We start from the raw sequence: 72,089 nt of genomic DNA on the forward strand, positions 1-72,089 counted from the left end.
GGAGAAGTGAAAGGGTGAGATTGGGGACGTTTTTTTTATTATTTATTTATTCATTTTTTGTTCATGATTGCTCTAAAAAAACAAAAAAAACACGGGAATTCTGGTCCACGAAAGTAAAAGTCCCCCGTCTGGCACAGTTTAAATAAATATCTCCTCCTCGTCGCAGAGGTCACATACATGTCCCGCTGCAGGTCACATACATGTCCCGCTGCAGGTCCCATACATGTCCCGCTGCAGGTCACATACATGTCCCGCTGCAGGTCCCATACATGTCCCGCTGCAGGTCCCATACATGTCCCGCTGCAGGTCACATACATGTCCCGCTGCAGGTCACATACATGTCCCGCTGCAGGTCACATACATGTCCCGCTGCAGGTCACATACATGTCCCGCTGCAGGTCCCACTGAGTGCACAGTAAGACCGAGTGGACCGTCAGTCATCAACAAAGTTCTACGGGCTCCAGTTTAATGACTTTAAATACATTTTCCCCTCCCCTTACACTTGATTCATTAATATTAAAAGATCTCTTCTCTGTTCCCCCTCCCCTCTCTTTCTCTCTCTCTCTCTCCGAGCCTAGAAAGTTTAGTTTTTTTCAAAAGCACTTAATAAAAATAAATACAACAAGCTATTAGTATTAACAGTCATGTGTTATTCAGATTCCAGTACAGTAGAAGATTTCCTCTGGCCCAGGCGTTTAGTTAAAACCCAGGCAGGACTTGATTGCTGTAACACTGAGAGGCTTTTTCACAGTTTCTGACAGAAGTCGGCAGAGCCGTCTGTCCTTTTCAGTCCGAGCTCAGAGTGCTCGCTCGCTCAGATGTCCCAGTCCTCAAGGCTCCAAACTCCCCCTCTCTGCTTTGTGTGCTTCTTTTTTTTTTTTTTAAACCAGCGTGATAAAGTATCAAGTCAAGTCCCGGTGGCCAAAGACACCACAAACAAGAGAGCCACCGTCTTGGATGCTACAGGGCGCCGTCGGATGAAGCATCGTCTTCTGCTTCGGGTGCGCAGGCGTTCCCACGTGTGCGTACACTAAGGGGGGGTCGGGTGGGGGGGGACCGGGAGCTCCGTGACGAGAAACAAAAATGACGACAACCAGTTGTATAATATTTACATATTTATATAAAAAAGAAAGTGTTTTCCTTAAAAAAAAAAAAAAGAACTGTGTCGCACTGTACTGTACACCGAAACAAACGAAACAAAAAAAAACACTAAAAAGAGATGCAAGTTGTACAGTATTCCCAGTTTTTTCTCTCGTTCTGGAAAAAAAAGAACCCTTTCACTGCTGTTCACATTGGACCGACCGGATAAGTAGCTGACTATGTGCAGAAGTCACTGGACTTGACTTTTGTGGAGAGTGAGACTACGGAGGGTTTGGGGGGGACGTCGGGCTTGAGATATTTGATGCCCGTTCGAGGCAGTGACCCGTAGGAGCTCATTCCAGGCTGCCGTGACAGAGATATGCCCTGTGCTGTCATTTGTATGGAGTCCACCCTCTGAGGCGCCGGGGGCGGCGTCTCCACGCGGTTGAAGCTGTGATGCCTCGCCAAATGGGAGGAGTTAGACGAGTTGGTGTTGTGCCTCTTGAGGGCGGAGGATCCGGACGCTCCGGACGCCGATCCCTTCCGGAGCCCGTAGACTGACGAGTGGACCTCCAGGCGCTTGCCCATCTGCGGGACGGCCGGGGGGATGGTGAGCGAGGCCTCTCGCTGGGGCACGCGCGGCGGCAGCGCCCCGTCCTGATCCACCATGCTGAGGTTGTGACAGGGGCCCTTGACCGTCTTGTACTCCAGGGTGGCCCCCTGGTCGTCCATGACGCCGTGGCCCATGCCCATGTCGCCGTGGTGCGGCTGCTCCACGTACTCGTGCTGGTAGGAGTGCTGATGCTGCTGCAGGTGAGGCTGGAGCTGGTGCTGGTGCTGCGGCAGAGGCAGGACCACCACGCTGGGGATGTGGCCCGGCGAGGCCCTCAGGGGCAGGTCCGTGGAGATGACGGGCGAGCCCATTGACGGCATATCCTTGGTGCAAGCGTTGATGAGGTTCTGGTTCCTCTCCCACTCCCGGCTGCCTCGGCTGGGTTTACGCCGCGGCTGCATCGGGGTGGACTCCGGCGTCGGCAGAGCGGCGAGGTCCAGGTGGTGCTGGTCTGCTTTTATCAGCATCTTCCCGTTGGGCGTGAGCCTCCCGTTGTGCATCAGAGGGGTGAGGATGGCCTCGGGGCGGCCATCTTTGGCCTGCGTCTCAAACAGGCCCGTCAGCTTGGTCACGCTGTTCATGGAACCCCGGCGGGAGTGGAGGTGGTGGTTGTCCTTTTCCTTGCGCCCCGTCAGGTCGATGTCTCGCCGCCGGTGGTCGCAGACGCAGTAGACGATGATGCCAGAGAAGATGGCGCCCATGGCGAAGGCGAGGATGACGGCGATGGCCAGCAAGGTCACGGGAACCAGCTGGTCACGACCCTTCTGGTAGCTCTCACGGATCACACCTGCAGAGAGACGCGGAGAGGACATTGAGACCGGCGGGGATTAAACGGCTGTGGGAAGAGCTGCTGGGAGACACGCTTATTTTTAGACCAACAAAATAATAGGAAACAATATTGAATTACTGAAATCAAACAGTATTTTGTGGGTAAAAAGATTAGAGGTTTCAATAATTTCATCAAAAACATGCAAATGAAGACGGGCTTATCCCATCATAAGGAGCACCTTCTCAAAAGGAGCACGAATGACGAATGGAGGCTCGATGTAGCAACATCCAATGTTTCCCAGAAAATCCAATTTTAGACTGAAAATGCGTTTTGGAGGGGTGATTATGATTCACATTTTAAATCCGAGATAAAACCCTCCGCTGAAATGAAAAAAAAAGATATGAACGCAGATAAAGGGAGTCTGAAATACCCGAATCTCTTTTCTCCTCGCGGATGCAAATGGGCTACTTTTCATACATCTTGGATCCAATCTCATGAATCACAGAGGACGCATTAAAAAGCCTCTGATTAGGCATTAAATCCAATGAGCTGTGTCATCAGTGTCTTGTGAAAGCGCCACTTTCAAAAGACACGCTGCGATGTGGCCAAATAAAAGATAATTCAATAAAAGCAGATGCGAAGCGTCCTGGCGGTGGGAGAGCAGCGGGGGCAGCAGGTTGCGGGTAATGAAATGGGGTCAACAACAATCTGCACACACACACACACACACACACACTCACTCAGATGATAACCTCCAGCCTGCTGATGGATGTGGACATCTAATGCAGCACTCTGTTGCTTGGGTTAAACACACCGGTCCAGAGAGAGATTTATAACATCTTCACACATGACCCGTGGCCAACACTGATCAGCTACCTCAGACAGGGGATTAGGCAGGTGGGCTCCGTCACGTTAAAGCGCTCCCACAGTGACTCCATGTTGGACACATGCATTCACACACATACATTACACTGTTCAGCGTGTGTTTGCACTGAATCTATTTGGTTTATAAGTCCGATTTTCAGTCAAAAGTCACTTTGAAAAGTGAAACAAAACGTAGAAAATGTCGAAAATTGTTCCAAATATGTCATTTCTTATACTTATACAGCGACACGAACATGCATTGTGTTTGTTTTGTTTGCCTGAAGAACCCTGGCATTGCAGTATGAGCTGCAAACAGTAAATCAAATAAATGTCAACGAGCGTAATTGTTGCAATTTTCTGTTTCCATGAATCAATTCACTGCAGATACTCATAGAAGTGTTTCAATTTGTTCTGCAATCTTCCAAAAAAAAAGACGACGCCACAAATGAAGCGTTATTTGCAATAAACCAGTCAAATCCAGAAGGGGCCGGGTAATCGTGTTTGGGCTTTTCGGCTCGTCTGTGTCACCGAGGACGCACTCGGAGAATATCTCCTTTCTGTGTCTCCTCAGCGAGACATAACGCAGACAACGCGCTAATCTGTTCTCATGGAAGCGAAATCCAGACTCTCTTAAACTAACATTCATAATCCTCGCTCGCTGCAGTCATACTTCATTAGTCCAAAGACGTGACTTAAAATCTCGTAAAGCACTGAGCAATATACCCGAGTCTCTGCTTTGACTCTGAAGCTCAACCCGGATTAAAAAAAAAGCTCTGTTCATTAATCGTAAAAACAACAAAAAACTGTTTCTCTTTAGAGTGCCGACAAGACGCGGCTCGGCCGTAACTCATTTGGTGTTAGACAAAAGGTTTTTCGGGCCAAAATGGTTCTTATCGAGGACCCGCTGTGTAGATAGAGTGAGACGTGATGAGTGCTATCTGCAGTGAAGCATTAAGGGTCGACCCAAACCGACCAAGCATCTGCTTCCCATCTCGCACAGTCACTCCCGACAACCAGAGAGACACTTTTCCTCGCTGCTATCTTTCATTTTGTCCTCACTTAGATCTTTTTTTCCCTTCTTTCTCCTTCTCCACACTTTCAGCCACTTCTCTCCTTCTCAGAGAAACCGCAGATCACTTTTCTGACTTGTTTCTCTCGTGCTGTTCGGCCTCCATGCGGCGAGTGGAGACGGGGAGCGGCTGTAATCATAACCTCGCGGTGTCTGTGAGTTATCATCCTTTGGCAGCGACCACAGCGGTGACGGGGTGGCGTTTGGAGGGCAGCTGCGAACAAAGGCCCAGAGGAAGAGGGAGTCGAAGCTTCACACGAGGTGAGGAGCCTCGAGGAAAAACTCCTAGAAAATGAAAGTGCATGCATAAACAAATACTTTAGCGAACCTCTGTTTTTCCTCTCCATAATCCCTGTTAGAAGTAAATACGTTCATCCGTCTCTGTCTCCGGCGCTCGCTCGCTGAAAGAGCGAGTCGAAACTGTTATGAATTTTCATGAGGGTGAATTTATTGCCGCTAAAGGTTGCCCCTCGTCGGATTTCCCGTTGAATGTCAAAGACGGAGGGGAGCCGAGCCGAACGGTCGTCCGTTCCGGCGAAGGGAGGCGAGCGTCTTTGTCTTCTACTCAGGTGTGGCGGCCGAGGTTAAAGCCTCTTTTTAACCTGCACTGCATGCTCCTTCCTGTCTGCCTATTGAAAACAAAACAAAATGTCTTTCTCTTTCTCTCTCCTCCCCTTCCATCCATCCATCCATCACTCACGCGTCTCCCTAACGCACACACTTCCGGATGGTACTTAGCCCGAGGCCTCTGGGTGAAACGCATGAGAAAGAAAAAATAGGAATCTTTGAAGACTTCCATCTTTCATGTGAGGAATTGTTCCTCATGCTCACATCAAAGAGAATGTAAGTAGCCACGGAGGACACGGGGGCGTCTCCTGTCGAATCACAGGACTTCAGGGTTTCTGTTTTATTTTTCCCGGGCCCGTTTTCCTTCTTTTTTTTTTTTTTTTTTTTTTGGCCGATCTTGCCAAAACTTTTCAAAACTCTCTCAACAGCGTGACCTTGAGAAGTATCAAAAGCGTCGCTTCAAACTCGCAGATTTCCTGCTCCTGTCCTCGTCTCCCTGAGGTCCTGACTGTACGGTGACGAGTCATCGACTCTTGCCTTCGCTTCCCAGAATGCAACGTCAGGCGTCCTGCGGTTTCTCTCGGCGCGGTTTGAATTGATTTGAATATCACGACGCCTCGGGCCTCAACATTCAGATATTAAACACATATCTCAGATACTCGGATATTTCTCGCTGTCAAAACAGCCGGGGTCGGCAACACACTTGCTTGTGAATCAGGAACATTGCAATCTTCTCTCTCTCTCTCTCTCTCTCTCTCTCTCTCTCTCTCTCTCAGTCTCGTCTGACACACATAGGCGCCCTTACACTGGTTTTTAATCTCTTCAGAAGCACCAACTGACTCGAGCCCACAGGCCTCGTCTTTGTGTTGGTGTTGGGGGGAAAACTTCAAAGGTAGTTAAACATCACAGAGAGGTTACGGCGAGGCCCTAACCTCTGACTACGGGGCTGTTACACAAAGACACTGTCTGCGGAGCGATAGGAATCCTAATCACACGAAACTGACGCTCACTTGTTGGGAGGCGGGAACCCTGGACCTCGCTAACGAATGGAGCGGAAGAAAAAAGATGAAGGACGGGAGAAGAGTATGTTCTGTTCTTTTTTTAAAAGGACAACGCCGTTTCGATGGTGACGGCAATTAATGAAGTTCCATTTAATCCCCGGTTAGGATATTATCCCAGTGTGTCTTGTGTCTGTTGACGTTTCGAGAGGCTCTCGCATTAATGGGGTTATTCAATATGAAAGCGTTCATGCGCAGCATATTGATGAGCCAGTTAAGTTACAATAAAAGCTCTAATTATATCATTCTGCACCTCTGGTATTAACACCGATGCACTAACCTCTCCACCTCCGTGAATACAATCTGCAGTATTTAATGCTCAGAGGAAATCAAGCTGAATTACACCTCCCCGGGAACGTTAATCATCCGCTGTTTGATGCCTGAAGATGACACCAGCATGGCGTGTATTAATAGGTGATAGACTGGTGAAAAAGGGCTGCCCAGCGTGAAAAACACAGCAACAACAATTAATGCAATTATTTCTGAGTTCAAGACAGCCCCCCTCCTTGTTTTAAAGCTACCTCCTGATAAGTAGTACTCAATCTTGATGAGTCACTGTCGCTGACCCACTCAAGTGCATTTTATCATGCTATGGCTGCTGAAAATGTTAGACGAGCATCCGCCTTCTATGCATGAGCGAAAGGTTTTGTAATTCATCCAGTGACAATGGATAATCACTCATTAATGTTTCCATATGAAACGGGCCCTGTGCAGTCCCTGCAGAGCACAAAGACTCGGTCGGTATCTCCTCCATGAGTGGCTCTCTCATGGCCGTCGTGGACGTGACCGTTTAAATTCTGTTCAAAGCAGAATAATGACGGCTGAATGTGGGTTTAGACGGGCTGCAAAGGCACAAAAGGATGAGCTGCCGTGATATGAGATTCGGTCTCACGCGGCCAAAGGAGACAAAGCAAAAGCTTTTGTACGAGACTGGCAAAAGGCAAGAGGTCTTTACTGAAAAGCATAACCAAAACATTCAAATGGAATAGTGAGCAGCAAATGTGCGTGGAGAAAAAAACAAAAGCGGCCCGAGAGAACAATAAGCTAATCAGTGGAGGAAATTACGTCTTATAGCTTGACGTCAGTCGGGGAAGTGCGCAACGCCGGGAAAACATCCAGGCCAATGTTTCTGTTATGATTAACAATGAGCTGCGAATAATGCGGCCGCCTCACAGAGATCTATCACAATCTCTGGCGAGGAACTCAATCCTGCTGTTAAAACACTAATGAAGGTGTTATAACAGTCGTAGGATCATTTGACCCAAAACAACCTGTATTTGTCTTTGCTACAGTGCAGTCGTCCGACCTTAAAGGACCACTCCACCAACTTTGAACATAAATCCTATCATCCTTTTTTTATGGGATTAACCTAAATCCTATCATTCTACTGCAAGGACATATGCAACTTCCGACATTAAATTACCCAATCGCCCTCATAGCCTGCTGAAGAAATGTCACCAGCCAAACTCTTCATCTGACAGTGAGCAGAGTTCCTGTTAAACTAAAGCGTCTAATCTCGTCGGCTCGCTTCCAAGGACGAGTAATTTGAAAGGAGACAAGTCTCCGTAGTCAGACAACCAAGAAATCCTTCCTCTGGCTCTTTTTGCTCACTAGTGGGAGAGAGGAATAGAGCTGAAAGGTAATGTGTGGTATTTATATAATGACCACATTCAAGATTAATGGCTACTAAGGCAGGCGGTAACCTGCGGCTCTGAAAAGTTAAATCGTCAACTTGAATTCTTTCTCATGGCAAGCAGGGGGCGATTCCTCTGGTTGTATAGAAGTCTATATAAATGACCCTACTTCTCTCTTGATTTATTCCCTCAGTAAACATTATAAACATGAGTTTATGTCTCAATCTCTAGTTTCAAGTCTTCTTCAATATAACATGTCCATTTAGTAAATGATGGTTCATTTAGAGTGCTCTTAAGGGCGGGCTACCTTGTGATTGACAGGTTGCTTTGTCTTTATCTTTAACATTAACCCTATTATCAGTTCATGGAAGTTACTTGTGAGTTTTGGGCACATAAAAATGTCATATTCAGTATTGGTTGTACTGGGCTCCACCTCCACCGTCAACTTCTGGTTGCAAAAAAAAACAAGATGGCGACCGACAAAATGCAGAACTTGAGGCTGCAAAGTGGCGGTCCCCAAACTAATGGGTGATGTCACATTGACTACGTCCACTTCTTATAGACAGTCTATGTGCTAACCTCTCTTTTGGTCCATTTTGCACGAGCTGTTTCTTTTGGTTTAGTTTGCAGAGCTAAAATGGGGATTTCTCAGTGGTTAGAGGGATGTTACCAAACTACATACGATCACAGCTACCAGCTTGAATTCCTTGTGTGCATCATGTGTATACTGTGCACTGCAAGTAGTTTTAAACCAGAATTGTACTGGTCACAAAACCCCCAGATATTTTCTCTGCTAGGACTGGACGTACTTGACAGTCCCCCCCACATAACTACAGCTAACATTTGAGATTGGCATGCCATCCCCCAATAACGATGGTGAAATGTTCTTTCAACTGCCTTCCAGAAAGTGAGGTGATTTGAAATGCTCAAGCCAGCAAGACGTTTTGGCATGAAAAAAATAATTGAGCTGTATCCCTGTCGGAGCGAGGTCATCCCACCCCTCCATCATAAGAGCCTCACCTCGGCACACAGGTGTCAGAAAGCTGCCTGCAGCTGAAAATAACACTTGCAGAGCAGCTGTCAGAGTCGTAGTAGTTGGTATTACCATTAAATCCATGAAGGGAATTCATATCTCTCAATACACTTCACAAGCGCTCGTCTAATGGCAATGAAATGTCATCATAATGCCATGTTTTGGAAACACGGGTGTTGGAAAACAATATTGTGGTTCCTCAGATTTGAAATCACAACTCATGTTTGGTGTTTCTCAAGATGTAAACACTGCATCGTCTTCAGTCGATTGGCACTTGTGAATAGTCCTCCTGTGAATCATAATGAGCATGAGAAAACAAAACCATATCACAGACAACCGTGTCTCCTAAATTACGTTTATGTAATACTGATTTCCCTTCAAAGCTATGTTGAGAAATGTAATAGCCGCCTGGATTATGTTCACATGCAATGTTATTTTCTTTATTCATTTTTTCCCTCATTGTCTCCATTGTAGTGTATATATACCACATGCACAAGTCACTGGGGGATGTTCGGGGTGGATAATGGGGGTACAAAGTGACACCAGAGAGACTTTGATTAAAGTTTGGCAAAAAACATTAATGTCAACTCATCCTGTTTTGTCTTTCCAGTCACTGATTATTTCTTTAAATATTCAACCACGACCCGTATATTCCCCTAACCTTAAAAGGTGCAACATATTGGATTGGGAGCATTTATAATACACACGCCAACGGCTGAGCCAGTAGCTCGCCGCTAACTGTGCTAACAGTGCTAACTGTGCCAACAAACACACAGAGGGAGAGTGACTTCATCCTCTGCTCAGGTAGACATTACTCCATTATACCTGGAGTCAGCAAATGGTTTAATCATGCTTTTGTTGCTTCGTGCAGATATTATGGGAGAACCGATAATGAAACACATAATCAGGGGCGGTTTTGCTGACATTTCATGTTCTGCAAATTAACATCCTTATTATGTTGGTTGACAAAAAAAACATTATACCTGCTCCTACTTTCTAAATAGATTAGCTTTGCTAGTAAAAAGTGCATACATTGTATAATTTTGTTTGCATCGTCCAAGATTAGTTGCGTTAGCTGAGAAACGTGGACAGTTCAGGGTTAAAATTGTGGCCTAGTATGAAAACAAATGACTGGGAGGGATAGAGAGAAACGCTGTGGTATCTTTCTACATCGTATATCCTCTTTTATTCCCCCTTGTTTCTTCAATTCTGTCTTTCAGCCAGTTTGTCCACCTCCTATCTCTGCACTCCCTCCCTTATAACCTTCACCACTACATTATTGTACTGTTATGTTTAATAAATCTTTATCATGCCACCCCTCCCCCTCTCCCCTTCCCTCATCTCCCATGTCTCTTCCCCTGTTGTCGCTCTCCATCCCTCTTCTCTTCCTCCTCTCCCTTTTTCCTTCTTCCCTGGATTGCTGCTGTAATGAACCCATAAATTGGAGCAACACAGCGGTGGCTACAGGTCGGGTTGAGGGGGGTGGGGGGGGGATCCTGACAGAGAGAGAGAGGTAGAAAGAGGAGAGAGAGCGGGGATGGGGGGCAGGGCAAGGATTCATTCCTGCAGACAGGGGAAGAGATATGACTCTAGTTGGAGAAGAGACAGACTACGAGGGAGGAGGAGGAGGAGGAGGTGCAGAGATGGAGGAGGGAAACAGACAGAGATAGGTAGGGGGAGGGGCAATGGGGGGGTCTCCATAAATTGGTTTCAGGAATTAAATTGCACTAGGTAAGGTATAGCCTTGGAACATGCCTTCCCAGTCAGATGAGAGGTCCTGTGGAAGGGAGACTGATCACAATGGCAGCAGATGGTCTGGGGCGATGGTGGGCCATGGGAGAGGTGTATGGTCGGGGTGACAGGGGTGCAGGAAAATATAACAGAGACAGATGAGGCCCAGGCAGACAGACAGGCAGACAGACAGACACCATGCTCAAATGTACTGCGAAACACAAGCGGCCACCTGGCAACCGCGACGGTCCCACTGGAATGGCTGATAATGATGCCGTTGGGTGCTAAGTATCCTCAGCGTGTGAATACTCATCACTTTGCAGCCTTTCTAATTACTACGGTGGTGTCGGGCTAATACATATTGGCAGAACTGTAATATTCATTAGCAGATAAGATTCTGCAATGTCTCAACTGCAAATGAAAAAAGTTGGGGAGTAATTGTAATTTATTTTTTAAATCGCAAACAAGCTTGCAAACGACTTTGGTTATGAGCTAATACGTCCTCACTCAAACATACACTTTTTTTTGACTTAATTCGAGAGATTGATGGCATGGTTAAATCTTTCTTCCTTATTGCTTCTGTAAAATGCGCCTCATGGATTTATCTCCTTCCCATTAAGATGCGGGATATTAAACTTTCTGACTCTGTAATAATTTCTCATAGATTGATTCCATTTCCACTTTCACATACGCAGTTTTGCTAAGTTTTCACAGTACAGTTGACACCTGAAGCCAATAAAAGTGATGGCGACGGGAAGGAAGAGGAGGCAGGATGGGTGGAGCGGGGAATGAATGCTGCTCACTGTGGTGCTCGATTTGCCATGCTGAAAAGCATTAAGCTGCATGGAGGCAAAACTGTGCTTAATACCATCAAAGCATTCAAAAGGGGAAGAAAAAGGCAAATATATAAATAGCAAAAAAAAGAAAAAAAAAACAGTCTCAGACCAAGCCATGCAAAATATCAACTGCTCACAAGAAACCAACACAAGAAAATCAAACAAATCTCATCAGAGCTGACTTGTATATATAGAAAAGGAAAAAAAAAGAAAAGATAGTTGAGCTGAAATTGAAATATAACTGATAAATACAGAAACAAGCTGCAAAGGTGTCTTGTAAAAATCATAATAATAATGATTGTACAGAAAAAAAACAGCAGGAAGCATTGTTTTGAAATGTGAAGCCCTGTTGCAGTTACCTGAGCGTCCCGGCCCCCAAAACATATATATAATATAATAATAATATATATATATAGAGTTTTTTTTAAAAAACATCCTAGCATGCCTCAGCATTAATGGTGAGGTTGGAGTAGCATTACACCTGCTCAGGTAAAGGCAACAAGGGAAGCAGCAGCATGTTGTGATGCTGGCTGTAGGCATGCTGTCTGAAGTCTCGGCCACCATTGTGCTCCTGGATCGACCCGCTGGGCGCCTGACTGCTTCCAGACGGTTTTGTTTTTCTGTCCAGCTCCGGTTTTGTGACTCTCCATGTGTTGACGTTGCATTCAGGTCACAAAAAATGTAAACCTGTCGATACGTACGACTGTTCTGAAGGGATTTCACAGTGATGTGAACTCTGGCTTTGTGAAAGTTCAGTGGTTTTTTGATTTCGTTTGACGCTGTGCAAAGCATTCGGCAGAAGAAAAAAATTGGCAAACGTTTCTTAAAACCTGAGGATATATTGCATGTAAAATAACAATAGTAATAGTAGTTTAAATTAAATTTATCCCCAGATTTGAAGAAACGTTTGCCACATTTTTTACAACAATGAAAAACGTTTTTAACAATGAAACGTGCCAACGCAACGCGACAACGGTAAAACAACAAGCGTCGCTCGCTTTTCTGACATAACATTACGCGACAAGCGAGGATTCAACGTTTACTTTTCTTTTTTAGGTTTCACACGGGACTCGAACGACGGTCTCCTGAGTGAAAGTGTTTGTTTTACCCATCCGGCCCGCCCTTTAGCTCGCTTCGTTCCTTATCATACCGCATAATGTCAATAACTCCGCCACTTTCATCTTCTTTCTACACAGTCTGTCTATAGAAAGCCCCGACTGGGAATGAAACACCATCATTAATTAACCATCTATATCTCCTCAAAGCCTCGGTGATGATGCCTCTGCATGTTGCATGGTCCGTAATAGAAGTGTTTTTATTAAGGGACACAACATGCTGCAGTGACCTTTTAATTAAATTATTTTTCTTACTCTCCCCCTCTGATGTGCGTCGTTCTACACTCTTCCCTCTGACTCATCTACCCAGCGGATCGTCCTTGAGGATGTGCGGCATTAGGCAGGTTGTTAACACGAGGGGGGGGGGGGGGGGGGGGGGGGGGGGGGGGAAGGGCGGGCGTTCAATGTCATGTCACTGCGTCGCAAAGCATGACGGAGCCGTCTTCTCCGGGAAATAAATACCTCTGCGTTTTTTATCCGTTCTTCTTCCGACGGTGTAATGGTGTGGATATTACATCTCCTGTGGGACATTACGGCCCGTTGATAATAAATCCATCCTGCCGAGCGCGTTTGTCTGGATGTGTCTAAACGAGCGCAGAATGTGTACTATGTGTCTGCATAATGTGACGTAGGTGTGTTTGCACATGTTTCTTTTAGGGGGGGTGCTTACGTGCACAGTGTGAGACAATTTGTCCCCTGGAGAGAAAGCGATCCACCATCTCTACACCTCGTCAGCTGGAAGCAGCCAGGCAGCCGTAAATCTCAATTACACAACCCTCCCTCCCGCCTCCCCTCCCTCCCTCCCCCTCCCTTTCCACAGGTGACAATGGACCAGATTGACTGCTCGCTGTTGTGTTCCAAGGCTTACCATTGGCTTCGGGCTGGGTCTGAGAGGGCACGGCTACGTAGGGGTCCTCCCCTTTGTCTGAGCTCATGGGGAGGTCCTTCCGCTCCACCATGCGGCCCCGCCCCAGGGGGCCCTCAGCGGCCTCGGGCGGGGCCGAGGTGGGCAGGGAGAGGGTGCGGTGATGGTGGCGGTGATGGTGGCCTGCCGGACACAACACAGGTTAACCCGACGCTCGAGGCAGAAGGGGGACTGGCTTCAGTGCATGTGAGCACAGGGCAGCAGGGGAGCAAACACACACACACACACACACACACACACACACACACACACAATCTATTCCTCCTTTGAAGCGTACACACACACCCATATAAGGACATCTGCCGGGATGTGCGATGCAACAAAGTGTTTCTCCATGGTGACCCCGGGGTAACTCATTAGCAAATGTGGTGTGTGTATGTGTGTGTGTGTGTGTGTGTGTGTGTGTGTGTGCGTGTGTTTCTCAGGATAGACGTGCCCTTTCTTTTCTTTTTTCTTTTTACCTGTCACTCTCTGCCGTTCTCACTCTCTCCCCTCCTGTTCTGACTGACATGGCAGAGCTCCTTTGGGCCTGAGTACAATCCCGTTGCTCCACAATCACCATAGGGTGCCTACCTTTGATATGAAGGACGAGAGACAAAGTTTCTTTCCATCGCTCCCGTTGAAAAGTCTGCCTGAAACTTTTTCTTCAGCTGTGGAGAATGCTCCTCCTCTTGTCAAGCATTCTGCTATAGTCTGAGTCTAACTTTCCAATTCAAGTTGTGTCAGAATTTGCTGCTTTTCCTCGTCTCATGGAACTGAATATAATTTTATTTTTGCACGACACCTTGGGCTCTGTAAAGAAGTACATGTGAATATTTCTTCTAGACAAAATAATTAATTGGGAAAATAATTGGCAGATTTATCGGCAACGAGGATAACTGTGAACTTTCTCTCTCCTCCCTCCTTTACTTGTGTCCTACCACTTCCGGCCTCTCCGCTTATTTCCCCACTTTCCCACCTTTTAAACCCGAACGTTTACTATCCTGCTGGGCCGGTGATCTTTATTTAGCAACGCCCTCAGCAGGCGAGGCTCGATCAATCATGAGAAACGTGTCGTTAACACTTAATGAATTTTCTCAGATTTGGCTCCTCCTTGTAATTAAATTCCTTAATGGCTAAACGAACTGCAGGCCAACAGTTGAAGAGGGTATCATAACGCAGCCGGGAAGTTACACCGCTGATGAGACGGCAACTAGAATAGCACGCGCAGGATGTCTCTCAACCTGCTCTCGCACCTCAGAGTGACAATTGCAACAGAGTGCTCTTTTATCCACGAGTGATGGATCATACCTTCTCTTCTCACATTTATCGCCGAACGTCACACGCACAATGTTTTCATGCATCCGACGCCCACCTCTCTTTTCTTTCATAAGCAGAGTTTGTGCATATGCTTTGTCTGGCTGATAATTTTGGAACCATGCTAATCACATTACCATCCCACATGCTAACACTTAAGCCACCCTCCACAGTTTTGCACAAGCTACATATTGTATTTAACATAATGCAATAAAAGAAGAAGAAAAAAATCCACCCTTGATGAAGACTGACAACACTTTTATCAACAGCCTCTGTGGAGCTCTCCCCACGGAGGAGGTGACAGCAATGTGTGTGTGTGTGTGTGTGTGTGTGTGTGTGTGTGTGTGTGTGTGTGTGTGTGTGTGTGTGTGTGTGTGTGTGTGTGCAGATGTGCGAGTGCCTTTTTTCAATGTGTGTTTATGCTGTTTGAAGAGGGGCGGAGCATTTCACGGGGCTAACGCCGGTGATGCTGCTGGTAGACTACGCACAACACCACCCGGAGCCTCCTCCTCCGTGTGCCACGGCAATCATTAAAATGATTTATTTAACTATTGGCCCACGGCTGAGAGATTAGTGTGACAGGCCTATTTTATAATTCATTCCCCCACCGCCAGGGGAAGTGCAATTCAGGCAGATGACACACATAGAGAGAGCTCGGAGCCACAGAGCTCCTCCGCGGATCAGGGAGGGGAAAGAAAAAAGAAACTGCCGACGGATGCACATCCCTCTCTTTCTACAGATTAAAAGAGAGGCGAGGGTGTCTAGTCGGGAGTGGAGGAGAGGAGGATGAAGAGGAGGATGAAGAGGGGGCATTTATTTATCTTCAAATCCATATCAACCCCTTGACAGATAGACGGAGGGGGGCTTGGGTAACGGCTAAGACTTTGTTTGGGGTGTTGTGAACTGGGTGTTGTCTGTGTGTATGTGTGTGTGTGTGTGTGTGTGTGTGTGTGTGTGTGTGTGTGTGTGTGTGTGTGTGTGTGTGTGTGTGTGTGTGTGTGTGCGTGACAAGCCTATGGGAGCATATTCAGCACTATAGGGGTGCACACCAACACAGATGCCTTTTTTCTGACCCCGGATCTCCAAAAGGAGAGAGGAGCACAGTGGGGGTACAGCCACGGGGGTGAGGGAGAGAGAGAGAGAGAGAGAGAGGGAGAGAGAGAGAGAGAGAGAGAGAGAGAGAGAGAGCTGGGCTTTCTGGAACGACTTTAAAATATCTATTCTTGTCATTCTGTATGGATCTGACTGTTTGATCTGGCAGCTGCGAGGTATGTGTGTGAGTGTATGTGAGAGAGAGAGAGAGAGAGAGAGAGATTTACGGAAAACCATAAAAAATAAGGTGGATGTGTGGGTGCTCCGCCGCAGGCTAATCACTTCTGTTTATCATTCTTTAAATCGACTCGAGCGCTGAACGCGTCATCACTGTGATTGCGATACGGTGTCTGAATAGGAGAGTATTTTCTGGGAACAGAAAAAAAGTGTGTCTGTCTGCGCATGTTTGCATTTTTTTTTGGGTGCCAGCTGCACATGCTCGGTGGCAGTTGGCAGAAAGGCATCGGATCTTTCCCGACTCTAAACAGGCCGGTCTAATCTCCCTCTGTTCACACATGTCCTGCTGAATGTGCACACTGAAGCATTTCTGCACCATCAGAGTCTTAAACCACCAACAACCAGATCCATCCAATTAGAAGCAAAGGTCAGGGCTAATCGATGCTGTTGCACAGGGGGGAAGAGGAGTTGGAACAATTAAGGAAGGGAAAGCAATAGAATCTGAACGGGAATAGAATCAGGATTACAGGTTTTTCATTTCTAATTTCTCTACGTCCTTTATTCTGAACTCCAAAAAGGGGGGGGAACACTACGAGGAGTGAATTGCAGCGACCGAGCTTCGTTTCATTACCTTCGTAACTGGAGGGAACGTCTATGAAAAAGAAGGAACGAAATGAATTCCGTTAAAAGCATGAGTCATTAATAACCCGTCTTTACACGTGTGGGAGGAGTTTTCATTTGCTTGAGAGGGGATGATTGATTGACTAGATGAAGGGGTGTGGCCGGGGGAACATGAAACGCAGCTCCTGTCTTTTATTTGATCATACAATGTGGGATACTTACCGTTCAGCGCCACAAAGGTGTCTGGAAGAAGCAGAAAAGAAACGAGGGGAAACGTGTTATTGCTGGCAGTAAAGAGGGCTCATGCTTTAACATGATCAAAAGCCATGACTTCCAAAGTAATTCAGAATCGACTGGCTGCTCGATATTCTCCCAACTTTAAATCAGAGGTGATCTATAGCCTCTCCAGCTAATGAAGGTTCAACGCTATGGCTTCCCTTGACTAAACACACTGATGAAATTGAAAGTAAAATGCGCCGCCTACATTTACTCTGAGTAAACAGTCGAAATTGAGATGAAATGGACTAAGAGGAGCCATTGGAAGACAAATTATTCTGAAGTTCGTCTTGTGAACTGAGCAGCTCAGTAGAACACCAACAGAGTAACACATTCGACGAGTCCAAACAGTTAGTCTGGGCATGAAAAAATCAAATATACATTGAGTTAAAGAGGCTTTGCAAGACTTTTGAGGCTGACTTGTGCTCAGGTCCCGTTCCCTGTGTGCCGCTCAATGTTTGTGTTGTATAGCTAATTGCAAAAAGGCAATCCAGTGTTTGCCCGAGTGGACACAACACTCTATTGACCGGGGGACCGGAGAGACAGCGGGGGGGAGGACAGAAGAGGACGAGAGACGAACAGGGACAGATGGATGGAAGAGGCTGAAAGAGAGGATTGTGAGGGTGGAACAGACGGGGGAGAACAAGGTGACAGCAGCGAAGATGGAAAACGCAGGGCCGAGAGAGAAGAGGGAGACTGAGTTAACAGAGAAGAGAGGAATGGTGGTGGTGGTGAAAGGAGGGGGGGGGTGTAGAATAGAGGAGGGAAAGATAAGAGTGAAGAAGGCCTGCTTACTTTGGCAGTCTCCCAGGCCATCTGTGTTACCATGCTCCACGTCCTGCTCAAAGGCTGATCTGCGGGGAACAGAGACATCATGGTCAGCGGAGGAAAACAGGCCAGGCCACACAGGCCTAGCCACACCTAAACTAATACCAGAGCCGTAGGATGGCTCACTCCAATAGCAGCCCCGAACACAGCGTACCCTATGCGTGCACACAGTGTGGGCTGCAGAAATCCCCGCACTGGAAAAGAATCAAAGAACACCTTGCAGGTGCCCCGGAGGCCTAAAATCAGTGGTTATGAGGAATGCTGGCAGGCTAGTAAATCCATAGCTGGCACAAGACTCATTGCCAGAAGTGTCGCTATAAATAGATTTATGTGTTATTTGACTGTGAGAGGATCCGTCATCTTATGGTGTGTCTTCAAGAAATGTTTGGACATGCTTGTTCACCTACTGGCTCGGTTAGATGAGATTGATACCATGATGCATATGGAGCTACCGCCAGCAGACGGTTAGCTTAGCTTTAGCACAAAGACTGGGAACAGCTAGCCTGGCTCTGTCCAAAGGTAACACAACCCACCCAAAGTATAATAAGGAATTATGTGCTGGACTATTACCTGACTCTGAGCAGTTGCCAGGCAACCAGCAGAGACAAATTTCTTTTTCACAAAAAAAACCCGTAAATAGGTATAAGGTATTAATTTGTGGCGCTGCTAGGCAGATTTTGGATAGAGCCAGGCGAGCTGTTTCCCCCTGTTTCCGGTCGTTATGCTAAACGAAGCTACTCTACTAATCTATTTACAGTACAGACATGAAAGTGGTACTGATCTCGGTAAGAAAGCAAAGACGTAGATTCCCCAAAATGCCGAACTCCTGGTGGAATATGGTGGAAATTTACAGAAAAAGAGACACTGTTTTCATGGGAACTTTTCATATTCTTTCTCCTATTTCTCAGCATCTGACATTATCTGGGTTCAGTAGAGATATAAGGCTGTCGTCCCAATCACATGGGCGAAGAGCAGGGCAGCGAGGGGTAACCATGCTAGGGCAGGAGGGGGGGGGCATCATATGACACGGAGAGAGAGAGAGAGAGAGAGAGAGAGAGAGAGAGAGATGTTGTTTTCTGATGCAATCTGCACAGAGACCTGTTTTCCTCCTGAAAGACCACCAAGCAGACAGTAAGGAGATATGTGAAACAGAGCGGACCAACTGTCAACCAGGATCACAGTCACGCATGGCAGCTTTTCACAGTCCTCCTCCTCCTGCCAGTCCACCGGCCTCTCATCTTCCTCACCCTCCACTGGTCTCAATTATAGCATGAAGAAGAATGATTTCTTTCCAAAACAGGATGGAGAGTTTAGGAGGGGGAACACAATTTAATTTCCGCTGTTCTGTTCTCAAACCCTTCATGTATATTCATGTGTTTCAGATGATTGGAAAAAAAAATATGTTATGCATCCATTTACTTTTCATCTTTCCCCTCCAGTTTCACAGCACCTTAATTGGGACGGAGATGGTACATTTTGCCCTCTTGATGACTAATAACCCTTCAAAAGCAGCCACAATAACAGCAGCAACAACAACAGCAGCTACAACAACAGCATCCTCCTTTGATATCTGGGGTTACATTTAATCTGCTCATCTGATTCGCTTATCATACACACTCATAATTGCGAAGCTGACGCAGAGTTGCGCAATTAAACTGGCCTCTTTGAGAGCACCGAAAACACCGTGGTTTTATAATAACATTACTAGACTCTGGTGAGGCATTGTTGAGATGACGACTACAAGGTTTTTAAATCCCAGTGGTCTCGAGATGAATTAACAATGAATAGTCGCACTGCAGATGCAGGTCTGAGCCCTACTTGTATACGTGTGAAAGGGATTGAACTATAGCATGAACTGCTAGTTAAATGGGTTCACGTCCCGTTGCGGCTGCATGATAGCAACAGAAGTGCAACGTGTCCCGATGTGACACTGCAGACGGTTCAGCGCAGGGTTAAGGTCTCCGCATGATGCTTATTTTAATTAGATTCACACGGCATTGTTAAATAACTGGAGGCGGCCGAGGGATGCATTTTTTTAATATCATCTTGCATCTCGATGTGATTATTATGTGTTGCACTGAGGGGACGAAATGCAGGTCAGGCGTAATATCAATCATTATTCATATCAGAAGTGAACGCACAACGAGGGACTTAATACACTACAGTAAGTACAGTTTAAAGAATGAGTGACGCTTCCTCAAAGTCGCCCATTTATTTGGATTCAAGAAAGAACCACTCGTGGTAAACTCATCCGTTACTCATCAGGGTTTCAGCAGGTTATGAGTCAGTATGTGGGTGCAGATTTAATCAGTGTAAGAGACCCCGGCTCTGATCCAGAGAACAGTCAGGGCCGGTGGCTGTAACAATGGCTTGAATAATTAACTTGTGCTTTTTTAATATGCTGATCTTTTGTCAGTGAAATACACTTGTGCACCTAGTTTACATGATGGCAACCACACAGAATCACATCACATGCGGTAATATGCATGAGCCCGGCGGGTGGGGTGGGGTAACTGGGGACCAGCTTGCAGGAGACCAGAGTACGAGCTGTATATGTGTATATGGGCAGTAGGTATGAGAGGCATAGCTCCACATGAGAACGCTGGCACGCTCGCGCCCAGGCCAGATGGAAGAAGAAAAGAGGGGAGGCGTGCTGGAGGGAAAGAATATGTCAGAGGAAAGTTGGAAGAAGAAGGATGGATAAAAATAGACACACAGACAGGGACGGGCAGGTAAGAAGATAGATAGGCTGCTCCTGCTTCGGCAGACAAATATGAGAAATATGCAAGGGAGGTGCAGATTTTAATGAGGCAAAACAAAAAACAAAAAAAAAAAGCAGGGCTGAAGTAGAAGAAAGGTACGGTAAGTCTCCGTTTGTGTGAGCAAACCTTGTTATTTAACACCAAAATGCCTCTCACTTCTCTCTCGTTTTATCCCTCACGCAAATGAATAGCTCACCACAGACCAACAGATCCTACCGGGCCTAATCCCCCCCACACCCCACCCTCGCTCACTTAAAAATATTGTACAGTAAAGGAGGGAGGTCATTTTGCCCTTTTAATGCCTCCGTGTCGGCTTCAGCTCCAAAGTGGAAACTCAATCAGTCCACTGCAGCTTTACGGAATAATAATAGGATAGCTCTCTGTGTGTGTGTTTTTTTTTATATTCGAGGACAAGTTTTGTGTGTACTTGTGGGCACGTGGGCCTTTGGCGTATTGGCGTGCCAGACCGATCGTTTTGCGAAAGGGAGGGGGATCAAATTCATTCAACGTCAAATAGCCACTGGAGCACTGGTCCTTTTGTTATGACTTCATCTGTAAAATGTTTTCCCCTCCGCCACAAAACTCCATCTGCTGTTTGTTCAGAAAGCATAATCTGGTTCTGTGTCATAACTACGGCCACAAATTATAGTTACCGCGACCACCGAGCTTTCCCAAAACCCCGCGTACCCAACCCCCCTGAGCCCGGGGCGAGCAACACTTTCCTTTCCATTCATCCTTCCAATAACTCTTTTCAGCTTGAGGAAATTGCTCTTACACACCATAAAATTAGAAAGATCACAGACACGACAAATCGAGAGAGGAATGCCACCGGGCGTGACAGAGAAGGCGGGGTACTGTTTTCTAAAAGTTGCTTGCAAAACACATGTGCGTCGCGCTTTTTACAAAATCACCAGCTTCAGTAATTGACCCTTTGCTATGCCCCTCCCTCCGCTGCTACTCCATCAAGCTGTCAGAGCCCACACTGTCACTAACCGCACTCCCACGGGTCTACTATATGGGTTTGAAGGATACATCCAGGATGTCAAACTGATTCAGCAGCGATAACAGGTGAAAAAAAGATAGAAGCTAAAGCAGATCTCAGTGTAAAAGTGAGCCATGTTTTACTGTAATGGACGATCACCATTAACACAGGGAGGGACACACATTGACTTTAGGAGTGACTTCAAATATAATGACTTAAATTAACAGTCTAAGCAATCACAGAGGACACAGAGTTGAAGTCTTTTTATATACTGTGAATTGTGTACGTAATGTGAACATTGTCACATTATGAAATACTCAATCTTTCTAAATACATAATCAATAGCTGAGGGAGTTTTCTTTACTCCAACTTCTTTTTTTTAGGACAGCATTTCAAAGAAAAAAGTAATTTTAATTTAGTTTTAATTTAAAAGTTATTCCGCTGAATGAAAAACTCATAATTCATCTCTGTCCATGAAAAAAAGCCTTTTCAGTGAATGCATGAACTAAAATGTTACTTACTTTGTGTTATTAAGCACCTGTTTGCAGGCTCCTTCTGACACCCAACCACAGTACGGGTCTCTGGCGGCTATACAAGACCTGAGTGAGACACACACACACACACACACACACACACACACACACACACACACACACACACACACACAATCAGACCCTCATCACATTGTAAACTGTTTTGTAAAAAGAACGCTTTCATGTGCAAACATCAGACTCACTTCTTGCATCTCCCGTGTCGTTCACAGCGAGACAGCGGCACTTTAACCACGCAGGAGGTGAAGGCGACCCACAAAGCGTGACTCTTGCTGTCGATCTGCATGCCGACGATGCGCTTGTCCTCCACGCCGTCTATGCTGCACCTGGGAGGCGGAGGAGAGGGTGGAACATGGGTTACTCCGACTTTCCTTTCGCTGTCTGGTTATTTAGGGACAACGTCTCGTAAAAACAAAAAAGGAGGCGGGAAGGACGTGAGAGGGCATACAATGAGATTTAGCTGTTTATTTAAAGAGATAAAAAAAAGATTAAGATGTGGCAGGAAGACAAACCGCGAGGTCAGGGAGAACAGAGATAAAGCTGGACTCCAGAACACGGGGGTCAGCAACAGAGTGGGAGATAAAGAGAGATAAAGAAAGGGGTGATACAGATACAACAGATGAACAGACAGATGGGCACTGTGAGCAGTCAGCAATAACACTGCACTTAACTGTAAAACCCACTAATACAACCACTCCTCCTCCTCCTCCCCACTCCACCATTCCTCCATCCCTGCCAGTCTTCTTTTGTCTGCTCGCCCCCTCAGGAGCGCACACTTTAATCCCTCTGGGCATTTCTCGCCTTCCATCCCTTCTCTCCATCCATTCCCTCTCTCCATCCCGCCATCCAGCTCCTGGGATTTAATCTCCCCTTCGCCGTGCTCTTGTCCCGCATTAACGCTCTCAATTAGGGCTTTGGAGTCCATCTACACTGCGTAATGCACGACAACCGGGCCAGGCGGGCGGGCAAAGTCACTTACTGTATGCGACTAATGCCAGATGGCTGGTGGCCGACGAATGCTCGGCCACCAGCCGTAGAGACGGAGGAGGGGATGGAGGGAGGAGGCGGGAAGGAGACACAGCGACGGGAGAGGAGAGAGGGCAGGGCCTGGCCTTTATCCCCTCCATACGGCTCGTCACATGGCCGCATCATGGCGGGTACCAAACCAGTGGTAACCTTGAAAGCCCCCCCCCCCCCCCCCGTCAAGTCCTCGCTCTCCTTCTCCTCGGCTGTCTAACACAATAACGTATCCTTCGTTCCATCCCTCCTCTCCCGGGCCTCTCTCCTCTGTTCTTTCTGCTGTCCTCCATCATTTGTTCCCCCCTTCATCCATTACCCCTCAGCTAAATAGCTGGGCTCCGCTGAGGTCGGGAACCACAGCGCTGCGCTATCCAGGGCCTTAGGGTCTACGTCTTTAATTTAGCCGCTGCGGTTGGGCAGAGTGTAACCTGATCAAACTCTTTTAAATGATAGAGCAGCCATCTGGCTGGCTGGCCTCACTACATAGCTTGGGTCGGGGGAGCTGACTGGTACTGATGGAGCTGGCTGGGTTGGCTGGGTTTGGCCGAGTCTGGAGATGGTTGGAAACAAAATCATACACACTCTAAAGCACATACATATGCAATAGCCGGCCTTCCTTTGGTTGTAGCAACAGTATCCATGTGCTCCCTCTTTATATCCACACACACACACACATAGGTAGAGCCAGGGCGACGTACTTGTCCGGGTTGTAGACGTTGAGCTCCTCCAGAAACACGCTGTCGTTTAGGAAGCCGCTGTCCATGTTGGCCAGGAACTTGACGATGATGCCTTTCTCAGATCCCAGGAAGACCACCGTCTGGTTCCTGTGGGGCCCCGCTTCATTGTCCACCGCGATGCGAGTCAGACGATACCTGGGAGAAGCACATTTGATTAAATTAGCATCCCTAAAAACATTCTTGCGAGTAAAAGAAATAAAAACACCCAAAAATATGCCCAAATAATAATGATATTATCAATCAATCAAGTGCCTTCCGCCATTCCCGTCAGATCTCTAAAAGAGAATAAGGAACAGCGGGAGATTACACAGCCTTAATAGTCTCAATAATTGATTTTTGTTGCAATAGAAAATCACTTTGCTATCGGGCATGTCAGGCAAACGTTACAAAAGCAAACAGGCGACAGTTGCGAGCTCTACTTTCTTTTTTTTAAGTGACAGCTGGTGATCAGAACCAGGTGGATGAAACTCAATTTTCATTTCATCATTCGTTTAAAAAACAAATACCAAGCAGATTCAAGTTAGTAAATTAAACACCTGCCAGTCAGCGTGTTCTGGATCGGAGCCCTGTTGTGCTCGTGGGTGTTATTTGTGATCGGATAACAAGAACAGGTTTCAAGAAACAGCTATTGAGGCTATCTCCCTTTTACCGTCTGATTTCATTGCATCCCAGATGCCGGTATCCATCCCTCCCTTTTTTTTTTTAACTGAAGGAGCTGGGATTTAAAGATTAAAGATGAGAGCTTATTGGGAAAGGTCCCTTATTAACTGTTGACTGACTGTTCTCTTTATTTTGGATGCGATGAGGGAAAAGTTAACCTTGCTGGTTTGCACCATCAGCCCATTAAAACCACACGGCACAACCTCTTATCCCTTCTCCCCTCCCGACTTTTCTTGGAATATCCCTTAAAGCGCTCCGTGACACCGGGCTCGTCCAATCAAAAATAACAGCAATCTGAAGGTCTGTTTTGGTCTGGATCTATTCAAGCATAACAGCGGCTCCAAGGACTGTGTCAATGGGGTTTGATCTCAGCGAAATAATACAATCTCAAGGACTAAGACATTCACCGTCCTATCCAGGATAATAAAAATCTCAAGAGTGCCCCCCCCCCCCCCAGCCCCCCCTCTCTCTCCACTTGATTCACTGTGCCCAGCCAGCTGAGGCCTTCGCCGCAAGTCTCAGGACAGAAAAGATTTTCTCAAATTTGCAGCGAGAGCCGGGGTGTCCTCTCCAAGGCGTAACAAGGATCAAACCATTTTACTGATTTTGTTTCCAGTCGGCTTCAGCTCAAGAATGGTATTACAGCACATGGACCCCGTGACAGATATATATCGTCGTTAAAAAAAAGAGAAGGCCTCGCTCCTCTTCCGCCTTCACGATGCTTCTTGAGCTTACATAATGCTTTTAACTCCTCGCTGCGGTGTCATCGCAAATCAAAATGAAACGGTCCGACTGCTCATTATGTCAAGATATAAACAATGTGTTATTCATAATACGGTTGTACGATACGGAGCGCTAATGAACTGCGAGAGTTGTAGGGGATAACCTTGATGGAAGCCGCTCGTATGTAGGTCAGACCTCGGCGAAGCAGCAGCGAGATGTGATACGCTGCAAATCATTTGTAAAAACCTGTGAGAAATTCTTTGTGTAGCTCGTTTTTTTAAAGTGATGCTGCAAGCCGCTGAGGCCTGTCAAGGGTCTGGCAAGCAGCTCCGACCTTAAATCTGAAGCAGCTGCAATTCAGAAGCAGGTCCAAATTAAAAGCGAGGATCCTCTTTTTTTTTATATGTACTTTTTTATACTTATGCTCTGTCAGCTAGTTTCGCCTTGCCGATGGGATGCGGGTTGCGCTGTCGCATCCCCCACCCATCGCCCCGAGAGGCTGGCTGAAATGTCTCTGTGTAGTGTAGCTGTAAAAGCCAGACAGACCTTTTATGATCAAACGGCGTCAGCCACAGTGCACTGGCTTTTGGGGAAATGGGCTCGACTCCAGAAACTTCGGAGAAAAACCAACCACAAACAAAAAAAAAACTTTTTACTCCAGTATCCTCTCTTTCAAAAGCTCCTCCGAGGGTTCAAACAGGCAATTTGCGAGAAAGACTGAACATCGCTGAAATCGTCCTCTTAATAAGGGCTTAGGAAGGACTTGAAACATAAAGACGAACATCCATGGGAACTCAAATTGTTTACTGTGACATCACCGCCCGGTCACTCTGGGAGAGAGATAGTAAAGTATAGACCAGAGTTTCCTCCGCTACAGGAAAAAGTAGGTCAGCGGCTAGTGTGTGTTGTGCCACTCAGTATTAATGAGTGTGATTTTTGTCCTTACCGGACCATGGTCTTGAGGAACCAGGGCCTGTTGGCGATGGAGGGAACCGCCTCGTCCATCAGTGGATGCATCTTGATGAAGTTGAGCGTGTCGTCGGGGAACTCATTGGATACTTTGTACCTCTCCATGGATGGGGTGCCGGCGCAGTTGCCAGGCCTACGGAAGGGAGAGGAGGAGGAGGAAGAGGAGGAGGAGGAGGAGGAGGAGGGATGAAGAAGAAAAAACCGCCATTAGCCATTTCTTTCTTCCTCTTCCGCTGATCGCCGACCCAGACGATTATGACTGGTTTAAAGAGATACCGTAGCGGGATGATAACGCGTGGAGCCAGACCTTTCTCCAGTGTTACAGTGGCTCTTTTGATTGAGCAATCCTTCACGGCCAGAGCAACAGAAGACAGAAAGTTGTACTTCCATCAAATCAAATGAAAGCGCGGCCATAAATGACTAAACTCTCAAGCCGAGAGGCTTTGGTCGAGGCAGAGGTGAGGACACAAGATGTCTTCTTTACCCTGGACTCGCAGTAAAGCGCCCAGACGTTCTATATCTGATCCTTTTACAGGGAGTTGGTGAGCTGCTTGTAAAAGAGAAGCAGCTTTTGATAGCAAATCCCCTTTGCAGGCATCTCACCTCTGAGAGCTTGTAAAGCCTCTTTACTGCGTGGGCTTTGATACCCTGCCACACCACGTAATATTAGCCAGCTGGCCCCCGAACGTCTGACACTGTCAACCTGTCAAGGTCCAAACCCAAAATATATATATATATGTGTGTGTGTGTACTCAAGAGAAATGCATGTTCATCTGCCAATAAAATAATAAGTACTGGTGTGTAGTGATGAGTATGAAGGGAATCCAGTAATAAAGAAAGAATCTTCAGCAGTTCTTGATTCCAATATCTCTGTTATGTATATCAAGGGAAAGGATTGCATTTCAAAGATTTTTTTTATTTAAATGTAGTTTTAATAATAAAAAAAACCATGCAATCCTGCAAGAGGTGCACTTCTATATCCTCAAACAAATAAAGCGATGAGTTCAAGCCAGCCGACGCCAATGCTACATTAACCCCCGAGCTCAATATTTTGTCGAATTAACTATTAACTGACGGCAGAACCATTTATCAGCGTAAAAAAAAAAAAAAACATACGGCGAGCCGAATGGAAGCAGACATCTCTTAAATACGGGAAAAATCTGTACATGATTCAGCATGAGGGTGTAACACATGTGAGAGCAATCTGCTGCGGGGCCGGACCTAGGTGGCACTGTCACAACTCTCCGTCTGTTTGCCGTCGGATTTAAAAATAAAAAAAGGTCTGAACGGCACCAGGGGAGGAGAGATGGAAATCCATCGCATCGTCGCATTTACGCGGCATCTGACCTTTGTTGAACGTAAACAGGTGATTACATGTGCGCTCCCGTGGAGTACCGCCCCGGCTCTCTTTCGGTGGAGGAAACCGCCTCCTCAGCCATATGGGAACACACACGCACAGGGTAGCAACAATTATCGTGGCCCAGATCTTTGTAGTAAATCTGTTTTTTTTTCTTTTTCTTCTGGGGGATAGAAGAGCAGCTCTTAGCGCGCTAATTAGCAAGCAATAGATGGGAGATTGATCAGGCTGGTGCATTTGTGGAATTAGCCAGCCATCTGTAAAATGATCTCATGCTTCATTTGTTGATACTGAGCCCTTCTTTGATGCAGCTGTGTGTGGGGGTGAGGTAATGGGTTGTGGGGAGGTGTGTGTGTGTGTGGTGGGGGTAACTGGAGAAAGAGGTGGTATCTGTGTGCACACAGTGTGCAGAGTGTGTAATCCCTTAGTGAAAAAGAGGTGTACTGAAAAATGACGCAACGCGAGCTATAAATGTGGCATTATTAACACGTCGTAATTCAGCAAGTCTTATGCGATGATAAGCTGGCCGTATATCTCGACAGAAGCGAGATGAAAGAGAGAAAGAGAGAGAGACTGTGTGACTTATGTGTGTTCAAAATCCTGTGTGTGTGTGTGTATGTGTGTGTGTTGGGGTTAATTAACTGCTGCTGTACCTCGGCTTGGGAACTTTGTCTTCAGGAACAGGCGTCCAAGTGGAGTCTTGGGATTTCTGCTCTTTGAAACGGCCTGTGAACGTGTTGGCCACCTCCGCCATGTCATAGGCGCACACCGCCGACCCTGGAATACTGCCACGACACACACACACACACACACACACACACAGACACGCACACACACACACAGACAAAAGCTCACATAAACGGTCCTCTCATCTGAACATATCAAAGAAACACCTGGCCAAGTTTGGGCTATCCCCATTTGACAGAAACAGGGATTTGCAACCCGTCTCTCCGAGGGCTTGAATCCCTCGAGGACGGCTGGTTATAGCTGCTATTTGTTCGCGGCCGGCGATGCGCTCAAGTTTGCCGCTTTGTCGAGGTTTCGCCAGTTAAGGCTTGAAAAGTTATTTTCCCTTACTCACTCACTCACAAAGCGATGCAGTTTCCCCCCATTTCTTTTACTAGCTTTGATTCATGGCGCTAATTATAGAAGAAGTTATTCCTATTGATTGCAGTGTCAAGGCCATTACATCAGTGCATAGTGTTGTTTCATCTAAGAGTCTATGAGCTCCAGTGTCTCTGCCTGCCGAGCCCCATGAGGACACACATTCCCTGACTCTACTATACAAGGCTGGGTTTCCCCAAAAGCCTCCAGGCGTCAGAGTTCATCACAAGTCCACTGTTGGGCAAGAACTATAGGCAGATTATCTTTTTTATTGGCTTTCATTTTAGGGGGAAAAACACCCATTTTATGTTTGCGGCGGAGCCACCGGCTTCTTTCCGTCCGAGTGGAATGGACGCATAACACACTGCTGACTCACTTCTCTACATTTCTTTTTTTCTCCGTGCATCTGCTCTCATAAATTAGAATTGGAACTAGGGGACTGTTTATTCTTTTAAAATAGAAATGTCTCTCAGCTGGCTGTTGCATCATGGGTTAAACTCACGGAGACATCGGGGAGACGGAGTACACAAGGGCGGTATTATCGACAGTAAGGTCAGAGAGTTGTTAATTCTCGGCCTGGCTGCTAAATGACAGTAATTGAAAGTTAGACAGTCACGTGTCTGTTTGCGTCGGGCCGCTAACAAGGCGGGTGGATGGCGAGCGGGCGCGCACACGGACAATGCAACGACACAAACCCCTGAGCATTGGCCTCACTTCTGAATGCACTCCCTCTAATCCCCCCCCCCCTGACTATGAAATGGAAAATGAATGCCCGGATCAAAACTGGCGCTTATAGAAATTTTCAGAGGCACTGCTTCATTGGGTTTTGGTGTCCATTAAGCACGCTCAATTGCATCGTCACAAGCAATTGTCTTATCGGCTAAATAGCAGCCATAAAATGGAAAAAATTACAATATGTGCGAGCGATCAGGCGAGCTCTGTGGCTTTGTGGTAATTTTCAATTTAGATAACAACTCCCCCTGCCTATGAATATGAAAGCAGCTCTGCTTGTGGACTGCAAAGAAGGGGGGGGAAATAAGATGAAACACCTGCATGTAAAAAAAGTCCAGCACATCTGTTTGGACAGGAGATGTAAATGTTGACTTACATGCTGGCGAGAGGCACAGCAAGGGGCTACCCGCTACTAACGTTAGCAAAGGTCAGACTGTCATAATGTTGATGAATTGAGGGCATTTTCAAAAGGCCCTTCAAAGCAGGAAAGATGATCGGGCTAATAAAGGAGAAGTGCAAAACAGTCGATGACACGCGTGAACTCATGTGAGACGAGGGAAAGAGAGGAGAGCCAGATAAAACGACCTCAGCGAATCACTTCCACCTGTTGCTTCCTTCAAACCCCTTGAAAAGGTTCCTCGGGGGTTACCTGTTGTAAGGCGTGGAGAAGGTCGCCATCACAACGTCCCTCCCGTTGACGTGGATGACATCCGTCACGGCCTGCAGGATGTTGAAGTAGAAGTGGGAGTCGCCGGGGATGGAGCAGTTCAGGCGAGACTTGAGAAACGAGGTCCATTGCTTCTCCAGGACGCGGGGCGAGCCGCCTCGGTCAATCTTACAGACCCTGGCCACCCGAGGAAACATCACCTGACGGAGACACACACATGTTTGTTCATGTGTTTTGCTTTGCAAGAAAAGTAAAAAAGAAAGAATGGAGGAGTTCTCCTTTAAGGACAGGAGTTGGTTTAATAAAACTGTGACCAAAGCATACATTTATTTTGAGGATATTAAATAACTCCTTTTTTACATCAAATTAAACTTTTCTACTTTTATGTTATGGGTAATTCACCCTTTTTTTTGTTTTCACATGCACTTAAAAGGCACTGTATGTATCTTTATATATATATATATTAGCAGAAAGAGAACATAATATCCATAACTACGTTTTGATTAGTGTATAATCACCTGACACGAATAATCGTTGTGTATTCGTTCACTTAGAATGAGTCACTTATATCTACATAGCCATGTTTCTACAGTAGCCCAGAACGGACAAACCAAACACTCTCAATCACGGCCAATAAAAGGATCTTTTGGTGAGATAAACTGCAGTTTTCAAATTCAAAGAATGAACGTTGAACATCACAGGGTAAGAAACTTTTCCTTTTGATTCCCGGCAGAACATACGGGCCCCTTTATGGTCGTTTGAATGACAGAAATCCTTGGGAGACACCGCAGTGTCTGAATCCAACATTTCATCACTTTAGCAAATTAAAGACACAGAAGAGTAAATTGGTGTGTTTTTGATATACTGTTAAAGAGTCAGCACCTGGCAACAGAAAATGTAAAGTACACGGCTTCAAATAGGAGCCGGAGCTGTAATTACATCTCACAGTAAGATCACACAGTCAGTATTATAATTAGTTGTTGTCACACTATACTTAACAGCAATAAATCTAACTCTGACCTGAAATAGTCCACTAGAGTAAACAGTGTGAATGGGAGAGAACATGCATTTAAACCTGATCTCTACACACACACACACACACACACACACACACACACACACAGGCGACTGCAGAAAACCACACATAAACACACTCTCACCCATGCGTACAATACAACCAATGCAAGAGTGCATGCATAAAAAGAACAGAAAAAAAACACACACACATATGTGTGTCTACATGGGTCGGTTCATTATAGAACTTTTAGAATGACAGAAAAAAAAATTTAGTAGACGATCGCCATCTGAATACCATGGCAAACAACTAAAACAATAAATCCCATGTACTCCAACATACTCCTACTATACTGTGTGCATACTAGTTTTTGTCGAGGTTAAACAGCTCATAATTATCTCTCTAATATCTATTTTATATGGTCGGGAAAGCATCAATAGTTACACGTTTATTGTCAAAAACAACATTTTACAGAAGTGTTTTAATTTGCCTTAACACAATTTTTAGTGACTAGAGCCTGAACACATCACATTGTAAATGAATGACACCTCATGCTAATGCTAGCATCACAGTAGCTAACGGCTAACGTTTACAAGCTCTCCTCCTGCCGAGTTCAACACGGATTGGATGTTCACTGTGCAGCAATATCAGAGAAATATCGCTTCTTGTAACATCCCATATACCAATTCAGTTTCTCACACTTCTGCTCGCTGTGTGTTACCTGCACACACACACACACACACACACGAACGAGCACAAGCGCACTGATCACTCACTCAGAACAAATACCTCAGCCTCGGCTTTGTTAATTCACTCGTGTAACGAAATATTTACCCCTATCTGTTTTCCAGATAGCAATTTACCAATCCAATATTAAAACTACAACCAACACAAACCCGCCACAGCAGATTGATCAATTTGCCATAAAGCACAAACGACGGCTCACGTTGTCAAGCAAGGCCAATCTACTCTGTAATAATGAAGAGATATCAGTCAGGGAATGTTAAATTGCTCTCTGCACCATCAGCTCTACCACCACACGAGTAATTATACTGACATTGCTTTTCAAAACAGCCAGCAGATTGAGAGGCCTGATCTGTATTCATGCCCTGCATAACACACATTGCTGTCACTTCTGGCAGCGAATCCATTATTTCTCTGTTTCTCGTTACCTCCGCTCTGTCCCCGTCCTCTTTCTCACCCTCTCTTGTGTGTTCTCTTTAATTTATTCTGAAGAATACACATTGAGTGATTCATTTCCATTACAAATTATTTCATACCTGGCATCCAATTAAACTCTTTCAGGGTAGGGGTCCAAAGCTGAATTGAGAGGATTAATGGAAAAATGACTGACTGCTACTGCAACACCTGAGGAACGCTTCTTCTTCAACCTCTCTCCGTTGCGTTTCCCAGAGACACTTGGGTGAAATTCCTCTTGGGAAACATCGAGACAATAGGGCGACCGGGGAGCGTTGCCAAAGGGACGCGGACGTGCAATTCAAGCGGTATATTTAGACTTCAAAATGGGATCTCCAGACGTCCACGGATTTGTGTTTTTGGATCTATTTTAGGCCCTGCATCCTGCCCAGTGAAGAACATGTTTGGCCACTTTACAGCTCCTGAAAGCCTTCTTCCAGTTATGTGATACACCCATATCCTGTTAGTTTCCTCAGGCACTTCCTGATTCTCCCGGTAAATAGGAAGTCACCTCTGATTACGATTCAAACAAGCAAGAGAATAGGGCAGGGTGCTTACCTTCCCCATTGTGTTGTACTCCATAGCAATTTCCCGAAAGAAGAAGTAGATGAAGTCCCCGTAATCGACTGCCTGTATAAAGTAGGGCTCTGCAGGAGGAGGAGAAAAATAAAAAAACACAGACAGACAGACAGTAAATATGAGTTAAAGTGACGTTTGTACCATGACAAAACAGTTCTGACACCATATTTCACAGTAAACAGACAGAATATCTGTCATATTATGCGGAAAGGCACCGACTGTGAGCCTTGAGTGCCTCAATCTATCATCCATCATATCAGCGAAACAATTTGCATGCAGGGAGAGAAAGAGGGATCTCTCTATTGAGCTCTGACAGGCTGGACTTGTGCTTGTTTCTCCCCGGGGCTGAGCAATTTACCGGCTACATCAACTCTACCGGGCCAGGTTGGCAAAATAACTGCGTCAAACAGAGCGTGCATAGCATTAGCATAAGTGCTCTTCATACCTAGATTCACACACAAATCGTAAATCACAAACACACGGTCGAGCACGCAAACACAAGTTTTTTTTCCAGCTTGTCAAGTCGGCCTGGTGCCTTCCAGCCAGAGAGACGTTGTGTGTGTTTGTATGTGTGTGTGTGTGTGTGTGTCCGTCCCACGCTCACCTTTCAGCCACTTGGAGTCGTGCTTGACAGTGCGCAGAGTCGGGCTGTCTCCTAGGCTACGATAGATGACCGCATCGATCGCTAGGAAGTCTGTCACGGTGGCCGAGTACAGCTTGCCATCTGGGGAAGGGAACACAGAGACGGTGAAAAGAGCAATAAGAAGAAAAGATGGAGATGGAGAGGGCAGAAGAATGAAGAAGAGAACACAAAAGAAAAAAAGGTGAAGGGAGTATAAAGAAAAAACACGAAAAGCCACTTAAGAGATTCCTGCTCTCTGCGGCTGGGTACACAAACACGGCTCAGACCTGAACCACACAAAGCGAGGAGGCTCTCCGATGGACAACAAACAGGGCTGTGCACACACTTAAACATGTTGCACATTTGTAATTGCTCGCTCTATCGCAAACACACTTCCAAAAGCTCAAACAAACACTAGCGCCCTGTGCGCACGTGCACATGGAAACATGCGTACACGTGCACGCCACATGCTCCACAAACACAATCCGCCACCAGTGTGACCTCAGCCTGCCTCGGCTGCAGCCACAGTGGAAACTCAAACTACATAATTGAAAGGAGAGCAGTCAGAGGAACCCTCTTGATTACTCAGTGCTTCCAGTTCCCTTCAAGCAGCTCTGCTACACATTAAACGGTCAAGCTAGGCGTTGTCGTTTTAAAACAGGCGGGGGAGGGGGACGGCTCATCAATACCGCCATAAATCGGCTCGCGGCAAAGGCGAGCGAGGACTGGATGTCTTCAGCAGCCTGCGGGTCCTGTTACCTCAGAACAATCTCAACCCCGCCAACGGAAAGCTGACTCATTCTGGTCTCATCTGCTCGCGACTTGTTTTCGAGGGGAGAAAGTGAGCGAGAGAGGAGCGGGACGAGAGGAAAAAGGCCAGAGAAAAGACGTCGCCGCGGCACTTTTTGGTGCGTTTCCAAAAAAGGGTTCGAGAAAGCGGCGACGTTCCTCACGCTGAGCAAAAATGTGGCCTCCGGTTTGGCGATTTGCTCGGGCGCACGTAGCACAGATTGGCTCTCAATCTTGACATGTTGTCAGAGCACCGCCGTTTGGAAAGAACCACAGGGTATTAGGAACAATATTAAATACAACCGCGACTAATCCACCCGCTCAAATTGACTCAACTCTCCCATCTAGCTCAACCATGTTCCAATGTTTAATACGTGCAGATAGGAGGAAATTAGGATTAATGGTTTCGCCTCATGGCAGTCAGTGAGCACTATCAAGCATACTTAATCTATTTTCACCTCACGGAAACTTGCGTGACTTTCTCTCATGGCAAGCCACGGGAAAGGACTTGAATGACATTAGCGTTTCCCATTACAGATAAGTAAACGGTTCCTTTGACATTGACTCAGATGCATTTCCATCTTACCAGCAAAGAGGGCCACGTTGGCGTGCTTGGCGTCGTACGGGCAGCGTGCCATCCCGCTGATCTCATCCCCCAGAGCCTCCAGGGTGTCCATCTGTAGGGTCACAAGTGAGTTGAGAGGTCAACAGCAAGACAATGCGGCATCGTCGAACCAAAGAACAGACTTGAGCTACAACTAAGGTGGGAAAACGGTTGGAGGAACAGATCTAGCGAAGGAAATTTCAGCTACCGCTAAGAGAAAATACGTGCGTTAAAGTGGAGAAATGTGGTGAGTCGTAATAGAATAGTCCCCAAAAAGGTGTGCCCAGCCCAGGAGAGAGTCTGTCTAACTCTGACCTGAACTCAAATCCCCCAGATGCCACTTTGGTGGCGTCCTGAGAGCTGTCAAAGCAGGCCTTGTGGAAAGTATTGGGCAAACTGTCATGGAGAGAGATTAACAAAAAGCAGCAGCATGATCCGCGGCAAGGGTGGACGTGGTTTGCTTCCCCCTGCCAATCCTTTATCCTTCAACCTCCACTGGCGTTAAAGTAGAGCTTTAACAACCCTCACGACAGATCTAACCCGGACGCCGCTATGCCCTGGTTTTTGAAGTTCGTGCTTTCGCTGTGAAGAGGAAATAAATGTCTGAGAACATGGCCCTGAGCGTGGGGAATGTGAGCAATTTTGACTAAACCACGGTAGTTTTTAAATAGCATATCATACAGTAGTCATTATTCCAGTTTGCCTCAGCTGTGTCTCGTGCTGAGAGCTTTTCCTTTGGCAAGACTCAATCCCTGATTTGGTATATTTCTAGTTTTAATTCTGCACCTAGAAAATGGAAAAGGCGGGAGCGTAATTTATCCAAACGTACAGCTAATTCGCTCAGTAGTCCCATTTACATAAGCTATTCTGAGGCCTGGTCCATTGTTTAAGCAGCCGGACTGGTGGAGACCACGGCTCAGTGGAATGATCTCTGTCAATTGGAATTCAAGCAAAGTTTTTTCTTGTTTTGCGCCAAGTTTGGTTACAGTGATGGCATGGCGGGAGGATCAGATGTGGGGGAAAGGTCACCAATCGTCCCTCCATGGGTTTCGGGCTTGTCCCCCCTCGCTCTCTCGCCCTCGGCTAAAGAGCGGAGGGAAGGAAAGCCACACTGCGCCGGTCCAGAGGCCGAGGCCAGGGAGCATCACTGAACACACAGTTTGCCTACGAAGCTCACAATACCTCGTCATTTTATTCTTGTCCATCTCTGTTTCTATCTCCGTGGTCCTCCACTTAAACCTCCCCCCTCCTCTCTCTTTCTCCTTCTCTCTCTCTCACTTCTCAACAAAGAGGAGAGCCAAGGCTACAAACTGCTTACGCCGCCCTTTCTGGTCTCTAAACAGGTCATTTTGTTTTCTATTCCTGTCTCGGCGGAAACGGTTATCATCTGCCCACTGAAAAAGGTCACACACACTCCGGTGCAATGCCGGAAAAAGCCTGCCAGAGAAATTGTTGATGCTGATTTGGCATGGAAAATTACAAGTGACCTTTAACAACAAACACACGCTATACCACTGGCAGCGGCACATTTCTCGATTTCTCATTCCCTCTGTTTCTTCAGAAATTAGACGAGGACTGTATACGGAGGCACGCTGGTTTGAAGATATGTATTTTATTAGACAGGGCAGACTGTAATTATAGATTAGGTTGAGTTAATCATAAGGGACGCGGGTGGCTGGAGGTTAGGTGCGTCCGCTGAATCTGAGCGTCTGGGTGTAGCTTGAAAACGTCAGCAGCTTCTGTGTCAGCTACCTTAACGCAAAACAGTCCCTCGCCCTCTGACACACCTCAAACAGTCGCGTATCGCTCACGCCCCACGCACCCTACACCCCACCCCTGTGACTCCTCAGATGATTTCACAGAGGCGGTGACCTCTGTCCGCTGGGCTCGGCCCGGCTGTCACTGATCTATTCCTGCCGTTTGAACAGAGGAAGGCACTCCCAGCCCGGCCGCAGATACACCCAGAGCCCCCTTGTCCCCCCGTAAAACAAAACACACCGAGATCACACTTTCCTGCTGTTGGCCTCGTCTAAACTCGGCCAGTACATAAAATATGAGCAATATCAATCTGCCACACAAAGATTGTTTTAACGGGCAGATTGAAATTATTTATTTTTCTTTTGTCACTCCGTGTACCGGGCGAACCTTATTATGCTGTCAAGAAGTGCTTCAGCTTTGTGGAGGCACAATTCAAAGTAATGGGGAAGGAGAACCGCAGCGCTGTCACACTTTCTCAACAACACGCCGTTCTGTAGGGAGCTAACGTAGCGCCGCAGACAAATTGTACAGTAACCTTGGCTCGGGGTGCAGTGATTCTAGATGAATTAATTACTACGACGGCTCAATGGTGTTTTCCATAGGCTATATGCTAATTAATTAGACAAACACAATGTAGATCCCAAACATGCCCATCAGGAGTGTTATAATTGGTTCAGCATCGGCTCCAGCACTCGGGGTGAGGGACACGTTCTGTGTCTGTTGTTTTTACTCCTTCACTGCTGAGGGATTTGTGGAATCTTACCGAGGACAAACTTGGTGTCGCCATTGTCCCATTTAATAACTGTTGGCTTGAATTCATTTCATCGAAAAGTGAAGAAGAAATTTGTTATCTTAGGGGCATAATCTAATTTCCAAAGTTCCATAATAATAATGGCTTCACCTGATTCATGACTCATGTCCCAATAGTTTGGGGGCAGCGAGGGCAGCTGCCGACAGATTAATCGTAACGGGGGATCCTGGCACGCCGATCGTTTTTCAGACCGGTGTCCTGCGGCTTGCAGCTGAGTTGGATTCCCCCCGCACATTCCTTTGCGTGCGATCCACATCGACACACCTGCGCAACCTCCTCCGTCTACTGTTTAAAAGGTCAGGTGCACAAGGTCACACCTGGGCCTGGAGCGGTTGTGTAAAAACCAAACAAGGACACAACTCCCTGAGAGATTAATGCTCATGGCCCAGTTCTCTGCAACCTGGGAGGAGCTTTCCCTGACCACCTTTTACACCAGAGCCTGAAAACATAATCTTCACAGATGTTGACAGAAATATGTTGGTATTGAATTTCTTTATGGGCGGCATTTTTCACCTTTATTGTAGAAATAGGGGAAAGGGAGAAGGCTACGATGTGCAACAAATGTCCCAAGGCCAGAATCGACAGCTACCATGTTGTTCCAGAAAGATTGATGTTTTCAAAAAAAGATGGTGAACAAACATTGCACAAATATGACAGTAATTTGATTCATTATGTACATACTTGTCAAAACAATTACCAATTAAATACCTTTTACACTGTTTATTATTGTCTTTCTTTGGATTGAATGTCCTTTTCTGTCAATCTTCTGGAGGAGCTGTAGTACACAGAGGCATGTGCGGCGTATTTGTCCCTCCGTTTGCATTATTCCCACGTGAATTTTCCCAGTCCCCCGGAATCAAGTCGAGGACGCGTCCCCCTCCCCCCACACCCCCCAGCATCGCCCGGCAACAGGCGATGAAACCGACTCCAGTCATAGATCAGCTCAGCTGGATGGGGCGTTTATTATTACAACACAGCAAGGGAGTGACGGAGGGAGAAAGCAACAGAGGGGAAAGATGGTGGAGTGGTGGGAGCGAAGGAGGAGGCAGGGAGGGAGGGAGGGAGGGATCGAGGTTGGCAGAAGAGGAGGGAGAGAGAGGGAGGATGAATAGAAAAAGAGAGGGACTTGGGTGCAGTGTGGTGCCCGGGGGCGAGGATTGTGCCGTGGCTGCCAAGGTGTCTGTCTGTGGTTTTTGTTTTTTTTCTGTGTGCATGCATGTGTAAGTGATGTTTCGATACCAGCGCACGGTGAGGGGCGGTATGATGAAGCTAATGAGGAGAGCATGTTGCTTTCGGTTTGAAACCACAAAGAGGTAGCCGGGCAGGAAAGGTGTTGGAGGAGAAGACAGCGTGGAGGTGTATCTGGTCCCTTCTCCCCCCCACCCCCCCTCCACCCCTCTCCGGCTCGCCCTCGCAGCGCTGTTGATTAATGTGGGATGAGGCTGGCCCCGAAACAGAAGCTCTTTTCAGAGCTGTCACACTGGGGAGATGGAGAGGCCAACTGTGGCCAAGGTGGATTTAACCACAAACACACACACCCCACATGCACACGCACACACACACACTTTTTACCAAGCAGAGTGGATGAACCCAGCACGCCATCAAAGGCCTGGTATCTGCCCAGAGAGCCTGCCAGCCTGCCCGCATACAATGTTTCTATGTGTGTGTGTGTGTGTGTGTGTGTGTGTGTGTGTGTGTGGGGGGGGGTAATGATTTTGTAAAAATCTGTGTTTGCCTGTTTGCACAGTTGTCAGTGTTTGTCTGGGTGCATGCACACTTCTGTTTGTTCCCCCCCCCCCCCCCCCCCCCACACACACACACACAGACACACACATGCCCAGACATTTGAGTTTTAACAGTACGACATTTGAAATGCCTTCAATGTCTTTTGACAGCCTTTACATTTCATTTGGAAATTAGTCACGGCATATTGATTCAATTACTTCCAGACTAAAATGGCTATTTCATTCAACCAAAAATAATTACAGTGTAGGCAGTGTGTCGGTGGAATTACTTTTTCAGGGAAAAAAGCAGTTGGAGGCACATTAACTCCCTGATATGGGGTCTAATTGGAACCAGCAAATTTGAAACAAACAAAAAAACACATTTGAATAGAACCCGCCCGATTTCATCACAGTGTCATTGACAGGTGTGTTATGTTTCACGAAATGACAAAAATGTTTTCTTCCTTCAACTTCATCTGAGAGATTTACAGCGGCCATCATGTGCAGTGATTTATGTGCGACGTGCATCGACTTTAATGTCCGTGTGTGCTTGTGTGTTTATGGCCATTTTACCCTTTTAACGACACTCCACCGGACAAGCAGCAGCATCGGCGCAGTGACGGCTCAAAAACAAAAAACCTCGCCACCACAACCGCTATAAAAATTTTAAAAAAAGCCAATGGCGCCTGATAAACACGGGGACATAAATTTCCACGTTCCGCTGCGGGAGAAGTCAGTGGATTGAAAGACGTCCACTCTGTGTGCCAAACCCACGGAGGGGCGACGGAGCGCGGCGTCTTGTTCCTCTGGTAACCCGATCTAAAGTACGAGAGTGCTCCCCAACAAACATAACATCCTTCAGGTCCGAGCCTCAGCCTTTCTGCTTGTTTCTGTTCCCAGCATCGCCTGTGCCTCAAAGTTGGATACATATTTTAGTAACGACCAGTGAATTATTTCCATGGGGAATGTGCTGCTCAGATTTACTCAACTCAGATTGACTCAACTGAGGCGTCAGAAAACATCACAATTATGTCTGTAGGTAAGCTTTTTTTACTTTGAAAGCAGCCCATCTGCTTTTAATATCCGTCTTTCCATCTGTCTGTATTCCTATCTATTTTATTTGTCCATCTGCTTCACTGTATGCCAATGTCCCCCCCCCCCCCCCCCCCCCCCCCCCCCCTCCCCCACCCCTCCTCGTCTTCTTGACATCTTTATGTTTGTCCATCAGGCCGATCTTAACGTCAACCTGCTCTCCTTCTCGACCCGAGGTCGTCAGAAAGCGTCTTCTTCTTGGGTTTTGTTCCTCCTGAAGGAATTTTTGAAACTCTTCCAGACACGCCCACGAATATGAGCTGTTCACAGGGGGGGGGGTCGATTCGTATTTCAGGCCTGCGCCTTCAGTGAGTTAGTGTGTATGCGAGACGGCGCTCTAGGTAGTTAGGTTTCTCCGCTTCTAAATCGAGCGTGTCAAAGTACACCTGGAGATAAAGACATAGGAGGAGGGCCTGCTGAGTTGTGAAAGTCATCCATCTATGCCCATCGCTCTCCCCCCCCTCCCCCCATGTGAAAAACATCCCACAGTGAGTGACAGAAGGAAGGATAAAAAGAGGAGAGAGGAGTTTTAAGAGACAAGGTGCACACATGTGTAACGGAGGTCAGCCGTTGTGTTCTTAAAAGGGCAAAGAGCAACACAGAGCTGGTATTACCTGTGTGTGTGTGTGTGTGTGTGTGTGTGTGTGTGTGTGTGCGTACCTTGTAGGTCCGACAGGAGGGGTTGAAAGCATTTGTCCCACACACAAACAAGGTGTCCTCATTTTGCTGAAGGAGGACTTTGATGAAGTTGTGACACTCGTCCTGCAGGCCGGGAGAGACGGAGAGAGGCGTGAGTCACGAGACATCAGCAGCTTTCATAAGAGACACTTTCACACTGAAAGCTACATGTGGTTTCTTTTTTTTCTTCTTTTTTTAACAAGGGCCTCTTTCTTTCATTCTTTCGAAGTACAGCATGCAGTGCTCCACGGACAAGGGGGAGGCATGTGAAACCAACATCAAGCGCGTAATCATGAAATGTAACATTTCCTCACGGTGCACTAATGAAATCATTATTCATTCTCATTGTTTTGTTAGAATGTACGGCAACTATAGAGAAAACACAGTTGCACTGCTATTTGATATGAATTTGTTGTTGATTGAAATGGTGTTTGAGCTGCAGGGAGTCATTAAACCTCTATGTGTGTGTGTGTGTGTGTGTGTGTGTGTGTGTGTGTGTGTGTGTGTGAGAGAGAGAGAGAAACAGAGAGAGACTGTGAGAAATGACGTCTGTTACAGCTTTTCTGCATTGTATAATGTCTGATTTGCTCTAGAAGTGCTTTGTGAACGAATAGGGTGACATTTGTTCTATAAATGTGTGTGTGTGTGTGTGTGTGTGTGTGTGTGTGTTCTCTCTACCTTGTGTTTTCCTTTCATTCTGCAAGTGTCCACATCTGCCTGTCTGGACTTCCACGTCATTTTCTGGAGAAAGAAAAAATAAAATAAGATAGGAGAAGAGGAGGAGAAGAGGAGAAGGAAAAAACAAGAGGCACCATAGAGGTCAATAACCAATCCATACTGTGATCAATAATCATCATCTGAGATTCTTTGTCATTGATTCCACTAATGAGGCACCTGCTCTGAGGTGAACTTTGTACTAAGCGCTGACTGGAGATTGGTTTACCTCCTTGAACTTCTAATTCGCTAACAGGGGAGGAGGAAATACGATACTGACCCCGGATCAGAGCAGCGTCTGTCCAAGGACAGATCCCGCCTCAGAGCTGAGAGCTCATTTCTGTGGATTGATAGGCTGGCCATCCTACACACACACACACAAACAGCCTTGGCCTGTAGGTCATCAGTAGCCAACGCCTGCCTGCTAGTCAACGTACCCGGCCTCTTTCATTGTCACACACACTTATCAGTCAGTGCTAAGTTATATCTGGCAGCCCCTCCCACCCTGCCACCCTCCACCCCCGCGTGGCCTGAGGGTCAGCGCCGATCTGGCGGTTCAGGCCGCCGCTGTCGTACAGCATGTTTGGAGCTCGGGCCGCTGATTAAAGACCGCTCAGCCATCAATCAATCGGCGCGTCTCCCATTGGCCTTTCATCTGCAGCCCGCTCTCATTAGGACCCTCTCGCCCGGGCTTTGACATTGAAGTGGACGAGGTGGAGGGACGGCGGGGTTGTTACACACACCGCAAGGGCCTTGTTTGAATTCTGTTGGCATGCATTACGTCGAGAGAAAGAAATGATGCCGGCGAGATTGGAATGGAGAGTGGGTTATTACTGCTGAGGGGCCTATGCAAATATGAGGCGCTTTCTGAATAATCAGAAAACATACAATGAGACCTCCTTCCATCTCGTCTTACCCTCTGCTTTTTTACTCTTTTTCTTGGTCCCCCTCTCTCTTTCCTCCCCCACTTCCTCCTTCGTCTTCTCAGCTTCCGTAACACACACACACACACACACCCATCAGCCCTTTTTCCACTGTCCCACTGACGAGAGCGGATGACGCAGGTGCTTCGCTGGCTGATTGATTGGATAATCTTCTCAACGGGGTCAGCGCGTCGAGCTTGGCAGGCTCACGCCGGTGAGTGGGTGAGTAGGACTGCTGGCGGGCACATGCACATACACACTCACACACACTCACACACACACACGTGCGGCTCACACACAAAAACAGCCAGTGGCACCCAGGAGGCGAGTCATTAGGGTTACGTTGCCGATCGCGCTGAGAACAACGCGTCCTCAGAGAGGCGGACGTCTCACTCACCTTACTGAAAAAGATCTCGTCACTGTTGGCAGTGTCCGTGTCCACCGTGTATATGTGATCCCTGCAGAGGGAGGGAGGGAGGGAGGGAGAAAGGAGAGAGAGATGAGAAGATAAGAGTCAAGACAGCAGCAGAGAGTCAAAAAATAAAATGTAACACACAATCAGCCCATCTCCTCTCTGCGGGACAGCAAACTACCTCAGGAAAAATGGGTGCTTTGTATAAACTTTGTTCGAACTTCAAAAAAAAAATGACAATAAACAAAAGGAGGCCAGAGCTATTTGCTCTGTCAGACAGAAACAGTCAACAAAGGTTTAGAGCGCTGTGGCGCAGGCCCGGGGACAAAAGCCTCTTTGTCCACAGAGAAAGGTCCTGAGAGGGGTGTGGGGGGTGTTGGGGTGGGGCGAGGCGGAGGGGAAGGGCTGAGACGGGAGGTGCCAAGTCACTCCGAGCTGTTCAGGTCAATTAAGCCTAGTGTTTGAGCCGCGGGAAATCTATACCAACACTCATTACGGCTCAGACAAGAAGACCTGTGTGTGCCGGCCTGTGAAATATACAGACTTCTCCTGTGTTACACGCTCCGGCCGTATAGGCCGCAGCCGGGCATATGGAAGACATAAAAAACCCACGAGGGTGAACTGCCTCTCCGGCAGCGTGTAGCTGCATCTACGTACCTTGGAGAATTAAGGGTGCAGACGGGGGAGGCTTGTTCTGTGTCGGAGAAGGTGTGAGCGGACGAAAGACAAAAAAGAGAGAGGGGGTTTACCTCGAAACCAAAGGTGACCGCGCCAAAGCGATGTAACCGCTTTAATTTGTCTGAGATTAGCCGCTGAACGTGTTTTTAATCAAAGTGTGCAACAGTGGCGTCGTCAGACTCGCAGCTTAATTACGCTCCCAGCTCCCCAACCTGCGCTCCGCCAGCCGGCTCTGCCTCGCTCTCTCATTAACTAAATCTAATAAAGTCTTCGGAGGAACAGGCATCTCTGAAATGAATCCACTTATATCGCTTTCCTGGGGGCCGCCGCCATCTCCTCCAGGAAGAAAAAAAAAAAAAACACACTCTACTGTGCATTATCGGCCACGACGTCCAAATTGAATAATTAATCTTGGAGAGCAGGTTGAAATTGAGCAAACAGCACCGCTTCCTTAGCGGGGAAGAGGACACATTTCCGGTGAAGCCAAAGGGGCCGAAATCTCTGCCGGTAAAACTGGTGCTTTGTTTTTCTGTCACTTCTTTCCAGGTGTGCTTTAAACTCTTCGACAGCACTTCATTCACCTCACCGGACGCTTTCAGCTATCTCTCCATGTGACTAATAGATCACTATAGATGTACATTTAATTAAATATAGTCAAGTTTAAAGCTAGATGATACAGAAATCTTCAACAGATGGACCATTGGTATGATGTTGCATTCATCTTTTCAGAGTGCAAACCTAATTTTACATGTCTAAAAGGTTAAACATACATTGTACTGTTCTTTAATAAATCATCCATTGAAATTAAAAACGTGTTCATGTCCTATGCAGCCTTGGAAGGAGAAAAGGAAAGGAGGAGGTCAGCCCCAGGTCACTGGGATGTATGCCTTGTCCTTTCTAGATTTAACTTCTCGTTCTCGAAGCAAACGCCAGACGCCAGAAATCGAGTGAACGCTGCTGCGAAATGTTTTTCATTAAGTCGCTCCGGCAGCGCTACCATTTCACTCCTCTGGCTAATTGATCTGGATTGAATTTCCAGGGTTCCTGAATGGCCCCCTGTTTTAGTGCTTCTTTTAACCTTGCTGCCACAGTAACAGGAAGCGCCAACATGTGGTTACAGCAAATGTGATGATTAAAAGGGCAACTGTGAAAAATAAAATCCACACCATTTTAGATAAAAGGAAATGGTCCTAAAGTTCCCCGACTTGCTAATTGAACTTCATTTATATCTATATATTAAAACTCAAACTTTATATTAAAAAAGAGCGAACTAAATCAAAAGCTATTAAATCAGAGGATTACTTGGCGGATTTTGTGTAATCCCAGTGGGTTATTTTACTGCCTGCAATTTTAAAGCGGCTCATGGGTAATGTGCAATCGGCTGCAGCGTAAGTTTGGACAGTAACCGTCCCGGCTACACGCTCCCCAGTCGTATGCCTCTATCCGTCCCGCCCCCCGGCAGCGACCTCGAGGGCCGAGGGCCTTCCAGCCGCGGGGTTTCTTTTGGTTCCAGCTGAGATTAGAGCGAGCCAAGCGATGAGGCGTCCCTCAAACATCCTGACTGGAGTCGGAGAAGGACAATGGAGCGGCTGTGTCTGTGTCAACACCAGCTTTCTAAACACACACATGTGCAAGGAGACCCACCCCCCCCTGCTCCACCCCAGCGTCCTTTTACCCCAACATGTGAACACAAACACACATATGCACCCTTTCCCTCCCCCACCACTGCACCTGAACTCATATAACGACACATTCACGGTCTTCAAGGGACTACAATGGTGGTATTGTACGGCGAAGGCCATTAACTACGAATCCAGTTGAGTTAACATTATTGTGGACGGTTTTACGAGGCAGACCTGAAGTCTGAGAATTGATTTTCTTCTTTCCAGTCAGCCAGTGGTTTCCCGTTTAATTAATAACCAATGAAAATCCACTTTCAGGGTTGGAACCTGCTTGAAACAAGCGATCCATTCAGAGTTGTTATCTGACATGCGACACCCAAAAAACTTTGCATTCACCGACTATTGTTACTATTGGACTTCTTGGTATATCATATATCATTTGTGTTATTGATCAATATGCCCATAATGTTATTGATTAACCGTTAAATCACTTGGCAAAAACATTTTTTTTAAAAACAAGACAATCTTTGGGGAATTTTTGCTGAAAGAAATACTTGACATTATTTCTCAACTATCAAACATATTCAATTAAAATGTATTAAGCTAAGCTACTCTCTGCATTCTGCAGGAGACAAAAGGACATTTGGAATAACCAAACATACTGCAGGTGATGTGGAACGTAAATGTTAAATGTGAGCTCAGACTCATATTTACAGCCCAGTTGGATTTTGTGGGATGTGACCGGGCCAAGTGTATTTGTGCTAATGAATTAATTACGTGCTAACAAAACATGCCCTTGAGCAACATTCCCATCACTTTAACAGATTACGCCACGTTGTTTGTAACACACCACACACCCACAGTAGATCCACACGTGTCGATATCTAAACTAGACGGTTTATGAGAGGCTGCGCTGTGTCTTGTGTGTTGTGACTGTTGAAAACCTTGAAGAAGACTCTACTGACCTAGCCTCAGGCCGAGGTCACATTTCAAGACGGTTCTCCCCCGCTGAGAATAGTTCAGACTAAACAACTGGTCTGAGTAAAATATGCCGTCCAGTTGGGGCAAAACTGTGGCAAAGCGTAATGATCCCAACATAGTCCAACAGCCTGGTTCATTTGCACCGAGCAGCTCGTGTAGATATGGAAGTAGACTCTATTGTTTAGTGTAGATATGTACATATTCACATTGCCCTTGTAAAATTGTTTATGAGAATGAAACATGGCGCAGGAGTGTTCTTCTACTTCGTTTGAGTATTTTTTTTTAACTAAACCAAGCATTTAAAATGAGTATTAGGTGCCTGTTCATTTATCTTTTCCTCTTTGACATTGGTTTAACTTCCTCTTACTGTTGCCTTAGTCACGGTCAGATGGGTGAGAATGATCATGAATTATTAGAAAGCGCTTGTCTGTAGTCTTTAATCCATCCACACTACATCATAATTCATTGATATAGATCTGACCCATCACAAATGGGCTTTTTAAAAGCCTATATTTGTTTATGTGCCAGTCAGAATATATCTGGTGTGACCGGGCCTTAAACGTGGAAGCTTTCCGCAACTTCGTTTACCAACATGCACCGAGGGATGTTGTTCTGCATGTCACCCTCTTTCCCATCATTTCCTCACTCTCAACTGTAAACTATGAATCAAACGTGCCCCGGGGACGACAAAGTATTTTCACGCAAAACAATAAGGAGCTACTGTGTTTTGCGGCTGTGCTGTGATATTTTGAAAAAAGAAACACTGTGAGAATCTGAGGAGAAAAAACGAAACAGCAGAAGCCTTTTGACAGCGTTTTTTACCCGAAACTCAGCGACAAAACAGAAATGTGTGAGTGGGGCCGAAGGTATGCAAATATCCTCTCGGACACAAACATGGAGTCACTGTAAAAGGATGAGCGCGGACGGAGAGAGAAAGGGCCCGAACGGTCAAAGGCAAGACAGTAGAGCGACTGAGCGCAGGGAGTGAGACGGAGTGGGCATGGAGGGTCTCCGGGCGGACGTGACATGTAGCCGTGCGTGGCCGCGGGAACAACCGGGGGCTTTGTTGTGGAAGAATGTCGTTTTCATTGCAGCGCATTTCAGCTGCGGTGACGGCGGCCGGGCCCGGGCTTGGTCCATCTGCTGGGCCTTTGTCAAAACTATCTTGTGAGAAAAGAGAGAAAGAACGCGATTAGCATGCACTCCGCACCTTTGGCCCTCTTTTTTTTCCCCCGGAAACTAAATGCCTGCACGTCCGTCCACCTCCCGCCCGTATTCCTCTCTCTGCATAACTGGATCACGGGCTGCAGAGGAGGGTTACATTGTGCATTGTTTTGGGCTTTCTCCTGGTTCAAGTCCTCTTCACAAAGTGGATGGGAGGGAACCGCGGAAGCCAGCAGGCACCTTTGGGCTGTGTGTGGGGGGGGAAGGGGCGGAGCTGAATGGGCCGAGGGCACCGAGGGGCCCTCGCTGATGCGGTGGCATGAAATACAACAAGCCAGAGTTCACTCACCCCCCGAGCTGAGGCAGCTTGTTCTTTTCGAAGGTTGAGATTCTCATTACGGTTTTCTACATTCTCTCCGCATCTCTTTTTTGCGAGTGTGTTTCTGTGTGTGTGTCTGGGTCAGTGGGGTGAGGTGCATGTTTTCAGCTTGCACACTTAGGCGCAGTTAGACAGGCATGCATACGATCTGCATAAAAGATGTGGCTTATTTTACATTCATCGATTGAATTTCAGTCCGGTGGTCACGAAAAAACATTTTTCCCCACATCTCCAGGCGAGAAAATGCAGAGATAATTAGCGTGCTATCCAGTTAACTTAATAACTTCAATTGTGCTGATGAATTAATGATGTGCACACCAACTGTGAGAACATGCCCCAAGCAATATTCCCAACATTTTAACATAATGTCATGTTGTTTTTATTACACAGAAGATCCACAGATCAGATACAACAACATGTAAGTCCAGTTCCTGCTGTTAAGAATAACTCTTGCCAAGCGCCGTATATATTTTTGCCGGATGAGTGGCTAAAACCTCAAAAGTGTTTTACATATTGTCGGAGGGACGTTGTTTTTTTTTCACGGAAACTTAGTTCCAACTTTTAATTCAGGTGATTGTGACCACTGGAGCCGCGAGCTTTTTGTTTGCGAGTGCGGACGTGGCTGGATGTCGCCGCTGCTCCGAGCGGAGGGAGCGGAGGCAACCGTGTAATCCCAGTCATTAGTGGGTTTTAACAGGATTTGGTGCTGCTACAATAATGGAGACTCTAGTGGCCTCCACTGCGAGACCTAAAGAGACCCGCCAGGGAAGAACCGTGGCCACAGAGGCTCGACTGTTCCTGAGGACTCAACAGAGGGAAGGTAATCTGGATTTTTGAGCCTGTATGTGTGTGGGTGGGTGTGGGTGTCTTTGTGTGGATGTTTGTGTCTCTGTGTGAGTGCAGCTACAAATTTCAGTTCCTCCACTCTCACTGTCTCTCTCACACACACACACACACACACACACACATTCTCTCTCTGGTTCCCATGCTTCCCAGCCTCATAGAGGGGTGTAAACAGAGTGCGGTTGGTGTTACCATGGTGAAAGCCGACTGAGGGCCGAGAATGGCGACTATGCCCTGCATGTGGAGAGACCTGGGGCATGCTCGCTAGGCAGGCTATACAGTAACACACACACACACACACACACACATACAAAAATACGTATGGACTGTCTCGTTCCCTGCTTGTCTCTTCTCCTCATGTGCTTGTATATATATATATATATGTTCTTGGGAAATGAGCAAGTATTATCAATATTTCATGTGCGCTCACCTTCAGCGTTTACTTTCAAATAAAGTGCTCGAGCTAATCAGATGAAACTCTTGCCTGATTACTAGACCCCCCCCCCATACACACACACACACAAACACAGAGGTATGTGTTTTCATAGATCAGAATGATACATCCCCCATAGCACTTTGATGAATTCCCCCTGAATGCCCAACACAGTGTACCCTGACTATGAAATATGGCCGGCAGTGGCAGGAATCCTCCTGCGTCCATCTCTCGCTGCATGAAGAGCAGTTTATTGCTTTCGCCGAGCGTGACTCTGCTGCTAAACACCTCAGAACACGCATGACGGCAGAGACCCACCATAAAGCACCGAGAAGTTTTTATGTCCATCTCCCGCACTTTAACACACATCACGTCTCAGTTTTTCGTGGATAATGTGCAGCTGATTGCCGCCATAAAAAAAAGACAAAAGCCCTGTGAAACAGCAGCTGAACATGAGCCGGCTTAACTGAGTCTCATGTTCATCGGTGGCTTCACAAACAAAACCCCTCTCTCCCCGTTTCAGAAGTGTTTTCTCTGTGCGCGGCTGCATCTGTGCGGAGAGCGATGTAAAGAGGGATTTGTTACTCATCCCTCCTCTTAAGAGCCGAGATATTTGATGAAAATTGAGAGAAATCCCCACTATACTCGATCCAATGCCTGTCTTGTTAAAAGTGAACAAACAAGAGGCTTTTTGATGGCCTTCATATGAAAAGACAGCTGTCTGGTGTCTGATCAGGCTGTCCTGTCCTCTGGATAATGCACCTGATGGAAAGTGAGTCGTGGAATAAGATTCAGAATATTAAGTGCACTAAACTAGTCATGCTCTGAATTCCCAATCAACACTCAATATGTGAGTCTAAGATGGGTAATGATAATTTACACATATTGGAACAGCCGTGACCTCATGAACAAGGGCCATTCTCTGCAATTTCAGCCCACGTATAAAGGCTGAACACAGTACTCCAAAGAGAGCGCCTGATTCCACCAAATCAATACATTTCATTCAAGCCTCCAACCCGGGGATGAATTATCAATCACTGCATCTGTTGCTGAGTTCCTCCATTGCCAAAGACTTGTCTCTTTCCCTCTGTGGATTAAGCCACTTTTGTCTATTTACAATTTCATCAGTTGCTATGTTTGTATGCATCTCACAGCTTAAAAATCTTGTGATTTTATTGCCAGCGACCAAACAGGAGCCAAAAGGGACTTAATACACTGTGCAGCCATTCAAAAAACAGCCTGAAACAGTGTTGAGCTTTGGACCGCGTTCACAGTGGCCATCTGCAAGCTGCCGCGCACCAAGAACTGAGGCTCGCTGGTCTAGAGGCATGATGGCAAAGCTGTGAGATGCTGGCATCAGAATAAACAAGTCATTTGACTGGACAACAGTCATAAAAGCAACTATTGATGTCGCCTAGTTTTTTTCTTCTCCTTTCCCCTGCAGCATTGTCGGTTGTGTCGTAGCTTGAGACTTGCCGGGGTTGACTGTTGGTCCGCTCTCACATTGATTTCTGAAGTGCTGATTGTCTCTTCTGTTTGCCTTAAACTGCTTTGTCATTCAACTTGTACATGTTTTCATCGATATCCTGTTAGTGGCGATGGATTCTTTGTGCGCTGGCTGTCGTTTGTGCGTCCGTGTTATTGACTCCAGCATCCTTCTCCGTGTCAGGATCAATGGCGGTCGTTTGGCTCGGTTTGATCCGGGGCAGCCGTTGCAGTTATTCGGGGGGCCACATACCTCGGGCCATGTGTCAGCATTCCCGTCTGCTTTAAGCAAGTATGTACGACTGGGGAGCGACACACCAGGTGACCTCGCACGTGCACGCACGAGCACGCACGTGCACGCACAACTCGAGCGCTCGCTGTAGTATCCACGCCAACTGGCGCTCCGGCATGTGTTCTGCCCATCCCCCGAAGTACACATCACACTCAAGAAATCACTTTTAAATCCACGCGACAACTGGTCGGCATACTAAAGTGGGCAACACACACCCTCTCTTTCACGCACACCGACACACACACACAGACACACACTCGCAAACAGTCGCAAACAGACCCTTCCAATAAACCCTCTCTCTCATTTCCCTCCCATAGCCCTCAGGCCCCTGACACCTCATGTGGAGCAGGTGGGCGACAGGCAGACCAAAGTCTCTGGCACCACACACACACACACACACACACACAAACACACACACAGGCTCACTCGTTCGCTCTGTTGCCTTTTCCACTCTCCACACACCTCCTCTTAATGACCATAGATACGTCAAAAGGCTCTGCCACTTAAAGCAGCGGCCGCTTAATTTGACATGCTTGGGAGGAAAACAAAGAAAGACCCCTAGTGTGGCTTTTAACAGTATCCAATCAAGCCACTCAATTAGCCACGGACGGCACAGAAAAAACGGATGAGGGTCCATTTTTATTAAGCCCGCTCTGCGGACACATTCAGGAACCGCATCCGAAGTAAACTTTCCTGTTGGACACGCCGCTGCCTGTCTTTATAGAGCGCTCACTTTGCCGTGAGCATTTCCAACATAACAATGACAGGAGAGAAGACAGAATCAATATTGGTTTTCTCCGTGTCTCCAGGTGGTGTAATTGAGCCATATTATCTCTGAAAGATGAGTCACACAAAATTAAAGATGCGCAGGTGAAAAACACATTGACGGATAGACGTGAAGCGATAAAGGCAGGTGACAAACAAGTGTGGGTGGGGGGACAGCTTGGCAGAGAAACAAAGAGTTTTTGTTGGAATTGATTTTGTGAAGGCACAAAACGGCAACAAATAAAGAGTCAAAACGCCTCTATTACAACTGTTACTCTTTATCTGCTGTCTGGATGCTGCACCAAGCGCCTAAATGTGTCTTTTTCTTTGAGATTAGTGTTTAATTCATGTGTAGTTTTCACCACCCGTATAAGTGCATGTGCGTGTTTGTCTGTGTGCGTTTGTGCGTCCGCCTGGCTGTTTAACGAAAACAAGCCACAAGTCTGCAGGGACATCGTACGAGGTAAGAGGGGTTCTGGCAGACAGCAAACCCAAAATAGAAAACAACAAAGAAGTAATGAAAGGAAAAAAGCAAAAGTTCCAGACTGCAAAGTGCTTCAAAGTCTCAGCATTTTGCTCCGAACGAGTCCCTCCTGATCCCAAACGTATTTTAAAAGAAAAACAGCACAACGGGGGTCCAAAGTTCAGGTGGGTAGCTCAACTACAGCCATCAGCCATCGTCAAAAAACGGGATCACGTGTTCACAATCCTCAACTGGCAACAATTGATGAGAATCATTCATAGCTGTAACATCAATCAGCAGCTGTAATATGAGAGCGGCTGATGAAGGATTCAATAATCCTGGTGGATCCACACTCGCTCAGTTTAATTAATCATAATCCACATTGGCCTCAAACTCTACTTGGAACGTCTCCTTGAAAACAGCGACAGTGTCTCCTCGCTGAAAACGGAGAAAAGCGAGCAACGGTCACCCACCTGGCAGTGATGTACAACGTCCTGTTCATGATCTTGATGAGCTGGATGTCCAGTTTGTGCCGCTGCGTGTTGTTCCTGCCGGGTTTGTGGCCTACAAACGCCGGGTACTGCTTGGTGTCTGCAAGGAGAGGACAACGATGAATGCAGCAACTGTAGTACAGTAGTAACACTTTGCCAAGTCTCTCATGGGTTTTAGGGTCAAAGGTCAATCGCCACAGCTGTCGGCGGAGCTCCTCCCTTTTTGACCATAAATTGCAGGCTGAAACTGCGCTGCGCTGTACCGTGCAATCGTTCTATTGTTGGTGGCTTTGGATGAAAGCGCTTGGTTTGAACCAACAATCTGAGAGAGGAGCAGGCCTCCTGGCCAGCAGCGCTCGGTTCGGCGGCCGCCCCCCCAGAGAGAGTATAGGACGGGGCAGGACACACAGAGAAACAGAGGAAACAATGGCCGTATCTTTTATAGCCTGCAACAGCGTCTACGCTATCACACACAGCATTAGGAGGCCCAACAGAAAAATAGCGGATTATCCTTTGATGTCGGGTGGGCTCCGTTTCAAATGCCGCTTTAAGTCCTTCATTTTAGTGTGTGTAAAAGGGACTGTCCTTGGGCGCCAAATTACACTCTATGCTTTCAAAAGTGCATTCAGGGAGAGGGGAGGAAGCAAGGGTTGAGAGGGATGTGGGGGAGCGAAGGCATAGGGCAAGTGAGAGAGATAGAGGGAATAGAGCGCCGGGAGAGAGCGAGGGAAGACTGGATGGGCAGTGCGCGAGAAAAAGAAAGACAGAAAAGAGAAGAGCGAAGGAATAAACTTACAGTTGCCGTGTGAGATGCTGATGGGCTCGCTGTCCTCGGGGAAGCCCGCCCCGGCTATGTGCAGTAGCGTGAAGTAGAGTAACAAGGCCTCTGACCTCATGGTCGCACCAACGCCGCCGCCGCCGCCGCCGCCGCTGCTGCTGCTGCTGGTGCCGCTGGTCCTCTGCTACAGATCTACCTCAGCCTGCACACAGAGAGACAGAAGGAGGAGAGGGATGGAGGGAGAGAGATAGAAGAGGGGAAAGGCAAAATTAAAAAAAAGTTTGTCAAACAAATCTTCCTGCATTCTTTGCATGAAACAAAGAAACGCAGAAGCCGGAGGAGGGGTTTGCGAGGAGAGGCAGAAAAAATAATGTTAGCCACACAGATTTAGGTCCACCTGAATTAGCTGTCTGTGCATTTTGCACGGCCCGTTGCATTCTGTCAGAGATATATTTCTATATGCATTTTCGATGACTCAAGTGAGGCGCGTTGCAAGCGAAACCTGAATTAATTGGATTATGGTGGTAATATGCGTCATAGATCGATGTCAGGCAGAAGAGATCTCTGTGCCTCTCTCTCTCTCTCTCTCTCTCTCTCTCTCTGTGTGGCAGGGTCTTAGTGAAGTGGGAGAGCTCTTGTTGAGATTAACCCTCCTGCAAAGTACCAGCGGTACCTGGAGATGGGGCAGGGTGGCGTGGCAAGAGCCTAATTTCCCACTTTCAGTCTCTTAGAAGAGTAGCAATCCCACATCTCAACTCCTACAGGCAGATAAATACCGCGGGCGAAATCGGTGCATCTGTATGTTGCTGTTAAACTCTCCACTTTGGGTCAGGAACCAGCAGCAGGCTCGTACTTTCTTTTCTTTCCTCTTCATCATATTTCTCATTGCGCTTGGTCTCTACCTTTAACGCCAACTCTTTATTCTCACTTAATTAGCGTGACGCTGGCTAAAGAAACACCTGCATGTGATTGATTATTTACCTTTAAGACACAATGTCCTCATCAAGCTCATTTGCTAATGTAGTGTACATGAGCCAACTGAGGTGGGTTTTATAGCAGGTGCCCTACATTGTGTTGCTCTGATGTCTCATTGCACAAACCATGGCAACAAAGCTTTTCCTACTGCAGTTTGAGGCAACAAATTACACCCATAAATCATCCGAGACAATTATTGCGTCTGTAATCTAATCAAGAATAAAGCATTTAATCTGCATAAAGCACTTTTTTTTTCTTCTTCTTTTCTTTCTCCCCAGTTGAAGCTGCAGGGGTGAGATGTTGCCGGGTAGATAGAGTGAGGGATGCTTCAGGGATGAAGAATTGAATAAAAAAAAGTTGATTTAATTTGCTTCAGTCTGATAAAAGTTGTTTATCCCACGCTGTATTTTCATTTGCTATTGTATGACGGAGGGGGACGAACAGAAAGGGGGAGGAAAGGACAGAGAAAGAGAGAGAGAGAGGGGGAATTACTTTCTCTTTTCTTTGCCATGTCTCCCTCTTTCTCTCTCTCTCTCTCTCTCTCTCCATGCTCCTGTGAATCTCATTCAGGAGAGGAATGAAAACACTATTCACTGGAAGAATCACTTTAACACTGAGGAGAATACCAACACTAAAGCCTGGATACGACCTTGATCTCACGAGCCGCTCCGCTCCGCTCTCCTCCCTCCTTCCTCTCTCCTCCTATCCTCCTCACACTGTTTTATGTCTTGCATTGCACTCTATCTTTTATGAGCGAAAGAGAGAACAAAAAACACTCAAATGGATTTTCCCTCACCCTCACCTTTATCGCGCGCCGAAGGTTGACCGCGCTTACACTTGCGCCGTGCGTTCTAAGTGCAATTTTTTTTTGTTATTTCACTCTGCGTTTCCTTAAACCTCTGAGGAGGGACTGAAACGCGTCCTTCCCCTCAATCTTGACCCCGGAAGTCCCTTCAGTAATTGACTGATTGATGCTCAGGAACTGGCACGAGGCAGAGAGGTTAGCCCCGCGGCGGATGATGGATGGAGGGCGCAGCAAGGCAACAACATGTGCTCTGTAGCTGGAGTCTAATCAGTCTGTAATTATATTTTCCAGATATAACTTGCCTATGTCAGAATCAAATGTGAAAACGGGGGGATGCTGCGGATGCTGCTGTATCGTTGAAATGGCCCTCGAGGAATCGATTGTGCTCCTCCATCTTTATCAGTGGGGCGTAATCGAATGCTAAGAACTGTTAGCCAGAGCACCTCGCCATGCACAAAGCAAATTGAGCGCAAAACGACTTAAGTGAAACTCCGAAGCCCTTTCGCTATTCCAGCTGCCACACATGGGTAACAAGGGGGAGCGAGGAGCAGTCTGTCTTTACCGAATTACACTCTTTTCTTTTTGTGTGGAGGAGCAAATTGCTCCCTCGTGTGTGACTGTGACTGTGTGTGTGTGTGTGTTGAATCCTGATCTAAAATGCTACCGTAGACTGTATGTTTAAACGAGCACATAAACTGAGAACATCAGCACGTGGGAATCAAAGCTTAGACATGTGCTCAAACTTCACTATAAATGATCCACTACCAAAAAACAAAAACCCACACTTGCGCAGGTGGTGGTGTGTGTGTGTGGATTTCCTCTCTTGTAAAAGCTCTCCTTGAAAAGCAAACCAAAGAGAAGACATAACGAGTAACACGGAGCCCTGTGCCTCCTCCTCAGGCTTTTAATAGATAACATTTTGAGAACCTTAGCTGCTATTCCCTTACACCTCCCGCATATTCTCAGTGATAAAGTAGCTGGTTGTATGTGCGTGTGCATGTGTGTGTGTGTGTGTGTGTGTGAAGTAGAAAGGGGTGAGTTAATCAAGCTGGAATCTGGCAGGAGGCCACCAGCAGGTAATAAAAACACATGGACCCCCCCAGAGTCTCTCTACATACACACGGCATTTTACAAATAACTACACACACACTTGCAGTCACCTTGTATCCTTGCAAGAAGCAAACTTCTCACCGCTAAGACCAGAAAACATGACGAAATTAAACCTAAAAGCCACTTTCTCCAAATAGTCGGAGCAGCCCCACGGGGCCAATCCCCCCAAACTGCATTAGTTTGAACAATAAACACATTATCAGGCCTAACGAGGTCATTACTGCTGTGGCATCAACATGTTAGTTGTGGCTGCCGGGAGCTTAAATACACACACAATAACACACATTTGTTGAGGTCAGCCACGGCGGCCTTCAGGTGAGGAACAGGAAGGAAATGTTACCGAGGTTTAGTTTGTCTTGTTAAAGTGCGCCAGCGAACGGAAAAACAGGGTCTCAGACGCACATAATCAAGCTCGGTCGGGGCAGATTTTCCCAACGTGCACACTCGCACACAGCTAGTTAATCTTGAGAAGGTCCCAGCCATTCATTTCCTGAAGGCCCCCCGCTGTGCAAGCCATCAGAGTGTGCAATGAAGTGAGAGACTACCATTTAATTACTTCAGAGCAGACCTGTTGGTGATAGACCGATGCTTTTGAATGTGTTTAGGAACGGTCCTCGGGAGAAAAATCCACTGCGTTGGTTGTTTTTTCAAAAACAACATGTGTTTACGCTCAAGGGACAAAGACGTCTGGCGGGCTAGTCTTTCAGGAAGGAAAGGAGGACGTATTTGTCCTTACCTGAACTCTCACTAAATTGATTTGAACAGGAACCTAACCAAACCTTAACCATAACCATAGTGGGGGAAGATCCGATCGTGGTTTTATTCTCTTCATAGATAATTTACGGGTTTTGTTAAATGATGTCGATGGAGTCACATCAGATCATAAAAGCTATATAAGAAGTGGACGAAGTCACCGTGACGTCACCCGTTTATTTGTAGACTGCCGTTTTGAAGCCTCGAGTTCGGTAGTTTGGCCGTCGCCATCTTGGTTTCTTGCAACCGGATGTGGCAGGAGGGGGTGGAGCTAAGTACAATCAAACACTGAATAAGAATTTTTTCTGCAACCAAAATGTTACAACTAACTTTAATGAACTGAAAACAGTCTGTGAAAGGGTTAAAGTAGTAAGACGAAAACACTGGACGACTCCGTGGTGGCGATCTGTCAATCACCCGTGAGCCACGCCCTAAAGCACACCCTGCTTTAAGGTCTATTGTACTCTAAATGGGACCATAATTTACGAAATAAACATCATGTTGAATTGAAGGACTTGAAACTAGCAATTGAGACCATAAACTCATGTTCACAATGTTTATTGAGGTCATAAATTGAGTGAGAAGTCATTTTCTCATAGACTTCTATGCAAGTTGAAGGCACTTCAGCATTGGCTTCACTTTTTATATTCATTCCGGAAGGCGGTTACAAACAACTTGAAGGACTTCTTTTGTGTTTTGTATTCGTCTCTGTGTTCCTCACTGCTAAATTCATGTCCATCAGTGCAATTGAGTGTGTACTTCAGTGTGTACTTGAGTCCTTGACACATATTCTGAATAGCTGCTATGTTTACAAGTGGCTTTACACAGCACAGCTGTGCCAAATAGTTGACCTGTTGGGTAAGGACAATCGCATTGGTCGTATGTTCAGTCATCAGACATTAACGCCATTGTCACTACTGCGAGTAAAATAGATTTGTCTCTACGCACACTGTTTTTTTGATCATGTCGGGTCTGGAGGAGGTGTTCAATATGAAGGTAGTATAGCAGCTTCTTACAAATGCTGTCTGACAGCTTCAATGCGAGCGCAGCCTGCTTGTGTTTATGTTTGGCAGTCTGGTTAATGTCCACAGATTGGTGCTGAAGGGTTTACAGATGACAGGAATGCCAAAGCGAAGAGGTAGCTTACTGGCTAACGCGCTGTTACGTGTCCGTAACTGTGGCCAGTCACCACATGTGGTGGAGGCGCTGCTTTTTGTAGCTTTATTTGAACTTTTGTTCAAAGTTACGCCAGAAGGAGTGTGTTCGGGATTTTGCATCCGTTCAGGAATTTCTGTGAAGTCATAAAAGTGTTGGGGTTGACCAAATTTTGAGGGAACATATTTGTCTCTGTTGATCATGATGATCCACAGACACCGCCGTCAACACAACTATTTCTTTGGCAGAAGTTGCAGTTCCAAGGAAAACTTCTCACAACATGTTCTGCGGACGATTAAAATGTTGTTTACAGAAAGTCCGTTATGTAATCCTTGCGAGCAATTCAAGTCATCTGCATAGTGAATGGGTGGAAGCAGGAAGCTCAGTGAGGGCTCAAAAACTCAAAATCTAACCAGAGATGAGCCTTGAAACATGAATAAACGCAGTAAAAAGCATAGAGAGAGTGGTCGGCCTGTGTGTTGCTACTAATGCAACTAATCTCACAGCGTTATGCGCAGGTGTGAACAAAAAAACCGTCACCAAACCGCACTAAAAGCATACACTTTTACAACTGCGCCAGATGAATGCCAAATTGCAAAACCGAACATAGATTTCGACAACCATCCAAAGTAAACACCTGCTCACACGCAGGGTGGAAGAAAACTGCGGGGTTTTTTGGGGCGAGGCGGAAAAGTAGAAGAGAAACAAAAGAAGTTGAGAAAGGGCCAGCTGAGAATGATGAACTGATCCAACATATGGGATAAAAAATGGAACACATCCAACCACCTAGGGCTCCCAAATGGGGAAGATACTCTGGCAGGTGTTTACACTTGTCAACCCTAGCCTGATAAATCAGAGAGAAAAGACAGGAGGAGCTGTCTGCCTGAACCCAGGAGGCCACGATAAGAGGAGGAAATGGAGAGGGAGGAACCTGTCTGTCTTTTCTTTTTAAACAACAGCTAAACCAGCATTCAATATACAGAAACACACACACAGGCCCGCTCCTACAAGTAGTCCTCGAGCTATTGCGTAAAACCAAATTAGAAACATGCTGTTTGTTTTTTTTTCCTTTTTCATCCCCCCTTTTTAGTCCCTTAGATGTTGCTTTCAAATGCATATCTGCATGGGCGCAATCCATCATGGCTTGATTATTAAAAGACAATGAAGTGGACATGAATAAGGCACCCTGTCGCTGTAGGCCCTCCGTCGAAGCAGAAACCCAAATGCAAGAAAGTCTCTCTTTAAAGAGGTGACGGATTGATTCTGGAAGCGGGCCAAAGACGACTCAAAAAGACGAGAGGGAACGAGGGACAGAAGAGCGGCGAGAGAACAGAGGCAAAGCGCCAACTTGGAAGAACTGCAACCAAACAAAGAGATTCACTGACTGGAGATAAGCTGCTATCTTTATAACTGTGATCTAAAAGCCATTAGGCCTGGACATGCCTCCGTACTTCTTAATCATTAAAAACAATTATCTTTCGCAAAGCAACGGATATCCTTTCTCGGGATGTGTGGAGGACACTCTTTGTAGCAAATTACCATAGTTTTAGAAAGAAGGACAAAGTTAAATGAAAGTGTACAAGAAGAGGCAAGGAAAGGAAGAGAAAGAACAGGAAGGATGGGACAAGAGGAGAGGGAAGAAAAGCAGAGAGAAGGAAAAGATAGCCAGGACGGGAAGAGGAGAGGAGGGGAGGTTGATGGGTGTTCTCTGTCTGAGAATGATCCAAAGTAAACTGACATCACACCAACCGCCGCCACCAGCGGATATCATCCGAGGAGAACGATGAGAGGAGATAACTACCTACGACTCGCTACATTGTTTTTTAAAAAGTAGGTCAAGAACTTGCTAGGCTGCTCTCCTAATGACTGGAAAACCTCCAACAGCTAAAAGGTTCACCACTCGACAAAAAAATATGTCACATGGTGTTTCTGGCACTGAGACATGCATCCACCAATTTTCGGCGAGACTGAAACGTCTCTACAAGTTTTTGATCGATCGTCGTGGAACTTTGTTCGGCGATTTATGGTCCCAAGAAGATGAGCCCTACTGGCTTTGGTTACCTCCTGATCCTTCCAATAGCACCCAGATGAGGTTGACGTTTCTGTTGTTTTTTTTCGTACGATGATTTGGGACTGACATTTGTGTATTATTTGTAATCCCTTGACTCTTCCATTTAACGCCACGATCACGGCAAACTTGGGCACGTACGCATCGCCATTTTGAGCCTGTTTCGCACCGCCCACGGTAGCATTTAGCTAAGAGCATTGCAGCGCCAGCCTCGCAGGGCTACGCTAGCATGGCTGCGCTAGCATGGCTGCGCTAGCATGGCTGCGCTAGCATGGCTGCGGCCTGTTTCCTCCACCAGGCCCAGATGGCCGTGTGAGCTCTGCGCTCCCCTCACCACCTTCTCGGAGACTTGATGAGAACAGATCTAGAAGCGAAGAAGAAGAAAAAACTTGCTCTTTTGCTTTGTCGAGGGAGGAAAAAAGCATCTGTGAATCAAAACAAGCTCCCACTCTGTGACACACAGTCAACTCACATAACAGACACACACTTGGTGCTTAAGAGCCCCCCTCCCAAAAAAGAAAGAAAAAAAGAACGAGGCTCCGCATTAAAATATCAGAACCTCTTGCAGGCCTGTCACTCAACGCTCCCGATGATACGAGCTGGGCAACTTAATCAATCTGGACCCGGCTGATACAGAGCTGTGTGGGCAAAGCAAAATTGCTGCCGATAAGGACAAGCTTGGTAGCGCGTGGCCTTCTCTGTCTCTCCCTTTGATCCAATTATCTCTTTGGTGTGATGACCCAGTGCTCCGCCTGTCTCTCTTATTGTTTGACATCGCCCTGTTTATCTCTTTTTTTCACTCCACGTACCTCGCAACATAAGGCCACGCTTTTGTCAATCCACAGAGGAGCCGGTCATTTTTGTGCAAAGGCCGTGCGCCTGCAGTGTTGAGTTTGACCCCGGTTAAAAAGAGCAGAGGGAGCTGGAGGATACAAACTGAGCCTCAGCGTTCCTCCCGAGGTGCAGCAGAGAAGACATGGCAGTAAAAAGAAAAGAAAATGGCAGAATGTCACTGAGCTAAATGCCACATTAACTCCACACAGTGCGAGAGAGAGATGGTGGAATGACTGAAGCTCAGCGCCTTGTGGAGCAGCGATGGGGTGTTGAAACTGTCACACGGCGTAATGCACATTCTACTCGCTTTTCGGAGGCCGACTGCGAGGCCCCTTCAGGCGACGCCGCGCCACGCTGTGCTTAGTCATGATACAGACCTGGGACTCCAAGCCTGTTAGGTTGGCGAGTCAAGTAATGCTTTAAATTGGGCTGCCCGGGGTCGAAAACACGAGACAATATGGTTTGGAAACGTGTGTCCGGCTGGAGGAAACGGCGCAGAGCAGACTTCAAGGGGTTAAGCATCCTCCTCCGGCTCTCGTCCTCAGTAAACATCGGCTAAGCCATCAGCTGGGAGAAGCATAACGGAGAAATCCATTTCTGCGGGTCTCTGGTTAAGTATTTCCAAATCCAAAATGCATGAGCCCTAAAATGATTTTTGTTGTCATTTCTAGAAGAGGGGGAAGAAGAAAAAAAAAAGGGAAGAAGGAAAAGCTTGATGGACTCGCAGCAATTCATGCACAAGTACTTTGAGTCAGAGCAGAAATTAGATTGGGTATTTAGAGGAGCATGAGAGAAGCGGCTGAGGGACACTGTGTTCATGGGGTCGTTTTCCCACAAATAAAAGAGGATGCACAATCAATAAAACAATAGCTGTCTGGCACAAGAGTTACTGATAGATACAAACCCGTTTCCTCCACAGACCAGGACTGTAAATGAGAAAAAGTCTCAAAGTCAATATTAAACGGCGGCTCGCTAAATATTTTCTACTATGGATATATCAAGGAGATTTGGAGGAACGAAATGGATTTTTGTTTTGTTTTTAATCCTTGCAGGACTTTGTCTGGGCAGCCATAACGTTATAATCAACCCGGCATGCACGTATGAAGGCATGTAAATCATAAGCATCGGTATCTGTAACCGACGTGACCTCTGGTTCTTGGACGGAGGCAGAGAGACCTTGAGGATAAAATAGAGAGCTGTGTTTAACCTTGTGCTGCGGTAGGACTCGAAAACATTTTAAGACATCTGGCAAAGAAGTCTAAATGCCTCAAAGAATTTACTTCCCAATGTCAGAACTATATCTATATATATATATATGCTGTACAGGTTTTTTTTGCATGTGCTTTCACAGTCAACTTATGCAGCTGTTATTTGTTGTGTTCTTCTCTTCTCCTCGCAGCCCAACTGGAAACAGCAGACACAGGATATAAGCTTGTGGCCTGCAGGGACCGAAACACGAGGTGTGATGGTTTTCTGTCGTCGTATCCATCTGGTGCAGCTTTCGCATCTCGCAGCTTCCTGCCTCCTCATAATAGGTGTGTTTGGAGTTTTTACAAGGTGTGATACAATCTCTATCTGTGCCTCATTGTGTGCCGATTGTCATCCTCTCTCTGCTGCTGCTGCTCAGCGAGCTTTTCCGTTACTGCACGATCAGCGATGTCACACTGCAAGCTGGAGGCAACCGTTAATGCGTCCTCGTGACCAAAGAAAGAAGTAAAAAGCCATTAAAATGCCACGTAATACCTCATAAATAACACATGATATCACATCTGTTTCGGTCATAAAGTCCGCGACCGTCGCATGATTTCATTTGCCGGAGGAATCACCATCAAAGGAAAAATCATTTCAGCTCTTGTTAATGGCATTTTGTGTTGTTGTTGTGGCTGCTGTTGAGCTCCCAGCTTATTTGATGCAGGTTACATTATGCTAAGTGATTGAGTCTGTGTCCCCGCTGATAACTGGCTAGCTGGCCTTCCGTTCCACAGCGACGGGCCTATCGGATCTGACCGAGCATGATGCTAATCTCCATCAAGGTAATGTGCTGTCCAAGGGTCACGGGAGAGCAGAGCACACCCACGAGCACACGCTTTCTTAGTCTCTCTCTCTCTCTCGCTCTCTCTTTCCGTCCCTTATTGTCTGTCTCTGTTCCTTACCTACTCCTTTGTGCATGGCCCTGCCCTCCCTGCACCTAAACAGCACATACGTCTCCAGAAATGGAATAAAACCACATCCCGCCGACTCCGTTTCTCTCCATTTCCCTCTGTGACAGGAAATATATTTATTCATAATGGAGGGCGGGAACAAACTAAACACAATTACGTTCCGTGTTGGCCTCTCGATATTGTGATACTGATAACAGAGTATCTTGTTTTCCGTTAGTGCATCATATCCAATAGCATTATGAATCATCTCCGATAAAACCGGGACATTCAATCCCGGCCGCGCGCGAGAGGCCGCGGCCGCTGACTGACGACGCATTGTGCCACAGTAGCTGTTGTGTTGCCAAACGTGCGGAGAGAGAGAATGTGTGTCCGAGCGCCGTTATCTCCAGCGACCATATTGTGGGAGCGATGCAGCTCGCATCCAGCTCCGAACTAATGAACGAGATGAGAACGCTCGGGCAGGCGGATCATCGAGACGCAGAACAAAATGTGCGGCGAGCGGGGGGATTGTCGTTCACCGTTACGAGGGGGGGGGGGGGGGTCAAAAGATGAGGTACAATGCGAGAAGCACAGCGATCAACGCGGGGAACACTTCTGAAGGCTGCCAGTAAATCCCCACTGCAGCAGAGAGAGATGCGGAAATCAGGGGTGAGTAGAAGGGAGGGAAGGTTCTGGAAAAAAAAGAAGAAGGAAAAAAGACACAACAGAAGTGATATAAGCATGCAATCCCTCAGGAAACCAACGTCTCAGTCTCTAAACCTGATTAGAGCCAAGCCAATCAGTGCAATTAGACCAGTTGTGTCACTACACCCACACTAGCACGTCTGTCGCCTGCTGGCCGTAAAACACTTCTCATGGCAACAGGAACACAGCACTAGCTGCAGGCCAGCCCTCATCCACTTTAGTCAAATAGTGGTTGGAATCCTTCCTGCTACCCCGCGTTAGATTATGAAGTGAACCACTTCTCCGAACTAGAAGGCCACATTTTATATTTAACGCTTGCAAACTAAATTCCATAAAGGCGTCACGTCTGCTGAGAGTTAAGCAACGTATGCTGCGTGCCATGAATAATACAAATCAAATCTATATGCAAGATGCTGAACGCATCGACAAAAAAAATCCTACTTAGCAGCGTAGGCTAATAAAGCATTAACATTTTAACTACGAGCCTGCGAACGAAGTCCCTTGAGGGTTGAACGTATGGGCTGGATTATCAGTTAACCTCAGTTAACTCAAGATGTGTTTATGGCTCCTGTGCACACAGCACTTTGACAACACGCACACATCGCCACAACAAGTTATAAATAGGACGCAGTGGGTTTTTTAATTTAAATTTTGTACGTCAACGAAGTCCTTTGCATGGCTCGCACCGTGAGTTGATACACAGTGAATGCCAGGTTTGCGTAATGAGCTCCGCGGTGCCACAAGAGAGGCACATTCTTTATAATGAGACCGCAAAATCAATACGGAGGAGCAGCTCTGCAGCACCGCCGGTTCATTTCTGCAGCCGTGTGAGAGACAGCCCCGGGATAAAAGTGAATCGAGTAAAAGATGTTGTGTGATCAGCATCGGGGAGAGAAACACAATCCTCCCGATGTTCCTCCTGTTGCTGCATACTGTAAGTGATGTAACGATAATGCAAGTGCCTGTAGCGCTTTAACCGCTTGGCTGGTTGGGGAAAAAAAAGTACACATGCTAATTGCATGATGTCATTTTCATAAGGGAGGTCGTTTGCAGAGAGAAAAGTCAAATGAAGGAGGGTAGATACTTAGAGACTCATATGCGGAGCAGTAGCTCTGCCATTAAAGCGTCGGGTTTCAATGAACAGCGCTTACGCTTCGGAGACCTTGCAAAGTATCACGTGTTGCTGGAGAACAGTGTGAAATTACATCCAAATCACCTCCTTTGGATTTCATAAGTGTCAGAATGTTGTAGAACATAATTGACATCGGCGTTGAAACGTATTTCAAACGCCACACGAGACTTTTACAAGCGACAGGAAGCCTTCTCTGCGCCCGAGCCCGTTTCCACAGGAACGCACGCGTCTCCTGTCACGCATTTTTCAGCAAAGCGCCGCGGACGGCTCTCCGATAAGTAATTTTCCATGCGTCCGTGTGATCGCTAACATCTTTTATCGGCCGTGTCGTGCAATTTTTCTAATGGAAATGTTGCATTAATGCGGGCGGCTCTGGCTATACATCACGGCTGTAGATTTCCCTTGTGGAGGTCTTAGAGCTGAGTTGAGCCAGGTTAGTTTAGGAGGTAGAGGCGACAAATAAAAGGGCTCCACTTATATCTAATGCCAGCATGTTCTTATCGTAAAGGCGTCTAACATCTGATACCCTTTAGAGGTCTGTGTGAGACGGCCGGGGCCAAACAATGGGTGACATCCAGGTGACTACGTCCACTTCTTACGGTGCACGGTCTATGGTTTTTACTGCGAGCCAGCGACGCCCAAGGGGTCTGACAAAGCCTCAGTGTGTGACGAGCTGGCAGCACATTGCAGTTAATGAAAACAGCTTTCTTTGTGTCCCAGACAGAAATATTGTAAGATAGAACTTCCTTCGCAGAATTATACTTATACTCGATTGTATAGGTTTTAGGAATGCTGCAGCGATCGGATAAACCTTTTTTTTTAACCATGTAGTTCCGTTAACGTATCGTTTTAAAGGTATGCACGGTAAACAACGGGGTAAACAACATCATAATTAATTAAAAATAATCAAACTAAATGGATCATAAGAGCTAGTGTGGTTTCCACAGTGCAAATGAGCAGTGAACTGGAGGAGAAACCACTTAACAGTTCACGATAACTCTGCATAATTGCGGCAAACATGCCGCAATCTGGAAGGTGGAGGATACAATTATTCTGTCTTATCTATTTTTTCTTTCTTTTTCTTTTTCACACCATAACTCACTAAGTGTTGTTCCTCTCAAGTGATAAAAGCTTTAACAGCCTTCCGCTTCACGCATACAAATCCTGATTACTTTTTATTTTTATTATGTATATTTATTTATTTTTATGGGAAAACTTTTGTAACTTCAGCCGGAACCGAGAAGAGTTTATAAGAATCAAGCACACGCACACACACACACACACACACACACACACACACACACACTCTGCTAAAGAACTCAATTCCTCTGGCTTTCATCTTGAACCTCCCGACCCTCTAATCGTTTCCGTTACCCCACTCAGGGCCACATCTGAAGATCTGCATTTATGACTTCCTGACAGGAGGAAGGAAAATTAAAAATAAAAAAAAAAGGCGAAGGGAGCCAGACGGGGAAAAGGTGGCGAGAGCCTCCACCCTGACCCCATTGTTCTCAGTCTGAGTAATAATGAAGGACGCCGTGTGAAGAGGCTGCTGCCTGATCCAGCATGTGGCTTTTACGCTCGCCCCGTTGCAGGTGTTGAGTTACCGTGAGTCAGTCAGACGGGTGGGCGTGTGCCTACCTGCAGCTCCCAGGTTTCCCACAGCGGGAGAAACTGGAGCCTGTCAAGCCCACTCACCGCGATGTTAAGCTAATGCCAAGATTACTGCTTCCTTTCAATCAAAAGCGTGAAAGAGGAGACCTGGCTGTTTCCCTGTCTTTGTCTCTCTGTCTCTCTCTCTTTATCCGTCTGCCTGACTGGCTGCCAAAAAAAAATACAGTATATCAGGTATGACAAAAACGGTTAAAGAAAAAAAAAAAAAGGTTCCTCTTAATTGTCGCAGCTCACGGAGAGATCTGAGGAGGACGTTTGAAGAGAAGTTGGGGAAAAGTTGCTGAAGTGTGCTCGAGAAGGGGCGGAATCAAGAGAGAGAGAGAAGCCAAATAAAGTTGCCTCTCTTTTTTTTCTATCATAACTGTTTGCTCAGTGGATGAAGATTCATCACCCCCCCCCCCCCCCCCCCCCTCCGCCCCCCTTTTTGTTTTTCCCTGTTATTTGAAAAGGGACACAAGTGAAGCTGAGTGATCGAGAGCCCGAAGACGTTGGCGCAGCAGCAGCAGGTCTGCACACCTTTATTTTGCATTCTTCTACGGATGACTGATGATTGGCTAGTATTATGGAACGTCGGTTCCAAGTGTCATGGCAATCCATCACACAGTTGTTGAAAACGTTTCACTCAAAGCTATAAAACGGCCCCACCTCCGAGGTTCCTCAGAATCTTTAGTAACATCCCTCTGGGGAACATGAACGTTTGCACGAAATCTCACGGAATATCCGTCCAACAGTTTTTGAGAATGAGATATTTCAGACTTCTACCCGAGGAGCCATTCCACTAGCGTGGCATAAAAGAAAATCCATCCATCTCTCCAGTGTTCATCGGTTTAGAAAATGCAGCAGGCGGAGGAAAACATGTAGCTATTATTTCTGACACAGGGGTTACTGTGAAACCACCATCATTAGAAAGGGATAGAATGAAAGGAAACAAGAGTGCACAGAAAGATGTCAGCGCCCGAAAGTTTTTCGATTGTTTTCATGACGGACACATCCTGAAAAATAAAAAATAGCCCACGCATGCAGCCTCAGTGTGAACATCTCCTCTCGGCTCTGGAAGCGAAACGCCGTCCAGACACGTACACAAACACACACACACACACTTTGTGTACAACGCAAAAAGATGTCGGGCGAGAATACATTGCCTCTCCCTCACTGCGGGGCGACGGATACGTGAACAAACAGCAAAATGACTTCCATTTCCTCGGGGATTTGCTGGGCGAGCATGTGTGCATTTGAGTGCATGTTCCTGTGTGTGTGTGTGTGTGTGTGTGTGTGTGTGTGTGTGTCTGCTGTCTAACTAACCATCTCCTTTCCCCATAGGAGGACTTAGTCCGGCTGTGACCGCCTCCTCTGACACACTCGCATTAACATTTCATCCCGATTGTCTCCGCCGAAGTCATTCATCATCATCGACTGTAAGACGGCGGCCTCTCCCCCGACTCCACATCCCTCTCCGTTAGTTTCCCGTTTCTCTACCTCTCTCCTGTCCGTCAGGCTCCTGAGATAAACACAAGACTGGCTCTCCTCACGCAGACAAAGACAATAGCTCTGAAGATGATGGTAATCACCGTTTGGTTTGGGCTGTTCAGTCCCATCCCTCCGCTTTCTTCCCCCCATCCTCTTCCTCGCCATCGCCAGGGTTCAGATTGACAAGCAGATTATTTCCAGCAAGAAGGGGGGGGATGTGATTAATGAGTTTGCCTGAATAACGTAAATCAACTTAATGGAACTAAAAACGCAAACAAAATGAAGGTGCGAGGAAGACGAGGAGGAGGAGGAGGAGGAGGAGGAGGAGGAGGAGGAGGAGGAGGAGCAGGTGGGAGGAAGAGAAGAGGGTTGCACAGGGTTCACATATCCACTCAGCTAAAAGGCAGCAACAGTAAGCAGGCCTCAGCTGCTGTCAGACCGGCCTCAGAGAGAGAGAGAGAGAGAGAGAGAATTCTCTTTCTCTTGTTTCCCTTATTATTCTGTCTTCTTCTCATGTGTCCCTGGGATAAACCCGCCCCTCCCCCTTCCATCCATCCAATCCTCCTTCTTTATCCATTCAGATATGATCCCATCCAAACCATCACCACCACCACCATAAATCCAAGGACGGGGCACCGCACGCAATCACGGGGAAAGCCTGCGAGACGGCGCAGTGAAATCTGTGCTCTCCTGACAGGAGTCAGGGTCCTTAAAGACATAAGCGGATCAAATTGCTCATCCGGTAACTTAAACCATTTAACTGTTTGTGCTTTTAATTTGAGCAGAAAACAATGCGTAGGAGCTATACCTCGTCAGACGACGCTGAGGCTTAAGACCCCGATCCGGCTGGCTTAACGGAAATACTCCCGCAGAATTTAGAGGACTACTTATGTGAACGGGGCCTGAACAAACCGAGCAATCGGAAAGTTGCATTTTTGTTGTCTTTTAATAACTTTAAAAGCTGCATCTTTTCAGCAAAACTCAAGAGCATAGCCTCTTATTGTGGACGTTGTCTTTGTGTCATTGACTTCTAGGCTTAAGAGCAGCATAGAGCCTCGAGTCTCATTGTTTAAGGAGGATCTGCGGATTACTGTCTTTACCTTCAACCTCTGTGGTGAAAGAGGGATAATGCAGCGACGGGATGATTAGCAATACAACTAATGGTTTTTTTGGACTCGATCTCAAGCAGCGCAATACACAGCCCGCTCTCACCAATGGTAAATGACACGGCAGGTCATGTAGCATGCAACAGAAACAGCTTATTTGTTTTTTGCGTTTGTCATTTCGACGCCATGCAGTCTGAACGGACTGCGACGGAATAAGCTTTCAACAGGCGGTGTGGAGGTGAATGGGTCAGACAAACACAGGGTTGTCGACCAAGAGGCCCGGCGTCCCAAAGTGTTGCTGTTGTTTGTTTTTAAAGTGACATTGGTGACATTTCCGTGCTAATGTTACGTTGTATATTTACATATATTACTTATTTACATAGTTATTTGAAGCCCAAAGTTGTATTTCACAGGCGTTTTGCCTGTAGATCGTTCTCAATTTAGTTTTCCTTAACTTAACTTTCACGGTAACGACGTGGCGCACAAGTCCCACGAGACAGGCGGACATTTTGAAAATGTACTATTTATATGCCTTCCCATGAGATCGGGTTGCAATCCAAGAACTATGCCGATACTAGATCCCATAATTATGTTTTAATTAGATACAAAAATGATAAAACACTGAATTCACAAGCTTTTTAGTCAAAAAAATAACCCAGAATAAGATTAAAACCTGCCAGTATCACCGTGTTTAACATGCGTGATAATGTAGAAAATAAACTTCAGTTCATTAACACATCGTTCTCCACATTTCCAGACACAAAACGGTAACAATACAACCACGAGCCCCTTAGTATTTCATGGTGATCGGCTTTAACCCTGATTTTTACGAGTAGCCGAAAATACACCTGCACCAGTTCAGAAGATAAGTACTTCAATTATTCATTAGCATGAGTAAATCACATTTAATACACTGCGTGTCTAATCAGGAGCTGTCTTTGTGTCTTTCTCGACCCGGGTTGTTAATCGGTAGTCACTTCAGTTCGGCGGTTTCTGAAGGGAACAAATTCAGTGCAGCTTCTCAGAAGACTTCATTTTCTCATTTCCATCTTTCTCCGGCAAAGATAATCCATCTGTGAAATGATGTTGTAGAGATTCATTCTCCCGTGGCATTTTAATGCGCTGAATTAAAATCACGCGCTGACAGGTTACTGCTGTCTTTTTTTATTTTACTGTATTTTAAAGCTAGCTAGCTTGCCGGCATCTGTCTGGGAATTAGCACTTAAAGCGACGTATAAAAAAAAAAAAAAAACGTCTGACATGTTTCCCAGACGCACACAGACATCGTCTTTGCCCTTTGACAGCGTTTCTACTTCTGTCAAGAGACTGACGCTGGCTGACTGAAGTGCTGTCAGAACGGCCCGCTGTGGGGAGTAAAATGGCTTCAGTCCACCTCCTTCAGCCTCCTCGGTGTTTGTTGACCGGCCGGCTGATGAAATCGGTCGGTGGACGAGGCAACACCAGACAGGCAGCGGCGGCTAATCCCCTCGTGCCGTAGCAGCAGAGCATACGCAGCTGACTCACGGGAGGTGAGTCCGACGAGGAGAGAGGTCAAAGGTCGCAGGTTTCAAAGGCTAAGGCTGCCGTGGGCGTGGAGGAGACTTTTAAATTGAAAAACTGTCGAAAGAAATACTCTTCTAACGTTCCTTCTGTGGCCTTTAAATCCATACCTTGTTGATTCACATTTGCCAATTCACAAAATGTTCTTTCTTCCATTTGTTTCCCGGCTCTTGTGCAAAAAGCCACTTACCCTGACCACCTCCTTACCACTTGTGTGCAGTCTGTTAAGGTAGCACTTTGGTTGCCTGGGAACATAATCCAGGCAGCAAATAACATAATTGAAAGAAGAAGAAAAAAGAGTAGTACATACATGTAATTTATATATAGTAATGTAATTTCCAGGAGACGGAGGTTGGGATGAGGGCCACTCGAGCACAGGATGTGTTGATCGGAGGAGCGGTACCCGCGGCGTAATTTCCGTGGGACTATGAAAGTGTGTGACGGCAACAATGAGATGCATCACACTAATCCAAATGGACAGGATAATCTATAGGGCTGCACGGGATGTAATCTCTTTCAAAAACACAGGATATGTCTGTGCACTTCATTTTATTACCTCCAGTGATATCCCAGTGCATCTGCAGTTGACTGTGAGCAAATCACATCCTTACATCTTACATATTACAGATGGGTTTCAGATTAAAGAGCCCAGCTATAGCCAGAGAACATCGCTGGGCGAGTACCCAAAGACTTCCATTTGTGACTGAACACCATTTGTAAGAGGGCTGCCTGCTGCCTGACTTCTACGCAAAGCCACGGATTACAATACAAGTTGTGATTTCAACATCTTCTCTTGTTGCCTTCCACTCAGTCGTAAGAAAAGACACATTCCTTCCAAAATACTACAGTGTGTGTGTGTGTGTGTGTTTCGCCAGTAAACATCACTTGAACATCACTAGATTTCATCTGTTCTTCCGTGCATGAACACAGTTGTGAGCCCGTCCGATTATCCCCACCCTCGATTCCCAGATGATCATTTTACACATATATGCACTGCTTGCCCGGTGCATATAAGAGCCCATGTATTTGCATCTAGTGCTGGTGCTGTGGAGCCGAGGAGATGCAACAACAACACAAGCTAATCCAAGCAATGTGCCTCAGAGGGGTTTAGCTCATGGGAGGGACTTAGAGGAGAGAGGGAGGGAGGGAGGGAGGGAGAGAAGGAGAGGAGAGGGACTTAGAGCAGCCATTGTCCCTCCAGGAGCAGATTAACTATTTCAAAAGCAAAGGTGACGTCTATCGCCCGGCCCGCTGTGCAGGCCGGGCTCAAGATGTCTGAGATGCCGTTTCCTCTCTCTCTCTCTCTCTCTTCTAATTGTTCGTCTCTCATTCTCCAGCATTCTTTTCCCCCAAGCAAACACGCCTTTTGCTCACTCTTTAGATATATATCTCTGTCTCGCTCCCTCCCTCATTCTCTCCTTTCTTCCAATCATGGGCCTCGCTCCGGAACCACAAGCCGGACGG

The 72,089-nt window shown here is 46.6% G+C and overlaps 1 protein-coding gene across 1 annotated transcript; it reads right to left on the reverse strand.

Annotated features, from left to right (window-relative positions):
* Positions 1 to 1,317: 1,317 nt before the first annotated feature.
* sema6a (sema domain, transmembrane domain (TM), and cytoplasmic domain, (semaphorin) 6A) lies at positions 1,318 to 53,258 on the reverse strand (the record flags this gene model as incomplete). The annotated part of the gene is made up of 19 exons (XM_079222522.1): positions 1,318 to 2,480; positions 13,238 to 13,417; positions 16,491 to 16,511; positions 16,703 to 16,723; positions 17,552 to 17,610; positions 21,850 to 21,927; positions 22,065 to 22,205; positions 23,598 to 23,771; positions 25,966 to 26,121; positions 27,999 to 28,130; positions 29,831 to 30,048; positions 32,619 to 32,707; positions 33,244 to 33,363; positions 34,637 to 34,727; positions 40,700 to 40,801; positions 41,396 to 41,458; positions 42,752 to 42,812; positions 52,345 to 52,462; positions 53,159 to 53,258. 19 exons carry the CDS (start codon positions 53,256 to 53,258, stop codon positions 1,318 to 1,320), a joined length of 3,087 nt encoding a protein of 1,028 aa, XP_079078648.1.
* Positions 53,259 to 72,089: the final 18,831 nt, after the last annotated feature.

The sequence above is a fragment of the Taurulus bubalis genome, assembly GCF_910589615.1.
Source record: "Taurulus bubalis genome assembly, chromosome: 8".
NCBI classification, from domain to species: Eukaryota; Metazoa; Chordata; class Actinopteri; order Perciformes; family Cottidae; genus Taurulus; species Taurulus bubalis.